This window comes from Anthonomus grandis, chromosome 17, assembly GCF_022605725.1.
Source record: "Anthonomus grandis grandis chromosome 17, icAntGran1.3, whole genome shotgun sequence".
Lineage (NCBI taxonomy): Eukaryota > Metazoa > Arthropoda > Insecta > Coleoptera > Curculionidae > Anthonomus > Anthonomus grandis.
The window spans coordinates 1,477,879-1,549,967 of record NC_065562.1 but is presented as its reverse complement, the minus strand read 5'-3'; the positions used below and the strand labels follow the sequence as shown (position 1 = coordinate 1,549,967).

The window sequence follows — 72,089 nt, the reverse complement described above, 5'->3', positions numbered from 1 at the left end:
ATATTACTGTTTTGGGTATACATTTCTTGTACTTAGTACCATTATCCATATTCAGTGAGTAACAGTGCCGGTTTAAGGTAGTTTGCCGCCCGGTACTACAAAAATACAGCCCCCCCCCCCTCTCCGCACTCGTTAAAACAGATTCTTCGGTTTTAAAGGAACGTAAAAAATAAATTACACATAAATATACTTATATAATAATGCATATAAATTACTTAAACGATTGTTTTCTTGCTTTTAGTGACGCAAATTTTTCGATTATAGAAGATGTATCTATTTCATCAAGAATATCTTTATTAATTGAAATAATTGCCAAAGCGTTTAAATTTTCTTGCGCTATTGAGTTTCGCTATTGAATTTTAAATAGGTTTTAACTCTCTTTAGAGTAGAAAACGATCGTTCACCGCTTGCATTTGTGACCATTATAGAAAAAAAATGCGTAAACAAATATTGATATTGGGAAATGTAGATATTAGTTTATTCTCATATAATGCATGAACTAAATCTAATGGAGTTTCTAATTTAATTTCTGATATAGAATTTAATAGTTTTTTTAGATGAACACATTCTTGAGGAAAATATTCATCTAAATCGGAGCTGTATTTTTCCTTTAGTTTGGTTGCTACAGTGATAATATTTTCATCTTCTATTAATTTTAGCTTAAAAAGAAATTCAAATGTATTTGAACATGTTTAATATATTTTTAACCGACGAATAATTTCAGATTTTAGATTATCGATTATTAAAAAAAAACACTGCGTGCGGATTTTATCTCTCTGGCTCAAATTTACGTCGGAACTTTTTTCTCCTAATTGCAATTTTCGTTTGATATTTCGCCTTTCAATATAATTTTCGTTTTCTGTTAACAACATTCCTAAGCTCTCATAATATTCAAAGCGATCACGTAAGAAATCAAAATATTCTACTAAAGACGAGAAAAGTTGGGAAGTTGTACACAAGTCCAGATTCTCTCTTTGTACAGTTATATTAACATCGTTAACCCTTTGCAAAATATCCAACCAAAACGATAAGATTATCCCATTTTCCAAGAAATTAAGTTTTTCGCATAACGAACTTGCTTCGACTCTTACAATATTTTTCTCATTAACATCTGTTGCTATATTATTTAAATAAGTCTTTATTGAATTGTAACTACTTTGTAGCGCCTTTATGGCATCAAAGCGAGAAGACCAACGAGTTGTATTGACCCTTTTTGGCATGAGCGATTTCTCAGAGCCTGATGAATCTCTTATTGTACTAGACAACAAGTTCCATCTATGTGTAGAAGCCGAAAAAAATGTATAAAAAGCTTGAACTAGCATAAAAAAAGATGTTGCTTCGAAGCAGCAATCCGCAGCATTTTGAACAACTAAATTGAGAGAATGTCCGGCACACGGAACATAGATTGCTAACTCATTATGTGCCTTAATACGTGCTTGCAATCCAGAAAATCGACCACTCATATTGCTTGCATTGTCATATGACTGACCCCTGCAATTTTGAATGTCCAAATTAAATGTCTTTAGCATATCCATGACGCACTGCTCAAGCCCTTGTGCCCCATGCCCAATGTTATCATAGAATCCTATAAACCTTTCAAATGGAAGCCCTTTACTATTGCAATACCTTAAAATTATTGTTATCTGATCCTGATGTGATATATCGGGCGTTGAGTCCACACTGACTGAAAAATATTTATTCGCCTTAATTTGTTTAGCAATTTCCTCAATAACCCGATTCGCCATGATAGTGAGGACTTCATTACAGATATCCTTGGATAGGTATGACGTTTTACCCTTGCCCAAATTTGCCATTCGATTTATATGGTCTTTTAAAAACGGATCATATTCTGCTAATAGTTCCAATAAACCCAAATAATTCCCATTGCGCTTTTCACCAAAACGTTCACCAGTTCCTCTAAATGCCAATTCTCTAGAGGCCAAAAACTTAATCACGCTTATAATTCTTCTCAATACTTCGACCCAATAATCCTTTTTGCAACTTATTTGTTTTTCCAACTCATCGTTAATTTTTCCTCGCCTCCATTTAAACTATCTAGATGACCAATGGAACGCTCGTGTTCGTCGAATCTCTCAATGCATTTATTCCACGAGGAAAATCCGGTTTTAAATTGGTTTTGTTTGTTACTAAATAAACAACAATATAAACAAAACACATTTCCAGTACTTTCTGAATAAATTGCCCAATCTCTTCGAACTAGCGTTACTCACCGTTAACTAGCTTCTTATAAAAAATTTGCTTGGTAGCATACCTATTTTGGTCTCCATGTTTTCTTTTAGACATTGAAAATTTTAGTTAATGTCTGGTTTGACAAAATTACTGTCCTTTTATTAGTTCATTGTTTAAAAGCATTTGTAATCGTTGCAAATATATTTAAAGTATTGTTTCTTACTACCATTATCCATTTATCAACAAACAAATTATCGACAGTAATGTAGTGAATAAAGGTGGTAAGTAAAAAAAAAAGTAAATATTTTAAAAACTTCTGATTTTTTTTTTGTATTTCTTTAATAATATGAAGTACAATATATGTGCCACTGTCTGTTTAAAATTTAGAAATTATGACTTTTAAAACAACAAAGTTACATAGACTATAAATTCTAAATTTTTAAAATCGATTTGCTCCAATATTTACTTTTGCTGCTTAACACCTTTATCCACTTAGCTCTTCAATTATTACAAATCAAATTAATAAATAGTCAAACGAATAGATTTAAAGTGTTACACACAAAACACAAGCAAGTCCTACTACGAAATAACGAAAATGTCAAAAGAACTTCAAACATCAAATTATTGTGGTTATGTTTACACTTTACCGGCGTCATACGGGTTGCCGTGTTCGGGATCAAGGCTCCCGATACAGGCTAGACGCTAGTAAGAATGTAGGGCCAGGTCAGAGTGGTGGGATCGCATGCGTATTTCTTTTTAGATTTTTTTTGCAGGGCTTTGGAATTCGTGGCGTCACATGTATGAGATACAAGGTATTATGTTATGTGTAATCTCGAAGAACGAGGCTTGAAATATAATTGCCTTTCGCAAGGCACAGAACTACCGAGGGCGCAACATTTTTGTTTTACCAACTTACTAAGGTATGGAAAATTATACTCATTATTTTTCCAATAAGCTAACGGATTTTCATTTCGTGGGATGACTTCATCCTCTAAATAACTTAAATATCCTTTAAATATCTTCATCCTTTAAATATCTTTGGATTTCCATTATTGCCCGAGAACTAGAGGCAATGGTCTTAGGTTTATTTTTGGACACCCTTTCATCAAAGCAATTCCATAAAGATAAAGCATTTGCCTCACTTTTTTCCTCATTAATATTAGTAGCTTCTGACGCGCTTTTATCTATATTTCCTTTTTTGTCTAAGTCTTTTTTAATCATATCTGTTAAGATATTTGTAACCAGCTTTCGGATATTTTCCACAGCATCATTATTTACAAAAGCAAATGTTTTTAATCGAGGATCCAAAAATGTACATAGAGCTAGTGTATTGCTAAATTCAACATCGCCTACTCTTTTTCTTAAACCATCTTCTAAACATTATATTACTCCATTAGTGAGGCCAGATAAATTTTTCATTTTTAATTTTTGGCATACATTGAGAAGTCCTCGTTGTAAAACGATGACTAACGATGCCGAAATATATTTTTCCCCACTAATGACTTGGGTTGCTTGTTCAAAATGTGTAAGAATTTCACAAAGTTCCCTTAATAAAATCCATTCATTAGCTTCCAGATGCGGCAACCGTTCGTCCAATAAGCCCAAAACAGATCTTACAGGATTTTCTAGATCCAGCACCCTTTGCAGCATATAATACGTGGAACTCCATTTAGTAACCACCTCCTGGATCAGCTTTTTAGGCGGATCAATTCCAAATTGTTTTTGAAATCTGTTAAGCTTTGTATTCGCGAAAGTACTTTTGCGAAAGTGTGAAACAATAGTTTTTACTTTATCTATAACGGCTTTGACGCTTGAAAGCATCCGAAATATTTCCATCCAAGTTCAGTTTGGATGGCCTTTTTAATATTGCTCTCATTGTCAGACACAGCTAAAATAATTTTTTTATCCAAGCCCCATTCAATCGCTGTTGTTTGAAGCCTGGCAGCCAAATTTACTGCCGAATGACTCTCATCAAACAATTCACAATTAAGTGAAATGGAAATTATTTTTTTTTTTGAAACAATTTATTTAACCACAATAATACAATGTATAACGAGTTTTAACAATTTCTCCAATCAGTGTTTGAAAACACTGGCCCCGAGAATAACAAAACAGTAATTAATTATCTATAGTAAACAAATATTGCAATGTTGCTTATAATTTTTTATACATAAATTAATTAACATTTTTTAAATCTTTTAATTTTTTAACAAAAAATCTATAGTTATTTATATCTTTTATACAATGAGGTAAACTATTAAATGTTTTAATTGCATCTGTAATTGGATTTCTTAAACCTATGTTAGTTCTTGTAGAAACTTGATAAACATTATTTAGTGATCTTGTTTGATGATTATGTACATTATGGTAAAACATAATATTTATGTTACTTTTTTGTCTGTTGTATATAATTTTATATACAAGTTTACATTGTTCTATCTCCAATATCACTTTTAATTTGTTTAAACTTAAATTTGAATAAATTGTATTAGAACTTGTAAGCCAATCAAAATTAAACAAAATTTTCAAAATTTTATTTTGCAAAATTTGAGCCTTATTAAAATTAACTTCACCGCACATACCCCATACTGGCAAGAGGTATCTAAAATGTGTGAGAAAGAAGGCATTATAAATTTGAAATTTACTTTTTTCAGACAAATAATCTCTACTCCTATATAAGGCAGATAGCATTGGAACTGTTTCATCAAAAATTTTGTTTAAGTGTAGTGACCAATTTAAATTTTCATCTATTTGCAAACCTAAATATTTAATATTCGACACTTTTTCTAATATTACAGTATTAATATTAATATTTAGATTATTGCTGACTGACTTATTTTTTTGTTTGAATATCATGTATTTGGTTTTCTCAATGTTAATTTTTAATTTATTTGAAAACAGCCATTTAAGATAACATTTTAGGTCATTATTAATAAGTTGTGTTAAAGAAGTTTCATCTGTTCCAGCATATACCAGTACAGTGTCATCTGCAAAGGTAAAATATCTTGCTTTTAGCTTGGCTAACTTGAGATTCAGTACATAAAGAATATTGAGATTCAGTACATATATAAGAGAGGTCCAAGAACGGATCCCTGTGGTACCCCGTAGGTGTTAGATAACCATTCACTAATAATATTGTCAAGCTTTACGTACTGTTTTCTGTCATACAAATATGTTTTAATTAAGCTGTACAATACATTTTTAAATCCCATTTTAAATAATTTGTCTAAAAGAATGTCTATGCTTACTACATCAAAGGCTTTTTTTAGGTCTATGAAGACAGCTATAACTATTTGTTGTTTATCTAATGCCATTAAAATACAGTCTACAAAATCCACAACCGCACCAAGTGTACTACTGTTCTTTATAAAGCCATATTGACATTTATCATTCAATAGATTGCAAGAGTTAATGAAAGATTCATTTTTTCAAGAACATTCTATTTTTTATTATTTTTTCAAGAATCTTGGAGAATACACTAACGACTGAAATGGGCCTGTAATTATTCATATGTCTTTTATTACCTGACTTAAAAAGAGGTGTAATTTTACTTATTTTTAACTCTGATGGGAAAAATCCCTTTTTGTATAGTTTTATTTATTAACCGTACCAAAACAGGTATCATGTATTCTCCAAGATTATGTATGTCCCTAACCGTAATATCGTCATATCCAGGTGCTGAGTTTATTTTTAGTTCTTTTAAAATTTCTGATATTTCCTCTTTATTAGTTAATGTTATAGAAATAGAACTATCATTGTAGACTTCATCAATAGAAAAAATCTCGTTTGATAGTTGAATCTCCGTTTCCAAATCTTTAACTATTGATTCACCGACCTGAGAAAAATATGTATTTAAATTATTTGCAATGTCAAGCTGAGAATTAATAATGTTATTTTCAATTATTAATTCATTAATTATTACTTTAGATTTTTTATTTTTTATTAAGCTGTTGATAAATGCCCATTGCTTTTTAACATTATCTCCAGCTAAATTCCATTGGGTTTGAAAATACCTATTTTTAAAAGCACGTATTTTATTATTAATTTTATTTTTTATGTTTTTAAATTCAGAGATAATAGTTAGGTTTTCGGGTTGGTTAATTTTCTTTTTGTATATTTTATCTCTTTTTTTGATAAGCTCAAGAAGTTCAATATTTATCCAGGTGTTATTTTTTCGTATTCTTAATTTTTTTGTATATTGAGATTTATTTTTACATTCATTAATTAAATTAATTAATTCTTGAAAAGTTGTTACGTTAATGCTTAATATTTTTTGTATAAATAAGTTTACAAATTTTTTATAATCTACAGATTTGACTTCATAATCTACTTTTGGTTTATAAAATTGCACAGGTGTTTTAATATCAAGCAATATAAGTTTGTGATCTGAAATTGCATTTTCTTTAACATTAACTTTACAACTTAAATTACCACTATAATCGCTAAGAACATGGTCTATAAGAGATTTTGATAAACTGGTAACTCTAGTAGCGCATTCCTCATTTATCGAGTTATTAATTTTAAAATTGTTTAATGCTATTAAATCTTTGTACTCTTTGGTTACTTGCGAAACATCAAGCAAATTAATATTCATATCTCCAACAACTAAATGATTTTTAGGGTGAGTACGCATAATATATTTTAAATATGGGAAAAAATTACCACTATTAACAGTGGGTGGTTTATATATAACACTTATTTTTAAGTTTTGTTCCCCTAAGCTAATACATATCCAGTTTATTAACTCACCCTTCCTTGATTTCTCAATTTCACGAAACTTAATAGATTTTTTCACATAAATTGACACACCACCCCCCCTACCAGCTCTGCAGGCATGAACAGCATTAAAACCATCCAACTCAAACAGAAATGTTTCACTTTCTTCTAACCATGTTTCAGCTGCCAATAGTACATCCCAATTTTCACTCACAACCAAACACTGCACCAGATCCAGTTTATTTCTTATACTTTGTAAGTTCATGTAAGCAATTTTTAGTTGTTCACGAGGCCTCGCTAGTTTTCCAACTGACTTTTATTATTGATAAGGAGAACTTTTAAACTTTCGTCTTTCCTCAAAAAGATATTACCATCGCCAATCCATAGGAACTTAAAATTTTGATCTTTCTTAAAAGCCTTAGCTGCCATGTATAAATCAAGATTAGTTTTTGTAAGTTCATGGTTGAGAAAGATTTTATTATCCGTAGTATATCCCAAATCTGAACTTTTTAGGCCAAATTTCTTTTTTCATTTTAAAATTTTTGTTTTAGTTGATTCATCTTCAAAGATGACTTTAACAGGGTTATTTTTATTCTTATCCCTGCCCAATCTATAAACAGTAAATTTGTTTACGTTTGGGACATCAAGATAATTGGCAATTTTATTTACAATGTCAGGTAAGTTCTCGTTCTCTTTGTATGGGATTCCTTGCACCAACAAATTGTTTTTAAGTTCCTTTTGTTCATTTTTATTTAACTGTTGCTTAATTTGACCAAGTTCATCCTGTAATTCCTTATTTATTTTAAATTGATCATCATATTTAGTTAATAAAGATCTGTACTCATTTTCCATCTTTTCCAATTTTGCCATAATATCGGCCAGAGTGTAATCCCTCTTTCCACGTAAAGCAGAACCAGGTCCATCTTTGGTGTTACATTTGCCACAGAGCCACTCGTCCTTGGATTTGCTTAATTTGACATAAGTTTTATTTGACATAGACAAGCATTCTCTATGCTTCCATATGTTGCATCTGTCACATAGTAGTGCTTGATGATCATCAAGAACGTCCTTAAGACATATGTCGCAAATTTCAGTCTTGGTTTTTGGCATTTTAATACTGCTAAGATAATCCGTAAATCACGGCAACTCCACTCGAGATTCCAAATACTACGTACCCGATATCGATGTGATCGACGTTTAAAAGCGCACGGGTCGAAGTTTACTTGGCAATAAACACCGTTTAAATTTTGGTGATTTGAAGGTAAAAAAGAAGTTCTTAGGCACTACAAAATCAGAGTTATTGTTCTATATACGCTAATGATCAGATCTATCGATAGTACAGTATTTAAATGATACTATTTGACACTAAATTTGAAAAATCTTTGTAGAACGATTTATAAACTTAACCGTTTACGATTTATAAACTTAACCATTTATGGGCAATGTTGCCAACTTTTTAAAATTATCGTCGATGAAATGACAAATTATAGCCATATAGCTTTCATTTTTACAAGATGTCCAACAGTCTGTTGTCACACAACAATTAATAACATTTTTTATTTCTTCTTTGGCAATATTGTAACATTTTTCATATTCGGCTGGAATTAAGGAACTTGAAATTGTGTGCCTATTTGGAAGGTTAGGTAGGATTTAAGCTATGCACGAATACTTTAAACCCTTGATCTTCTACTATGCTAAAAGGTTGGTAATCATGAATAAATAAGCCTAGGAAATCTAAGTCAAGCTTTTTCTTTTGAGTTGTGCTTAGCTTCTTTGGTATATAAGTAGCAATAGTACCTTGAATCCTTATTGCTTTACTAGAAGATAAACTGCAGCTTGGTTTGCTTGATGTCGAGGGATCGTCCTCGTCCTTTACTTCATTTTCCTTTAAATTTTTTGGATTACTTGCCTGCTGAGCGTCTCCTGGTCGTATTTGTTTCTATTCGCTATCTGTTTCGCCAGTAAGACTAGAAGCTCTTCTTGATACCACACTTGCAGTACTCGCACTACTACTACTTTGACAAGAATCGACATCCATATTTATTGTGGGATGTTTCCTTTTAAAATCTTTTTTTAAATTGGAAACCGAATGTTTATACGATAAATTGTCCTTACAAACGTCACATTTAGCTATTTTTTTATCTTCATTCACCACCGAGAAATATAGCCAGACTACACTTCTTTTGGACATTTTTATTCTGTCAGGTAAAAAAAACTAGTCAGTTAAATAAATTACTAGGCAAAAAATACAACTTACTCTGAAATATCTCTCTGTTACTACTAAAAACAAAATCGGACACACTTAAATGATTATGAAGCTTGTCAAAACAATAGCTGAGTTATAATTTTAATATATTACACTCCCGAACTCTCGACTCTCCCGTAAACCACGCAATGCGACGTGCGGTGTGAACTGAACTGCGAGCGAACGAAACTAAACAGTAAAAAGAGACGTAAGAGTAAATACAAAAAAAAGTAAATATGTGCAAATCGGGGATTCCCCAATACAATTTTAACGACCGACGGACGGACGGAGGACGACAAGTTGCTGTGCTTCCAAGAATAGTAAGGTAATATAACATCGATACCGACAAATAATCTAATGTTTTTAAAAACAATTAATATGTTTTAAAAACAATTCAGATATTTTAAACGAATGGCATAATTCTAACAGAACATGGTACATCTTTGTATATTATTTTTGTTAACGTTTAGTTATTTTTAGAACTTTTACATTATTGAAATATAGTCCTGTTTATTTTGGTAGCAAATTTACTTTTTCCAGCTTGATAATGGTAATCCTTTTAGCATTGCAAATTCTTTTAGCGCTGGATGCAGCGTTATTGCTCGCAGGACTGGTCTCAATAGATCTCTTAATTAGGGATAGGGCACAATATATGAAAGAAAAAAGAACATCGGACGGGTAATAAACAATACAGCAATAAAATTAATAGAAAGTGAAGAAAGGGAAAATACTATACGACAGTGGCAACCAAACTGGCTGGAAAACCCTGAAAAGTAAGAGAAGATGGACAAAAAAATATTAAAGACATTAAAAAATTGTTGAACAGAAAACATGGAGAACCAGATTACTATACAAGACAGTTTTTTTTACAGGATACGGGTGTTTTGAAACCTACACTAAACACATTTTATTGCTAATTTGTGTTATAATAACAGATCTCCAGTTTACTAAATATCTAGCAAAATATTTTTCAACTGGGTTTTAATATTTTCTTTTTCATGTAAACCAGCCGAGGGACAGCAGATTTCAATTTAAATACAAGTTACATATGACTTTTATTAAACTTACCGATTCTGGCACGCAATTTTTTTATTGGCTGTGTCGGATTTACGTGCTCCTACCTCAGTTTTGATGCCAGTTAAGTTTGCAGCAGAAAGAAGAAGACCATTTATTAAATTTTTAATTTCAGTATTTGCGATATTCATCCAATCAAAAGAATGGAGATAATTAATAGAGGAGATAATTAATAACAAATGGAGATAATTAATATTGTCCCTAATTTTATCATCAATATTTTTTATGTTTGAATTTTGTATTGATGAAATATGATAATTTAGTTCTGCATTAGGACTTTTATCTTAAAATGGACTTTTCCTGACATATTCATGTATATATTATGAATATGTTTATACATATTATTATTTATAACAAAATCCATGCAATTACATGTGAACACATGTACACGTGATAGACATGAGGAGCATTTCAATTTACAAATATGTTCTTCTTGTGGTTATTGCTTTTTCAGTCATAGTTCATCTCAAAATCCGCCTTTGCTTCAGTAATTTCTGGATACCTGTCTCTGTATAGTGACTGAATGCCTCTTGTCATTTGATTGCTCAGAACTACTTTTACTGTTTCTGCATTGGTTTTAAAGGGTTTTTCAAATTTTATCTCTGTATTAATGAAGAGTTTTTCTTTCCAAATTTCTTTGGAAGGTTTGGACCATCCATCATATGTTTTGAGCTCTTTTATGTCAATTTTTTTTCTTGGGTTCAGTTTGTTTTTTTCAGGCATCAGTCTGAGTGCTTCGTTTCTTTTGTTCCGTATTTGTGAATGTCATGGCCTGTGCTATCTATTAGTCTGTATTAATACAATCAGCAATGTTTGTTAGCATTCATTTCATTTCAGGTGGTGTTTTTGGTACACTTAATCTCCTTGAAAAAGAGGAAAGCAGTAGTTTCTCAAATTATCTTGTGGTAAATGGTTGATTGTCCCTCCCAAAATCCTTGGGACCGTGGTTCTTCTGTGTCACTCCCCGGACCTGCTACTTCTCAGTATATTACGCAGGAAGAGAAGTTGCTCAAAATCCAGCTGTTTTTTCTTACTCTTTTTTCATTTCAATTATTTCTTTCATCATTTTCTGTGATTGTATTTCGATTCATTGCACTTAGTAGCATTGTCTCAGTAATGTTTTCACAATTCAGATTACTTTCCATCTTTATCTGTGCGTTTGTTCTGATTCTGTCGACCTATTACAGTAAAACAGCATGTGTTCCACTGTGTCATCATTTGAATCACCGTACATGCATACTGGGCTCTCTCGTTTTTTGTATTTATGCAGGTAGGTTTCAAAACACCCGTATCCTATAAAAAACTGTGTTGTATAGTAATTTGGTTCTCCATGTTTTCTGTTCAACAATTTTTTAATGTCTTTAATATTTTTTTGTCCATCTTCTCTTACTAGTTTCAGGGTTTTCCAGCCAGTTTTGTTGCCACTGTCGTATAGTATTTTCCCTTTCTTCACTTTCTATTAATTTTATTGCTGTATTGTTTATTACCCGTTCGAAGTTCTTTTTTCTGTCATATATTGCGCCCTATCCCTAATTAAGAGATCTATTGAGACCAGTCCTGCGAGCAATAACGCTACATCCACCGTCACCGTATGGTATGCACTTAAACAACGTATTGCTTCTGTCCGTTGCCAAGCTATGAGTCTTCCTGCATCCCTTTTTGTCTTAGCTTACTCACTCCAGATGGGTGCTGCATATAAAATTATTGATTGGAATGTAAGTTCTAATAACCTTTGTTTGGCAATAGAGCACCCAGGGCTTTAAAGATCTTATTACTTTATTATATAACCATTGAAGTATGGGGAGTGTATGTTAGGTTGTAGTCTAGAACTAGTCCGAGGTATTTAACGGATTTTTGAGGTGTTATTCTAACATCCCCAAAGTTGTATATAATTTTTCGTCTATTAATGTAACTCCAGTCAAAAATGACACTGGTGGTTTTTTCCGGGGCAACTATAAGTTTGTTGGTCTTCATAACTCCGGGCGGTTTTTCGATATCCATAAGTTGGTCATATAGGATTTTCCACAAAATAGGTCCTAAGATTGACCCCTGAGGGATTCCTCCTTCTACTCCTTGGTTTACCCTACCGTGTATGTTTACCATTCTATCTGAGAAATACGACCTGATAATTGCCACCAGGTATCCTGAGATATTTCGCTTTTTGAGACGATTTATGATGATATTCCAATCGGCAGGGTTAAAGGCGTTTTTGACATCAACGCACACTAAGGTAACTATGTCTTTATTTCTGGATTGGATTGGGCGTACTTCCTGTTTTATAGCATCTACCGTTGATCGTCCCTTGCAGAAGTCATACTGGTTTTGATTTAGTCCGCCATCATCAGTTTCATCAAGTTTTTTTCTGAAGCCGGGTTTTAATAATTGATTCCAAGATTTTACCCATTACGTCCAAGAGTGAAATAGGTCTATAGCTGGTATTTTCTCCAATTTTCTTTGGTTTATGGTTTATCTATAAGTCTGGAGCACTTCTATTTTGTAGGAAAGTATTCTTTCTTTAGACAATTTGTAAATAGTTTTCGAAAATATTCCGTGTCACTGTTTATTATGTGTTTGCTGTTTATCGGAGAGATCCCATCGGGCTCGGAAGCTTTACCTATTGTGATGTTTTTAAGCAATTCTTGTATTTCTAATTCTGTTACTTGTTCGACAACATATGGTTCTGCTTCGATTTTTGGTATATTACATTTTGGTGTTGTTTTGAAAAGGATTTTAAAGATATCGATTTTCTCATCTTTAGTTAGAGTTATCTTGGGTCTCCTACATTTTAGTTGAACTTTAATTATTTGACAACCTTGCCCAAAGACATCTCTGTTAAGGGAGTCGCTCACTTCCCTGCACTTCTCTTTTTTAGCTGATCTTATGCTTTTCATTAGTTGTTTTCTTGCTTCGTTGAAATCTGCTGCGAGCTCTTCTCCTTTTGTCTGGTTATTTATTTTTTTTGCATTTTTCGTCTTTTTATTTCTATCTCTATTATTTCCCTCTCAATGCTTGTATTCCATCAGTATGGTAAGCTATAATCATCCGTTGCTCGATTTTTTTTACATGAATTCTTGTATGCCTGTAGTACCACTTTTATTGGCTCATTCGCGTCTTCCGGAGGAACAGAATGTGTTGTAAGATATATTTCCCTGCATAAATTGTCCAGATCTAATCTGTCAATAAGTTTTCGATAAGATCGGTCACTTTTCCATCCCAAAAACCGAATTCTTGGCGTTAAAGTCGCCGCATATTACGATTGATTTCTTGCCTGATCTTAGATTCCGTTTAACGTGTGTAAACAATTCGATTAGGATTCCTTTGTATTCCACATATTCACAGTTTGGTGAAACGTACACCGAGTATATGTACTCTATATATACATAATTTCTTGCCTTGAAATAGTGGTATTCTATTTCGTTTTGATTTGATTTGGCTGCAGATAATATGACATCCAAATTTTATTGCTATTGCTTGGGCCAAATCTTCGGGTGCTAATTTTTTTTGTGAATTGGCTTGCGATATTCTTAGTTTGTTCATTTTTATTTGATTATAATTGTCTTTTGTCCCTTTTTCCTTCTTCTTTTTTTTTACTTTTTTTTAAGTATTCATTTAGCTTCTTTTTTTTTATTCTTATTTACTGCTTCCAATACATTCAACACTGATCATTCTTTGAACATTTCTTCTTTTGATCTTCTCTCTAGCCAGAGCTCTTCTAACGTTTAGACATTTATTTGTCCCGGATTGGTGTCGTTCCTCGTTACATGATAGACAGTAATCATTGGTTTTGTTACATTCTGTCTTTTCATGTCCATATGCCCCGCATTTAAAACATTTATCGCTTATGTCGCAGTCTCTTTCCAAATTGCCAACATTTATAGATAGCATTTTTCTACTTTTAATCGTTCCTATATTCGACATTCTGTAAGACCGATTCTTATCTGCGTTCTTCTTGCTAGTTCTCTTGTTTGGGTTTCTGAAAACGTAATCATGGCTGACTGCCCTTCATGTGGATTTTGCTGTACAGTTAGTTTAAAGTTCTCGGCTGTTTTAATGATGTTTGTAGTAATGATCTTTGTAGTTAACAGATCTTAGTCACGTATGAAATACGTCAATTCGCTAGTTTTTGAGGTTTCATTCCGAACTCTCAAATGTCCCAATACTTTAGACATCCCTTTTTGTACTTCTATTATCGGTTCAGTAGGTTTAATTTTTTTTTAAAAGCAGGTTTCCGCTGTTTGGTTGTCCTTGTATATACATTGGCACATCTTCCTTATGACTTCTGGTTCCATATTTTGCGGAGAAATTATTGCTACCTCACTTATTGTTAGCTCCTCGGTAAGCACTTGGACCTTTTTAATTAAATTGTATATATCTTTCCTCTCTGGTTTGTCATTAATAAATAAAGCTGTCGTCGTTTATGTTTCTCTCCCTTCCCTTTTTGAAGAATAATCTCCTCTTCTATGAGCTGAAAACTTCTCCCTCGACATTTTGTTGCCTCTTCATCTAGGATTTATGGATATCTATTGAGAATTTCTTTCTCCACATCCATGTTCGTGTTGTCCAACGTACTGTTCTTTTTACAGAAAAAGACTAGATGGTTTGGCCTTCTGTCTAGTTTTTTAAATTCGTGGATGGTGGTTTACTTATATACTTCCGGAGCCCATTTTTTTTATTAGTATATCTGCTACCGATTGGTTTTCTTCCCTTTCTACCGTATTGATGGTTGTTATCTCCTCTTTTTTGTGTATCCTAATTGTTTGATAATTTCTATCTGTTCTTGCATTTTTAGGCTTTCCTTTTGTATTCTACTTTGTATATTGCTTCTTCCATAATTGTGATGTTTTCTGCTTCTTTTTCATCGATCTGATGTTGTAACTGCGCTATTTCTTGTTCAAACGATTCTTCCTGATTTTTCGCTTCTTATGCATTTCTACGGATGTCGCATTCAAGCTTGCTTGCTATCAATTTTTTTTGTTTTTGCCTGAAATGGATTTAACGCGCTTTATCAGGAAAGTGAGCATTTTGCAACAACGCATCGCTAATTCGCTAAAGCAAAACAGAACGCTGTTCGTCTCGCAGCAGACGGGTCAATGTTACCAGAGATTCATCGGGAGGAACCGATTCCGTGCATTTTTTAGCTTGCATGCGGTTGAACTTTTTTGCACCGTAAGTCGCACGCGTATTTTTCACATTTCATTTACTCACATCAAATAAGTTTATACGCTTTTTGTTGTGTCGAGCTGTCTTCGCGAAACCCAACATTCTATGTATGGACCGAAGATTATGCTGGGCGTGGCTCAACAGAAATTGCCTCAGCACTTCTTCACCATCTAGATTCACTTGACTATAATGGAATTAGAAAAATAACACTTTTCTGTGATGGTTGTGCAGGCCAAAATAAAAATGCCTACATAGTTCATGCACTAATGTATTGGCTGAAAAATAAGTCTCCAAAAGATCTGTCTGAAATCTCGATCACTTTTCCAGTCCGCGGACACAGCTTCATGGCTGCTGATCGTTGTTTTGGGAGAGTGGAGAAGTTGCTTAGGAAAAATCCGGAGGTAATTTCCAAAGAGGAATATATTAGGGACCGACTTGAAAATTTATAATGTAAAGGAACTAGAGAAAGTGTATAATAAGGCATTTCTGAAACAAAAAGAATTTTTATTACAAAAAGCAGCAAAAACCAAAATAATCCTAAGATTGAGGTGAATACTCATCTTTACTATCGGTTTGAACCTGCAAATTTTAATAGGCCGTGTCAGATGCTGAAGAAAGGAAAGAACGATAGCCACCTTGTCCTTAATATTATAGAGCCCAGAAACTGTTTGCCAGATAAAAAGAAACCTACTATAAAGAAGCTTTTGAAAGAGCTCTTTGGTGAAAATTCGATGTCACGAGCAGACCTAAAATGGTATAAAGATTTACTCGTATCTGGTAATCCAGATATAGAAACACACGACATGGAAGAAGATGAGGGTGAACAGAATCAGCCATGTGACTGTTTAGATGAAGAAGCTGCTCTTCACATTTAAATATTCTGTTTTTTTTTATTTTCTTATCTGTGTTGTATTTTTCAATAAAAATGTATTTTTTGTTTCAGTTTAAAAATTAAAAATAATGATTTCTTGCGTTTAAATTTTTTTTAATTGGATTTTTTAACGCTTTGTCCAACCGGCTATATCCAAATTAAATGTCAATTTTTTCCAAAAACTATTGACAGCTCAAAATTTTTTTTTAATTGCATCAAACAACTTCCCTGAAACATTCCAAATAAACTTTTTTCCCCATCTCTATGTATTAAGGCGAACCGATGAAAAGTTTTTTTCGATTTCTGAACATTTTTTTAAAATGGATATTGGTCAATACTTTATAGTATGGAGAATTATTTTTGTTGGGATTGATATCAGTAAAATTAATCTATAATTGATTATTGCAAGGAATGAATAAAGTAACTTTAATATATCATTGCACCCCGTATCTTTGCGCGTTAGTAAAAAAAGATGACTTATGCGACATGCGCTATGCGCGAAGAATTTTTGGATTGCAATAAGCAGCAGTATCTCTCTCGTTTTGTTCGTTGAAAGTACCACCATCTTTTCGGGTACCGCAAAAACCTTAATTCTACAATCTCAAAATTAGTGTAAACAGATGCGCCTCAAATTCATGAGAACTATAAAGTGCACGAAGATCCAGCAACTAGATGCTCACGTGTAAGTGGTTAAGGCCCCTTTGTTTCGCTGCTCAATGGTGAATAATATCAAAATTTATCTTTTTATGCAGTCCACAGTTTTATCTCATTTATTAGTCAATTATTCACCAGATATAGTCGCTTTTGAATGCAAGCTCCTCAATTAATCACAACAATCTAAGTTCACTGTAAACATCTAATAACCTAAGCCTAATTCTGTCGCTTTACAGAACATAATGCTTTTGTTAGGACATCCGCCAGCATTGCATCCGTAGATAAGTAATTTAACTCTACAAAACCATTTGCAATTAATTCTCGGACAAAATGATAACGAACGTCTATATGTTTAGAACGTTCAAAGCTAATTTTTGTGCACTTTGGTTATCATTAAATACACTTATGCACAAAAACTTATCGAGAATTTCAGATAACAAATTCCTAAAAAATACAGCTTCTTTAGAAGCTTCTGTAATTGCCATATACTCGGCTTCAGTACTACTAAATTCCACCGTTTTTTGCTTGTTACACTCCCATGAAATAGCCCCACCAGACAACATAACTACAAACCCTGTATATGACCGCCTATCTATTTCATTACTTGCAAAATCTGCATCAACATATCCCTTTAAGTCATAATTGTTATCTCTTTTATAAGCTAAACGATATCCCTTGGTCCCCTGCAAATACCTAAGGAACCTCTTAGCACACTTCCAATGTTGTTCGGTATAGCAATTGTTGAACTGACTCAAAAAATTGAGAGCAAATGTAATATCTGGCCTTGTTAATACTGAAATATACATAAGACTACCCAAGAGCTGTTGATAAGGCAGTTCCTTTTGACAAACACTAGGATCTGGCTTATCAAAGCAAAGTCCCTTTTCCATGGGTGTATTTACTGGCTTACAATCGCCCATATTAAACCTATCTAGAACCTGATTTATATACTGTTCTTAATCTAATAAGGTTTCACTTTTGTCATCATTTATTCTAACCCTCATGCCTAAACATTGTTTAACCTGGCCTAAATCCTCGATTTTAAATTTTCTAGATAAATGACCCCTGACAAAATCGATTTCATCTTGACAGTTAGAAAATAAAAAAAATCGTCAACGTATACCGCAATGATTGTAATGAAATTACCTATACGTTTTATAAATAAACATGACTCATTATCACATTTTTTATACTCTTAACCTATAAGTAAAAGTTCAACTTCTTTATATCATCTTGTCGGACTTGCATTGTCTTATTTATTTAATGTAACACGACGTTTCGGTTGGTAAGTATCTCCAACCGTTATCAAGTGTAAACTGACAGCAAACTACTTATCTATAGGCTTATATACTAGATGTGTGCAGCGATGTGGAAGGGTGGGGGGGAGGGGGGGAAGTCATCCGTGAAAAGAGTTGGGGGGAGGGGGGGGGGGCGCACGCGTCTCTTTAGATCCTACACTGTCCTGAGAGTAGAGGCTTCCAGATGTTGGGTATATCGACGCTTGGCTGGCTGAAGATCCTCTGATTCTGTGAAATGAAAGCTGCCTCTACGAACTTCCTCTTCCGCCAGTGCTGTTCCTTGTGCAGAATCTTGGCTTCTGACCAATGGATATTGTGTCCATTATGCCACGCGTGCTCTGCTATTCCGGATTTGGAAACCTCTCCTCTTTGGGTCCAGCTGCGATGTTCCTTCGCTCTGATTTCTAGGGGGCGCTTCGTTTCACCTATGTATGAGTCACCGCACTCACATGGGATCCGGTAGACGCAATTTTTGGTATCCACCATGCCATCTGGTTTGGTCTTTGATACCACGCTTCTGATAGTGGTGCTAGATCTAAAGGCAGTTCTAATATTGTACTTGCTGGCAATGCGTCGTATTTGTTCCGATGTACCCCTAATGTAAGGTATGGGTAGAAGTCTGGTTGTCGTGGTGGCCTCGTCTCTGATTTGATTTGGACGCATCCTTTGGATGGTCCTACTTATTAGCTTCTTTGGATATCCATTCTGTTGTAGGTCTTTGTAGATGGTATCCACTTAAGTCTTGAGATCCTCGTCGTTTCTACAGATGGTTCGAGCTCTATGGTAGAGGGATCTTATGATGCCTACTTTGGTGGTTGCAGGATGGTTGGATTCATAGTGCAGATACTGGCCCGTGTGTGTTGGTTTTCTATAAACTGAAGTTCGTAGATTTCCGCCGACCTTTTTAACGAGGACATCTAGGAAAGGTAGAGCCGAGTCCTTTTCTGTCTCCATCGTGAACTTGATTGTTGGTCTGAAACTGTTGAGGTGAAGCAGAAAATCCTGAAGTGCTTTTTTTTCACATCATCGCTTTCATTTCACAGAATCAGAGGATCTTCAGCCAGCCAAGCGTCGATATACCCAACATCTGGAAGCCTCTACTCTCAGGACAGTGTAGGATCTAGAGAGACGCGTGCGCCCCCCCCCTCCCCCCCAACTTTTTTCACGAATGACTTCCCCCCCCTCCCCCCACCCTTCCACATCGCTGCACACATCTAGTATATAAGCCTATAGAATAGTAGTTTGCTGTCAGTTTACACTTGATAACGGTTGGAGATACTTACCAACCGAAACGTCGTGTTACATTAAATAAATAAGACAATGCAAGTCCGACAAGATGTTTTCACTGTACCATTGTCTACCACCTTCAAAAACAGATTCTTTATATCACACACGAGCAGATTGTTTCAAGCCATAAATAGCACGATTTAATTTTAACACACTCTTTTCACTTGTGCTGATTTTACTATCAAAACACTCTGGTATTTTCATGAAAATCTCTTCTTCCAGTTTGCCATTTAAAAAGGCTGTGACAACATCCAAATGGATTATTTCAAACTGAAATTGTACAGACAGTGCTAGTAACAATCTTAAAGTTGAATGTTTTACTACGGGGGAGAAGGTTTCATCGAAATCTATACCCTGTTTTTGACTAAATCCCTTGACAACTAATATAGCTCTATAGGTGACCATTATCATTATCATTACTATACTCAGTTTTAAAGACCCACTTACACTACACTGGTGTATGTCCCTCCGGTATGTCCACAATGTCCCATGCGCAGTTCTCACTAAAGCTGTCCATTTCCCTGGTCATAGCTCGTAACCACTGGCTGCGGTTAGGACTGGAAAGAGCCTCCTGGACCGTCACTGGATCTCCCTTACTATAAAACATTTCATAAGGCGTTTTAGGTAAGTTACTTACCATAGATCTGTTTCTAAGATAGCAGGCTGTGTTGACAGCCTCTGCCCAAAAATCCTTTTGAAGATCAGCCTCGTAAAGAAGACACCTAGCCTTCTTAACCAATGTCCTGTTTAGTTGCTCGGAGAGTCCATTCTGCTGGGGTGTGTACGGGTTTGTGGTTTGGTGTACTATTCCTTACCTCTTCAAACGACATACGGGTATGATCATCCTGCATGGTCAAGAAATACCTCAAGCCTCCTATAGATGGTGTCTCCATCGGCTCCGCCAAATCACTGTGGATGACATCTAGCGCCCCTGTAGCTCTGGTACCTTTATGGCTAAAAGGTTGTCTGGACTGCTTACCCTCGCAGCACACCACACAGTTCTGCCTGTCAATCTCCACCCGACCAGGATAATCAATGCCATCAACTAGACCGTCCTTCATCTTGTTTAAAAAGGTTGAATTTATATGTCCGAGCCTCCTATGCCAAATTTCACCACTGGTGACTTGTCCAGCAAAACCATCTCCTGGACATGTAGTGTCTAGTTTGTAAACCCCATTACTTAAAAATGCTTTAGCCACAAGAACATTCTTACTGTTGAAAACCCTGCAACAGTCCTGCCCAAAATCAACATGATTGCCCCTTGCTATTAACTGGCTGACTGAAATTAAGTTTGTTGTTAATTCAGGTACATACTGAACATCTTATACCTCAATTTCAACAGTATTACTGCACACATTTGTGTAAATATTCACATCACCACAGCTGTGCACCGGCAGCTTCGTACTGTTAGCCACAACATTTTCTTTCGGGAATGGAGCTCTTGTATTCTCAAGCCAATCTTGCCTACACGTAATGGTGCGTATTCATTTGCAACAAACACTCCGAACGAACAAACCGCGCGCGCACTCTGCAACAAACATTTTTTCTAGCGCGCGCCAAACAACCTGCAACAAACATTTTTGCGCGGAGCGTTCTGCCTTCGTCAGAGTTGTTCGCTGCGATTCCACTTGTAATTTCTGTGTTTAGTAATCAGTCTCTTGGTGTTTAGGATGAATGCAAACCATATTGCCGTAGGTGCTGGTGCTTTTGTAATTATAGAGGCATTAACGGAGGCTAAAAAAAAGAAAAAAAGAAAACAACGAAGAATGTGAGCGGGGCGCCTTTTTTTGCGTCGACAAAATATGGCATTACTTAATGACTCATATGCATATGCAAAATTTTACAAGGATGGCTGCAAAAGATTTTGACAATCTGATATTTTAGTAGCTCCTAAAATAGCCAAAAAAAACACAACTTTTCGAAAGGCAATTCCGGTGCAAGATCCTCTGGCTGTCTGTCACACTTCGCTTTTTAGCAACAGGGGTCTCGTACAGTAGCTTACAATACTTATTTAGAATTTCAAAATAATTAATTGGCGTTATAATCATTGAAACCTTGTTACAGGTTAAAATTGGCATTTTATACTCTTTATTAAAAGCACTGATTACAGTTATATTTTCAAAATAAATGTTTTACAAATATTAATGATTGGTACTAGTAATACCCTCTCTGTAATAGCCTCCCAAGTAACCCATAGTTCTGTTCTCTAGCCATTTCAAATTGCATTATTCTTTTTTTTTTTAATGACACATTTAGTCTTGTACATTTCAGCTTCATATTGTACTGGTTTGTAATGAAATTTTATTTATACTCTTATAAAACCCGGTTCTGGACTAAAGAAATATTTTAGAATTTAAATTATATCCCATATTGATTATTCCATACTTTATTTAATTATTTTATAACGAATAATTATTAATTGGGCATGTACAATTATTGTGTATGTTGTACTGTTCATAGTACAATATCTGATTTTGGCTTGACCATACCAGATATGCTAGTTGATTTTACTCCGACTGACCTATCTAATTTTTGTCTCTTTTTATCTAATGTAAATATTAGTTTTCTTAGAAGATAGCAAGAAGTTGCTGGTCTAGGCAAAATCGAAATTGATTGTCATAGTGACACATATTTTCATTGCCAACTTCCTTGGGCCATAAATTTAGTTATTTACTTTTTTATAAAAGGTTTTATGGTACTTATAAAAAAAAGTTAAGTTATTTTCGATTGGCAATACACTTTGTGCGTGATTGCTTAAATACGGGTTTGACCTCTGCGGTCGTTCCTTTTTCCAGACCGCCGTCATGAAGTGAAGAGTGCTTTAGTTCTTTTTGAAATTCGTGTGAATTTTACCCATATGGGGATATAATTGACTAAATGTCGTGAGAGTAAATCAACTTTTTGAGCGTAATGCTATAATTTGTTGTTTTGTTGAATTTACTGGCCTTTATGGCGATTTAAAACCTAATAATTTTTCACGTGCCCTCGAACATCGGCAAAATAGCGGTTCTGATTGGCATTGGCAGGGGACAATTTAATTAACAAGTAGGTATTCTTGAATTTATCGTTTATACTGATAGTATAGGGTTGTTTTTTTTCTTTTGGCTACTAGAGCTACATAACATGGATTTTGGACGGATTTTTTTTGTACGGGCCTGATATTTTAATGCCACATGGTACTTTCGTTTTGGGGTTATGTACTCTACTGGCTCAAATTTAGAGGAGATTTTAAACAACTGTGAGCTAACGTCTAACCTAGACCACTACCAGAGCTTGGCGTATTGTGAAGTGGAAGAGGTGAAACTTGGACGCCTGCAGTTTTCCTTTGACTGGGAATTGGATGTCTGGGAGAATCTCGAATCTGAAGTAGTCTGCGGTGTGTGGAGCTAAGTGACACAACATAACATTTTTTTATTCACTTATTTTATTTTTATTATCACAACTTTTATCTTTTGAGTTGAGATACATACATATATGACTTTACAATCTGAGCGGGGTGAAGCCGAATTGTGGTGGTTAGGGGATGTAATTATTTTTCTCATTTAAAGGCTGGATATATTTATATTAGTCTGATAATCCAAAGACCCACCAGGTTCGACTGTACTTTGTCTCAAAAAGTTATTTAAAATTTTATTGACATTATTTAATCTATGCTATTTTATTATTGAATATTACTGATATTAGTGACAAGTGACTCCTGTGAGATAAGACGCAGCCGGCTTCGTAGTACTACGAGTATATACTTGGGTTATATTATTTCTTTTCAAACTACTCCTAAGATGTCAAATTTTCTCAGATTAGCTAGTAAATATTAGAGTAAACTAATATAAAGGGTAATTTTGATTGGGGAAGCTTCAACAGTTAGGGTTGACATTTTTTTTTTGCTTAGGTCAATGTCCGTGGCGGGATATACCGGGCCATGTAAATTATTAGTTTAATTCGAATTGAAGCTTCATTCCCCAAAAGGTTTGGGTGTAACATAGTTGATTTTATTTTGACAACCGCACTTTTGATTGTGTATTTTTTTTTTTATATATTTCCTATAAACATGGTCACGAATGACAGTGCACCATTCTGGAAAATTAAATTTTATGGCACATTATCTGTTGACAACTTTGTTTTTCTTGTAATTAGAAACTTAAATGTTGTGGTTCCTTATTACCAACTTAAATAATTATTCCTCTTAAGGATAAATAAATTAACATAACATAATTCTCTGTGATAATCAAGACTTAAATAAATTGTTATTTTCTGTTGTTATTTTGTTTTTCACTTGAGTTGAGTAGGTTAGAATATCATGGGTAATTTGGAAACAATAGTGTATACCGACTTGACTTTGATTTTGTTTTCCAAGTTTCGTTTTGAACTTGCCTAAATAAATTTTGATAAATATTGGGCGTCCTTTGGGATTATATAAAATCCAAAACTTGGTGGCGCCATACTGATTTTGACATTTAATTGGGTAACTCTTGGGTAGTTACTACCTAAGAAATTTTGGTTCATTTGGTCGAGAAAGAAGCTAGAACCCACATCGGCTTGAGCTAGCAGTATTGTGTAGTAAGGATTCCTTCTCGGGGCGTTTCAGGTAAGAGAGGTTAAGTTCCTCCGGGCATCAACAACTTTTGGAGACCCTCTTAAGGCCAGAAACTTTCACTATTTTTAGTACTTCTTTTCTTTTGATTAACTTGGCATTCAATCGGTTCACCATTTTATTTCGTCATTGCACTTTAAAAAAAAAAAAATATAACAACCTGCGAAGCACTCATTCAAGAACTTAAGGATAAAATAAAGGTACGTAAATACATTTTTATATTTATTAAATTTTATCTAAATATCATTTGAAAAAAAATATGCTATTCAAAAAAATTTTCCTCATTTTCGTTTAAATAGCTTTGAGAAGTAGAGGGTTGGTTGGAGAAGGGAAATTGTGAGTGTGGCACTGAGTTTTGAGTAGAAATTAATTTCGGGAAGGGCTGGTCTGAATAATTGGATTGTGATTGTGGGGAAGGACTAGGTAAAGGAATTAGGTTAGGGGAAGATTGATGAGAATAAGATTGAGAGTATGATGGGTTCGGGCTTTGCAGAGAAATAATATTAGGAGAAGATTGAACTGAATAAGTTTGCGAGTGTGAGGAAGGTCAGGTACAGGAATTATATTAGGATAGGATTGGTGTGAATGAGAAGGTTGTTAGGAATAGGAAGAAGGGTTTGGCACAAAAATGTGTATGGGCATTGATTGATTAAAATATTCAGGGTCATAATGTCCCATATCGGCACTAAAGATAATATTATTTATGTGGTGCTGCACAATAGCTTTGGTTTTTTCATTATAGCTCCTTAGCTTATGAGCCACATGTTAACCAAATACTCCACATTCGTCTCTAAGGTCATTATTAGCTGCTGCATTTTTAAGAAAGCTTAAAGCTTGGTCAACTTTTGAAGTTCCTACTATTGTTAAGACGATTCGCCTGATTTATACTTTAGTCGATACAGGATGTTTTTAAAGTTGAGTCATTTATTTTAATGACTTGTAGAACTCGTCAAAAGAAGTTGAAAGACCAAAAATTACCTAAATAAAAATTGCCAAATAAGGGACTTATTTTGAGATACGAGTTCGGTTAAATTAGAGAAGATGTGCGCTATGTGCTTTCGAATTAAATGCAATTTGGAAAATTTAAAAAATCCAAATAGATTCGGAAATTTCCGGAAAAAAATCGAAATGTTGTAAAATCATTTTAATTTTTTTCTGACCGTATTTTTGATCCGATTTTAAAATAAACAGCACGTTGCATTATTATTTTGATCGTAGTACAATTTTCTAAATTGCATTTAATTCGAAACCACATAGCGCACATTTTCTCTAATTTAACCGAACTCGTATCTCTTACCGTTTCCAAAATCGCCATGTAGTTAGTTTTAAGTGGGACATCCTGTATAGGTAATTTTTGGTATTTTAACTTCTTTTGACCAGTTCTACAAGCTGTTAAAATAAATTACTTAACTTTGTACCGTACCCTTAATTGCACACCCTGCATATAAAAAAACGAAAAATAAAATGGCTAGTGGTGCTATTTTTATTGTATGACGAAAGTTTAAAGTTTTTATTTAATTATGGACTATTATTTTTAGATGCCTAGCAGTCCCGAAGAATGGTTACACATTAGTAGACAGTATGAAGAAAAGTGGCAATTTCCTCATTGTGTTGGATCAATGGATGGCAAGCATGTTTCAATACAGGCCCCTTTTAACAGTGGAAGTGAATTTTATAATTATAAATCGAATTTCAGTATAGTTTTACTTGCCCTTGTTGATGCCAACTACAATTTTATATTTGTTGACATTGGATGCCAAGGAAGGATATCAGATGGAGGAGTATACAAAAATACAACGATTTACCGAAAATTAAAAAATAAAGATCTAGGTTTGCCAGAAGATTCTCCGTTGTCCAATGCGACTACAATAAACCAATGCCCTACGTTTTTCTAACAGATGAGGCATTTGCTTTAACGAATCATATTATGAAGCCCTTTTCTGGAATACATGAAAAAAGAACTCCTGAAAGAACATTTAACTATCGACTAAGCCGCGCAAGAAGAGTAGTGGAAAACGTTTTCGGAATTTTATCAGCAATATTTAGGGTCCTAAGAAAGCCAATGAAAGTCCTGAAAAAACACAAAAAGTGGTAATGGCGGCTTGCTGTTTACATAATTATCTGAGGAAAAGCCGCCAATCCAATAATATTTACACTCCTCCGGGAAGTTTTGACCAAAAAGACAATCAAGGCAATTTTATCCCTGGTAGTTGGAGGCAGGAAAAACCTTCAGAAACATCACTATTGCCTCTTAAAAATATTCCAAGAAAGTCGGCATCTACAGCTAAAGAAATCCGTAATAGCTTTGCTCAATATTTGTTAAACAATTAGTTTTTAAATTAAAGTATTATTTTTTAAAATGACTTGTGATTTGATTTACATACCTCAACTGAATCTATTGTTTTTCTTGGTTTATCCTTATCTAACAAAAAACCCATACGTTGGAATGCATACCATTTTGATATGTATGTATACTTCTTCTCTTCCTGCAAAAAAAAAGATAATATTTACATACAGTGGGTAGAAATTATATTTTAACAAAAAATTGCATCTATACGTTAGTATTAATTTAAAATATTATTAACTGTTATTAAAGATTTTTAAATTTTAAACAGGGAAATTAAAATTAATAAAATGTCTAATACTTTTTTAACCTCTATATATACACCACAACTTTAAATTTCAATAGCAAAAACTTAAGTACCTCAGGTAAAAATCTGAGGTACTTTAATGAGGTACTAGGGATTTTATGACTTTATGAGACTCTGAAGCTATTTCTATTAAAGATAGAGAGATATAAAGATCACTTTCCTATCTTAACTTTTCAATACCTAGCTTTTGATATACATGTTAACTGTCAACATGTTTGACAGATTTGTCCCAATTATAGCCGGTGGTCAGCCTTAATGAAACACCCTGTATATACAGAACTTTTTATAAAGAATGCCTTTCTTGTAAAATTAATAAAAAAAAAATTTGGATATTTACAGTTAAGCATAAATATAGACATATCTGCATATCAAAAGTTTTTTTATTTTATTTATTTATTAAAACTATACACTAATTTTAAAATAACATTTAAATTTAAAAAAATTGGAATAAATACCTCTGCCGATTCCAATGGATTCGGTCCCTTTTGCTTTTTCCCGTCGAAAACTCGATAGAAGACTTTCCATTTTAGTTTTCACTTCTTTTGTGGTACACCCCATTTTATTTGAAATCACCACCAAAGCATCATGCTTTTTATTTTATTATAATGACCTTTATTTTTTGGGTCCCATAACACGGGTTGTCTTTTATACTCATCTATCAGTTGCAAACATTTTAATTAATTTTAAAATATTATTTATATCAAATTAATAAAAAAATATAACCAGCAAAAACCCGCGCAAAAGCCACAAATGCGCGCGATCCTCCAAACTCCCGTACTAACTGAAGACCGGCGAACGAACAAATTTCCTTTGTGCAAATCGCATTTAGCGACAAATCTCGGAAAATGTTTGGCACGTTCGGCGCGACGTACTCACTAGGGGAACTTGTTCTGCGCGCTCTGTTCGTTCGGACTGTTTTGTTGCAAATGAATACGGGACTTAAAGATAATATTATTTGATTTTGGCGCAAGGAATTCCTAACACTATAATAATTTATTTAAGCAAGATGTTTTGTAGGACAAATACACCCACACATTTTTATGTCAGATTTAGCTACAGCATACTTCAATGCATGGATGCTAGTAATGGGTGGTGGTCATGATGATGGTGTTATGTTGTTACGATTTGAAAACTTGCCGGAATAAAACACGATTGTTTAAATTAATTAAGATTAAGTATATTTTTAGTAATTAATGGACATTTTTAAATAGCACTTCCGTTTTACAACTCTCGTGTCACTCATCAGACTAATGACATAACCAACTGACAGTGACAGTGCAGGTTAGGCGAATTCATGCGATCAATTATACAAGTAAAGTGGGTTGCCTATCAACAGACTCTAACATTAAATATTCTATTAAATGTACAGACATAATATCATAACATGCCCTTTTTTTTTTAAATGAAAAAAAAAACTATAGTTACCGTCATTGTCAATCAGTCAAAACTAAACCTTCGAGGCTTTATAACTGGTCTACCAGACCTAGTAAAAGATCTGGTCCTTAAATCATTTGATGTGTTCTGAAATTGATTACTTGTAGCACTATCAAAGCTTAGGTCTGACTGTGAATATTCATTCTGATTTAAATCAGTATCAGGGGAATTGACTTCTTCATGAACAGAATTATCCATTGTAGACTGTTGTAGACATTGTCCACTGGACTAGCTTTCAGCAAATGTTGCCTATTACGACGATAATCTACGCCCTCAGGAGTACGAACAGTATATGACCTAGGCATAGGACCTGTATCAACAATAAGAGCTGGAGACCATGAAGACTGGGGAGTTTTTTTATACATGACATTTTCACCAATGTTCAATGGGGGCAAAAGCTTAGTATGTTGATCATAATATTTTTTCATTTTATCCTGCTTTTCCTTTATAAACAGATTATATTTATTATAATCAATTACTTCAGGCCTTAATGTAGTTTCACTAACTGGCAATCTTGTTCTTAAACTCCTTGACATAAACAATTGTGCTGGAGAGTATCCACTAGCTTGAGGTGTATTCCTATATTGTAAAAGGGCAATATATGGATCACTTTTGGATTCATAATACTTTTTAAACCAACTTTCAATAATACCCACAGTTTTCTCGACAAGACCATTACTCTGTGGATAATAGGGGCTTGAAGTATTATGTGTAATATCCCAGGCATTAATAAAAGTTTAAAATTCTTGAGAGGTAAACGAAGGACCATTATCAGAAATAAGGATAGATGGTATTCCGTGTCTTGCAAAAATAGACTTAAGACATTGAATGGTTTCTTGTGAACTTGTAGACTTTACAGGCATTATTTCAAAATAGTTTGAAAAATAATCGACTAATAGTATGTAAAAATGCTTATTACAAAAAAAGAAAACTGTGGCTAACTTCTCCCATGGCAATGTGGCTGGAGAATGTGGCAAAAGGGGTTGGGACGGATTACTCTTACGAAATTTAAGACATGCTGAACATTGTTCAACTTTATTTTTAATGTCGACTGTCATATTTAGCCAAAACCCAAGTGAACGTGCTTGTCTTAGACACTTCTCAATACCTAAGTGAGCTTCATGAATTAAATTCAATATCTATTCACGCATACGTGTAAACGCATATGTGGTAATAATTAAGAGATTATTCTTAAAGACTAGGCCTTCAATAGAATGAATTTCATGACGAAAATTATAGTAAGGCTTGACTGAAGTTTTAACTTTATTTTTAGAATTTGGCCAATCAGAATATGAATAATTTATAATAGCTTGCAAAGTTTTATCTGCAGTTGTGGCACTTTTAAGTAGTTCTAATATTTTAGCAGAAATGGCTAAATTATTGACTAATAAATTCATGTGAATTTGCAATTCTTGTTCTATAGAATCATCCGAATCTGGTGGATCTACTGGGGCTCTGCTAAGAGTATCTGCAATGTATAAAAATTTACCAGGGACATAAGACACTTTTAAATCATAATGCTGTAAATTCAACATCATGCGTTGCAATCTAGTAGGTACTTCAGACAAAGGCTTATTAAAAAGGGTTACCAAAGGCTTATGGTTAGTTTCAACCTGAACAGTACGACCATAAATATACTGTTTAAATCTAGTACTTCCAAACTGTATGGCATATAACTCCTTTTCAATTTGAGCATACCTAGACTGACATTCAGTTAAAGACTTCGAGGCATAAGCTATAGGCTTTTTATTTTGTAAAATTACGGCTCCTACAGCAAATTGTGAACTATCAACAGACAAAGTTAAAGGTTGACTTGGATCAAAGTATGTTAAGACAGGTGTCTTACAAATTATTGACTTAAGAAAATCAAATTCTGCTTGATGTGTTTCATTCCAACAAAAAGCATAATTTTTCTTTAATAACTGACGCAAATTAGCTGTTTTATCTGACAAATTGTCAATATATGTCCCAAGATAATTAATCATACCTAAAAAACGTTTTAAATCTGACACATTTTTAGGGGTTTCTAAATGACAAATTGCACTTATCTTCTTAGGATCAGGACTCATACCACTAGAACTAAATATATTGACCAAGATAGTGAACAGACGACAGGTAAAAATTACATTTTTCCATATTAAATTTTAAGATGACTTCTCTCGCTCTCTCGAGAACTTTCTTTAAAATACCATTATGACCTTGAACTGTGTCACTGAAGATCAAAATATCATCGATATAAATTAGGATATCTTGAATATCACCAAAAATATCAATCATGGTTTTATGCAAAATTTCAGGCGCACATGACACACCATATGGTAATCTTAAAAATTTATACCGGCCAAAAGGTGTACCAAAAACACACAAATTTGAACTTGCTTCATCCAATTTTATCATCCAAAATCCAGACTGTGCATCTAAAGTTGTAAAAATTTTAGCACCAGCTAATTTTGACCTAATATTTTCAATGGTAGGAAGTAGATAATGACACCTTTTTATGGCTTTATTTTAATTTCTTGGATCTAAGCAAATACGTAAAGACTTATTTTTCTTTTCTACAAAAAACCAGTGAATTAACCCATTTACTAGGTTCACTGACCTTGACTATGACATCTAAAGATTCCATGCGACTTGCAATGGGACGTTTCGAATATTTTTGTGGCTGTGCAAGCTGATATTAAAAAAAATAATCAGTTTGTTTTTCTTCCTTATGTAAAGTTTTTAGGACAATGCGCTATAGTGTTTTATACGTTGGCTAAATGCGCTCTTCAAAATTCTGTCTGGTTCATCACTTTTGAGAAATTACCTTCAGTTATTTTTTTATTGGGACACTATATTTCTTAACTCCAAATTATTATTTTTTTGCTTGATCTTTCACAACCTATATTTTTGTTGTCAAATGGTGCTTGTTGTCAAAATAAATATAAAAAATCGTTTTTACTTTTTTATGCATTACATAAAAATCCTAATCGATGTTTTCTTTGAATTTTTTTTTATCAAAGTATTACTTTATATTACTCACCCAACATAAAATAATATAATTTAAAAAAATACCTTTTTTTTTATTTTTAAATATATGGTGTGGATTTAAAAATAAGTAAACAAACAGATGTAATTCTATGATAAAATAATAGTTTTCTTAATTCTGGCAGCAACCAATAAGTGTAAACCAAAATATAGGTAATCATAAAAAAAGGAAACATTATAATAATAGAAACTTTAAGTGCTACAGCAGAAACGATAGGTATATGTTGTATATGTTGAGATTTTTCTCTTTCATCCTGTGTCTAGGAAATGAAAAACGCGAACTCAAACCTGTTTAAGGCATTAAAGGTTTCATAAAAAATAGCGCGCTATGGTTAGCACCGCCTCCTAGCATTAAAAACGTAATACGAGCTGAGATACTACCAAAACTACTTATTTTGGAATACCCTGTCCAGCGCTGAAAAAAATTAAGATTTTTGTTTCCTTTTCCTCACATTTTATTTATAAGTATACCTATATAAAAATACAGGGTGTAGAACTCGTCAAAAGAAGTTTGTTGATATATCAAAAATTGCCTATACTCGTATAGTAAAAGTTGCATATTAAGAAAGTTAGTTTGCGTTATTGAATTTTTTTTTACTCATTATCAAGTTAAGTGGACATTGTTTTTAGAAAAACTGTTCAAAATTGTCCCCACTTGTTCGATTAACCCAAAATGTTGTTCGGCAAATATTTTAAATTGTTTATGTCTATATTTTGGTAAGAGGTAGAAAAAAATCTATATGGTTCTCATGAGTAAAGCACACTTTTTTACTGAAGTGATGAATAAAGTAATATTTCCGTTTGTAAATAAGGCACTCTCGTGATTTCTTCTTGAATAAAAAACTATTTTTTATATTTTTTTTATTGAAGCGAAGTTAACTTTAATTACTAAACTTTAATTGTAGTAGTCCCGTATCTTTTTTTATTTACTTTTTTTTTAAACCTTATAAAACGTATAAGTAATGGATCAAAGGTCAGTTTCAAAGCGAACATTTTATTTCCTATTTAATGACAAATTACAGTTCTTTAAGTATAACATGTTAATAACAATTAATAACATTCAACACTACTCCTAACAAGCTTTAGTAAGTATAATTACAATTTAAATCTAGAATAAAAATACTTTTTTATTTAAACTTTTAAATAGCCTACGTATTGTGTTTTTTTCGAAACTTACACCTTTTTTTTTAAATAATAATTATTTAATATCACAGGGTGCATTTGGTATTGGTATGGCTTCTTAATTAATATTTGGTATAAAAAACAGTTGCAGCCTTTTCCGCATTAGTCCCGCGTAATTACTAAAATCGGGTCTCCCTCTGAAAGATTCCCAAACTCTTTGAGCGTGGGCTAGTAACGTTTCCTTCGATCTAATTTGGCCTTAATTAAAAGTATCCCAAGAATTCACCATTTCAGCCCACAAATTTTCGATGGGGTCTAAGTCGGGGCTTCTGGATGGCCATGGAATTAAATTAAATTCCGGATGTTCCTCAAACCATGTTCTCGCCATACGGGAGGTATGAATTGGACAATTATCGTGCATAAAGGATATTGGTCCAGCCGGATATAATATTTTGTATGAAGGCAGAAAAGAATTTTCCAAAATGTCCACGTAGTCCGCGGAATTCATTTGGGGTGGCATGGTTACCAGCATTCCGGGTCCATTTTGGGTCATCCAACCCGATAATGACAATGTTATTCTCCCGCTTTTTTCAGTTTCTTGGACATAATGGGAATCATATCTGGTACTTGTAGGTCTCCACACTAATTGATGGGACCTTATGTCCGAAGAAAACGTTTTTTCGGTAAATACCACATTTGACTAGTCTCGGTCAATATTTTCTTGAGCAAACCTAAGCCTTCGCTCTGCGTTGTCGACCGTTAATTTGGCCTTTTTGGCTGGTCGTCTACAATTTATTCCAGCTGAACGAAGAGTATTCCTAATTGTTTGCATACTAACATCCAAGTTCATGGTTTCTTTGACCACCCGGCTATTTGTGAAAGGGTTATTTCTTACTTGGGTAACAATAGCTTCTCTCATATTTTCGGTCAATACAGGTTTCCTTCCAGGATGTTGTCTGGTTTCTACATGCCCTTCTGCTTCTTGACGTTGGATCCACCGTCTAACTTGTTTGACCTGTTTAAAAGCAAATACAGTAATTAGTATTAATTAATTAAATAGATATCTATTATACTATTAGGTTAGTGATAACAGTTTAGCAAAGGGGTGGCCTATATGTATAGGTATAGATAAAAAATAGCAGTAAATATTTTATTATTAAGAATAAGTTAATAAAGTAGGTACTAAAAAAGCAGTAACAGCGTCTCTTAACAATAATATAATTTTATATTATTTGTTGGTGTTTTTTTAAAACATTCAGAGCGTTACGTCAAAATATATTTCTATGACAACTTTTTTTAATATATGGTGAAAAGCAAATAAAGCGAAAATATTGACAAAGTTTTCAAAGTGAAAATATTTCAGATTAAAATGTTTGCTATGACTTTTATAAAACCTTCATATTTAAAAATAACAACCGGCGCGAAGAGACAAAATTATTTTAAATTATAATAAAAGCAGGCGATAGAATTCTTCTCTTCTTTTTCGTAAATTACCTATGTCAAAGCTCCCTTATGTCAATGCTCAGTCTAATATCGTAAAATGCATATAAATATGTATCATATTACTAAATCGAATAAATATAATTAACGAGGTAAAGCTTAAATTTGGCATAAAAAAACCCATTCACAGGTATAATAATAAATACAATAATAATACATATGTAAAAATATACTAGATGGATACAAATAATGCGGTAAATAGGTAGTGGATTGGCTCACGGTGCATTTTGGACTAAACATTATTTTAATAAACATTTTTTAATAGGGCCACTCCCCTTAACCCTCAATTGGTGCAGTAGTGAGTCAGATATTAAATTTAAAATTCAAAATATCGCCAATCTATACTACATTCGACTACCGTTTTTGAGAAAAAAGTTTACCATACCCTAAAAATACTTTTTTTAGGGTATGGTACTGCATTAAATTTATTTATTATCTAAAAAAAAACTATACCTTCGTTTTTTAAATATTTAGAAAAAACTTGAATGTTTTCAAGATATCGCGTTGCAACACTTTAAAAAACTCACCCTGTATAAGGGTTACTTGGATTTAAAAAATACTACCTCAAAAAAAACAATCAAACACATGTAAAATGATTTTACTTTAAAAATAAAACAAAAACATTTTTTATTTTGATAGACCCAATAACATGTATATTTTTCTTTGTTAAAAAATATAGGTACTAGTCAACCAAAGTGTCTTGGCCTCTGAGATGCGCAAATAAAGAAGTGAAAGAGTCAGGGTGCGAGGAAGATGCAAAACATAAAAATCAATAAATCGAGGCTCATGTACTACGTTTACATCCAGCATATTTGACGGGCTTAAAATTTTATTTAATTCTTGTTTTAATTAAATTATATTATGAATAGTAAATGAACGCATGAATTAATATATTTACCAATATACAGTGTGTCGTGTACCAGCCTTGACGGAAAATACTTAGGATAAAAATTTTGAATAAATTTATAAAATAAATGAATAATTATAACAAAGGTATTTATATTACTTTATTTAATAATCCTAAATTAAATCCAGTGTAATATTTACCAATATTTATTTATTATGTATTTCCTACATTTTGTACACATTATGTATGGATACATATAATTAATACATTATAAATAAAATTATATAGACATAATACATAAAAAATATTCTTATTATAAATTTAAATTATGTTATGTAAATGGTAAAAAATGCAATATACCTATCTAATATTTCATTAATAAATTTATACATAAAAAAAATTACAAATTAAGGTACGTTTTATCATCGTCAACTGTTAGATTCTTATTTTCCACAGCTTGTTCTTCAACATTATCAGTAAGTTCGTCTATTCCAGATAAGTCACTTTCTGGTTTATCCGACTCATTAGAGTAATCACTGTTTGTTTCAATATCGCTATCGTTAAGCTTAATTATAACCTTTTCTATAGCTATATCAATTGTAGGTTCCTTTAAAATAAATTCTTTTTCAAATCGTTTTGCTCGTTCACATCTTGATTTCCATTCGTCAATAGGGAATTCTCTAAAGAAATCATCACAATGTTTAATTACCTCATTGAAATTAAAATTAACATTTTTTTTGGCAACGAATTGTTTTAATTCAGCCCAAACCAATTCAATGGGATTAAGGTCTGGATGGTATGGAGGTAATCTTAGCACATCATGACCTTTTGCATTGAAAAGCTCGTCTATTTCATATCGTTTATATTTGGGTTTATGCAGTTTTATTAAATGATATAGTTGCGGCTTTAACATGTTATCGTCATATAATATACCCCTTAAACGTAACCATTGTTGCATTTCTGCTTTTTTTGTTATTGTTGTTGGTGCTTTATCTATTTGCTTATTGTGGTATGGAGCATTGTCAATTACCACAACAGACCTTTGCTTTAGGTTTGGAATGAGATTGTCTGAAACCCATTTTTTGTAGTTATCATAATTCATATCATGATGATAATCGCCACTTGTGCTGTTGGATTTCCATCTAATATACGCATTGGGGACAAAACCATCTTCGCCACCTGCATGAACTATAATGAGACGTGGTCCCTTGCCTGTTGGTTTTTTAATGCCTTCCAAAGAGTTATCACTCCAACCTTTTAAGTGAGTATGCGTTGAGTGAATGTATATCTCGTCCATATATACTATATTTCTACCTTCTTCTCTGTACTGACGCATTTTTTTTAAGAAACTCTATTCTTAGCAGCCTGATGGGTTGTTGCTCCATTAGCACTCTTTGATTGCTCCTAAATTTTTTTCATCGAAAACCGATTTTATGCATTTCCTTACGCAGAGTCTCTTTACATCCTTAATACCCAGTATCTGCGACATATTTTGCATGCACTGTTTTTAATCTAGGAACTGTCTTCTCTGTGAAATGGTGGTTAATGATTGTTCTTCGCAAAATTCCCAAATCTGCGTCGTCCAAGCGAATTTTAATTTTGGTATTTTTATTAGTTCTTTTAGGTGTTGAAAGCGATGTTGATTGGCCTGATGTAACCAATGTTGCCTCTTTTTTAATTCGTCGAATACTTCTAATTGATACCCCTGTTGCTGCTGCAACGCGTTCTTGAACCTATAAAAAAAGTTAATTTATAAATCTGCCAAACAATTACACATAAGGAAAAAATACTTTGCTGTTGCGTTAACACGTGGTAAAAATACGAGCTTATACAAAAATTTATAAAATTATAAATAAAGGCACACCAGGCCAGGTAAATATGTATTAATTGGATTTTTTTAAGTTTTCTGAAGATGATCTAGTGGTAAATATCAAATTATTTAAAAATATGTTAATTTTATAAGAGAACAAAGCAATAAAAAGGATTAACTAATTGCGTGTTATTAAGGGGTGGTAAACTGATTACCCTAAATACAAGTACCTAGCCTATATTACCAAACTACCTTCTCCTAGGTAGGTACTTTTTAGGTAAAAACCTAGAGATACATATATTTACATATTTGCTTAAAAAGTAAATATTTTAAATTATGTACAAAAATATAATAACCATAAAAATCTTTATTATGATTTCATAACACGTAGGTACATACCTATGTACATATGTACCTACATTATAAATTTATACATACATTATATGAAGTGACAATTTCCTTAAATCAAAAGTCGCAAAACAATAAACCTTACAAAGCAAAACTAAATTTTCGATGCTCTAATCTTAATTTTCCAAACTTAGTTTTCCATACCTCCTATACAATACATTATATATTTTGGATAAGCGAAACGAAAATGGATGTTTTTTAGCCAGTCTTATAACAATAAAAAAAAGCGGGGGAAAAAATAAAATGTTACCATAGCAACGCATAAAACACTTTTAAAATTATTATTTTTATCATTTAAAAGTGACCGTCTTAGTCAAAATCAAATTGTCAATTTAAAAAATTATCAAAACAATACAATTATCAAAACAACCTTTACAAATTTTATCCAAACTTTGATGCCCTTGTAAAAAATACCGTACATTTAGCGGGATGAAAGGTCATAATTTGTAGCTTGTCCTAATTGTTTACTCTTACATCAGTCGCGTAAAAAAAAAATAATAAGTTAAGTTAATGTAATAATAATATGTTAATGGTATTAAATACATACATACCTTTTCGAGAGGAATTGAAACTTCTCCAGCTACAGCTTCTGCTTGCATAAAATTTAACAAATTGCTAATTATTTCCCGACTTTGACCGGTAAGAACTTTATTTTTTAAACTAGTTTGAAAGGGCATTTTGAACTATAAAAGTTTTAATATCACCTCACAAAATATTAATAAAGATTTACTGCCGAGTGAGTATAGGTATTGCGGAGTAAACAATGTGAACACTACGAGAGCACCACTTTAAATGAGCTCCCGTCGGTTTTGTCACCGCGCATCCAAATCTCAGAGGCCAAGACACTTTGGTCGACTAGTAAGTTTTATAACTTTTTTAGATATTTATCGATAAATTAAACTTAAGATATGTAATTTTCAGCTATTTTTCTAAATAAAAAATTTAATGAAAAAATTATAAATTACCCTCGAAATCACTCCTATTTGAATAGATTCCCGGGACGATGAGAATAATAATTTTCGTTTTTGATCTATTAAATTTATTAGTTTATTTCGGGATATCAAAAAAAGTTGGTTCCGTATAAAAAACAAACCTTTTTTTTTAAATGAAAGTTAAAGAGAATTTTTGAAGATTTTTGACAAATTTCATAGTTTAGTTTAAATAGATTTTACCTAACAAAAAATTTAAACGAAATGCATACAAAAAAAAACTTACTGAAAGATCCGTAGCCATTGCTATTTCTCGTAAGGTGGCACCCATCTCATGCATAACAATAATTCTAGTACGAGTTTCCATGATACTCTCCCTCTGTCCAGGCAATCTTGGCATTATGAAAAAATATTACATGAAACACTTTAAAAAATAAAAAAAAATAAACACATAAATAGACTCGAGGCACTTATAAACACAAAAGACAGTACAATACTACTTACCATCAAATTTATTTATAATTACCACCTTATACATTTTACCTGCATCCCCGTGCCGCCAATTAATATGGAAAAACCCTCCTTAAAAATAGATCTTAAAATTTACAATGGTACCTTACACACAATGTTATAATGGGATCGATCGCATAAGCTGCCCCCGCATCAGTTCCGGTTACTTATTTTCGAAAAATGCCGTTATACTTTCTTCATTCATACAGTGTAGCCAAATTGTGCTTAAATTGCGTGTAAATGGGTAAAGAGCCACGGAGCGAGGGACATTTTCAATTTTGTTGACTGTACATTTGGATCGACTGAAATATGACATTCATTAGGTAGACAACCTAGACCATGAAAAACATCACCATAATCTTGTAATAAAGTAGACTGGCTCAAAGAAAATACTCTCTTAATTAAATCAAGCTCTTGACATGTAGACAGACCTATGACAGTTGGGCAATCAATTTTAGCAATTACAAAATCAATATTGACCAATTTTCCATTAATTTGACATTTAATAGTGACTTTACCTAAAATTGGTATGCAATTAGACAAAAATGACGTTAACTTTACATTTGTAGCTTGAATATTTGAACTAATTTTTAAATTATTAAAATTTAAATAAGACATTACATTTACGTCTGCTCCTGTATCTAAATAACATTTTAGTATGACATTATTTATTTGGACATCAACAAACCAGGCATTTTTAGAAAACTGCTGTTCTTTTAGACATTTTTGAACCGCTCTTATATAAAACATATCTGACTCAGACTCTATTTCATTATTATTATTAGACACATTAGATTCATATGCATTAATAGCTTTGACATTCTTAAAAAGACAAAATTTGGCAAAATGTCCTCTTTTATGACAATGGTTGCAGGCAGCATTTTGAGCAGGACAACTACTTCGGTGAATTTGACCACAACGAGTACAAGGATTGCTTTGACTTACGTGATTTGACTTGACTTGGTTACCTCGGACAGCATGATTACCAAAACCAGCTCTACTTGTGACACCAGCTTGACTGTAGCTTTGACTTTGATAAGACCTTGACAATTGACTTTGTTGACTTCTTGACTCGCCACTATTTTTATTTACCTTGTATACTGACACTTCTGAGTTCTTGTTGAGCTGCTGAGCTTGTAGTTGAGTAAGCTCTATACTTTTGGCAATTTTTATAGCTTTTTCCAACTCCAGATTTTCCTCTTGTAATAATCTCTCTTTAATTGTTCGATTATTTACACTTAGTCCTACAATAAGCATATCTCTTACCAGGCTTTCTCTTAAGGTTTCCAAATCACAAGTTAGACTTAGGTTTTTCAGCGCTGTGATAAAATCATCAATCGATTCATCCGGCTTTTGACACCTTGTGAGGAAATTATGACATTCTATGGTAAGGTTTGTTTTGGGCTGACAATGCTTCATGAACTTTTTAAGCAAATCATCATACTTGCAATTATCCATGTCCAGATTAAAAGAATTGAAAATGTTGAGTGCCTCTGGACCAACATAATGAAGAAAAATTGCGACTTTTCTTGCATTTTGTTCAGACTCTAACCCGCTTGCTCTCATGAAAATTTTGAAGTGTTGCAGCCAGTTAATCCAATTACTTGACAGGTTTCCCTCAACAGAAAGACTCGGGACGCTATTTCCATTAAATTTTTGTGGCTTGGAACTGGTTTGACTCGTTGACGATGTGTTTTCCGTTTCCGACATTTTCACTTTAAGTTTTTTGACTTTTTGGGTTCGACGATTTAACAATTATTTACATAGAAATGAACCTGACACCATGTTATGTTGTTACGACTTGAAAACTTGCCGGAATAAAACACGATTGTTTAAATTATCTAAGATTAAGTATATTTTTAATAATTAATGGACATTTTTAAATAGCACTTCCGTTTTACAACTCTCGTGTCACTCATCAGACTAATGACATAACCAACTGACAGTGACAATGCAGGTTAGGCGAATTCATGCGATCAATTATACAAGTAACGTGGGTTGCCTATCAACAGACTCTAACATTAAATATTCTATTAAATGTGCAGACATAATATCATAACAGGTGGTATTTATTACACAGCATCTCTTCTGTGCCTGGCATGTCGACCGAGCATGGCAAAGTAATATAGCCAAAGTGAAAAGTTCAGAAAAACAAAAGGAAGTGAAGAAAGCATTAAAAACATTGCAGCAAAATACATCCGAGCAAGAATTTGAGATATGTTTGTCTAACACAATTACGTTGTTATTACATGATGCTGATACCCAGAAATTCGGGGTTCGAAAACTATTTTTAAAATAATTATGCGTTCAATTATAGAAAATGGGCTTACTGCTTTCATAAAAATTCTCTAACTAATACAAATATGCATGTTGAAGCAATGCATAAAGTGTTGAAATATATATATGCAGACAGAAAAACAGTAAGGCGGCTTGATAAGGGATTAAATTTAATTTTGCAGTTCTTAAGAGATAAAAGCAGAGACAGAATTGTGAAGTTAGTAAAAGGAAGAACTACAAAATATACCACAGAAATTTTCAAAAGACATTCTGAAGCACAACAAATGAAAAATTATAAGAATTCAGTGAAGATGTTCGGAATGTGATGAAGGAGACGGGAGAAATATATTATATTATAAAGCAAGAGCAAGATATTAACTGTTGTGCAGACATTTGTTCTATTTGTGATATATGTAGACATATATACTGTTGTTCATGTATGGATTATAAATGTCACCGATTAATCTGTAAACATATTCATTATGTTTTAATTTTTAATAAAATAAATGATATGAAGCTAATACATACAACTAATAATGAAACTAAAAATATTATAAATAGATCGAAGAAAAGTACTGAAGAGAAACTGAACAAAAAGATTAATCATGTGTTCTGTAAATTACAAAATTTTGATTTAACTAGTTTGGATGACTCTACACTAGAAAAAATTCATTATCATTTAAATATAGTTGAAAATTTAACAAATTTACCACAAATTATGGACAGAAAAGAGAGTGACTTTATCATTAAAGAAAATATAAACAAGAGATTCATTAGCCCACAACTACGATTCTTTTCCAGAAAAAAGAAACAAAAAACATCAACAGACTGTACAATTAAGTTGTCTGACTCAGAACGATCAGAAACTAAGAAGATGTTGCAAAATGGATTTGCTCTGGTGATATCAAGCAATTCAGCAGAAAATCATTTGTATTGTAAGATATAATGTTCACTTTCTTTAAAAAAATTAATTTGTATGAATAAAATTAAAATATTCTAAAGATCTGTTGTTGTTTATTTGTCGCTAAGCAAGTACCTAAGTCCGTAGGAAGGGTTCGAAAAAAAGCGTAGAAATCCGTAGATTTTTTGGAAAAATTTCTAAAAATTAATAAAATATCTTTTTACTTTCCGAGTAGGAAAAAAGCATTAATTTTTTCGGAAATAAAGTTTTATCTCTCAAAGTTTGTTGGCGCGATAACTCAAATAGCTTTTAAATTATTTATTTGGGTATTTCTCCGTAAAAAAATATTAATATAAAATATCTATGTTTTTTTTTTCGAAATATGTTACAGCTTCTAAATAATTTTAATTATTTTAAATAATTCTAATAATTTTTATTTGAAATTTAATAAACTTAAATTTTATTTAAAACCCAAAAATCATTAGAATTTGATGAGTTTATTAAATTCTTGTTAAATAATAAGTGTGAAATTCTATATTTCTTCCTTCTAAGCCCGTATGACATTTTTCTGCAGATTTTTAGAAAAATCCGTGTAAAATCCAAAGTCAAATATAAAACTTAAAATTTTACGGATATACTTACCTAACTGTGGGTTAGCGTTAATTAACGATTTTTTAACACTTTATTTCGTTACAAAAAAAAAATAATTTTTAGGTTGTTGTCACGGATTTTTCTAAAAATCCACAGAAAAATAACACCGTGTCATACCGGCTTTATACATTTTTTAGAAGTTGTGAGATATTAAAAAAAAGTCATAGGTATTCTTTATTAATAATTTTTTACGGCGAAATATCCAAATAAATAATTTAAAACGACATTTCAGATTTTACTTAAACTCAAAAATCATTTAATCAAATTATATTCGATTAAACTCAAATAGTATTCGATATTATAATTAATTATGAATGGCAAGACGAAAGGCCCAAAATCCGTATATCGAAGTCTACAGGTGTAAGGATACATCCGTAAGGTTGGCAACGTCTAGGTCGCTCGTCAAAGAAATTGTGAAATACGCAACACTGCGTATTTCACGCGGTGGTGGGGGGTGCCGAGTCGGAAGATACACTCTCTCTAGTCTCTCGTCAGTTTTCTTTCTTTTATTGTTTATCAATTTGGCTTGGCGTGGGTTTTGGTTTTCTAGTGTTTACTTTTGTGTATTTTCTTGCGTTTAAAAAAAAAACTAAACATGATTGATGATTGTACGCTAATTGATCTGGTAAGGCAAAATCAGCTTCTGTATTCCAAAAATCATGAAGATTTTAAAAATAAAGGCCAAGGAGAAAGCCTGGAGAACCATCTCCTCAATTTTAACAACTGAGGAGGAATCGGTTACTCGTAAGTAATATTAATTAACGAGTTATTAAATATTTCTTACCTAAAGTTGTTTATTTTAGCTAACATGGCAGAGCAAAGATGGGTTGTTCTAAGAAATCGGTTCTGTACCGAATTAAGAACTATCAACGCAACCCCATCAGGGTCAGGTGCCTCTCAGCACTCGGCCTGGCCTTTTTTTGAGGCGATGACCTTTTTGCAGGCGTACATAAAAAAAAGGAAGTAAGTGAATGGACAAAAGTTATAGAACAATTTGATTATTTTAAATATTTTTTTTTTTAATTACAGTACTAAGGATTCATATGAAACAGCCTAGCATGATGACAGTCCCTTGTTGTTACCCAAAACATCAATAGGCAGTCCAATAGAGACACTATGGTCCAAATAATTGAACATCCAGAAGAAAGCCTGGGTGACAGAGACGATACAAATATTGATGGTAAATAATATTAGCTTTTTTAAAATATATTACCTGTACGTAAGATTTATTGCAGATAGTTCAGAGCCAACTACCAGTAGAAACATAACTCCATCTGTAGAAAGAAACATAATTAAACAGAGCAAGAGAACAATTCCAACAAAAAGAAAAGCAGAGGAGAATGAATGAGGTTGAAATTTTGGAAGGCCTAACCTCAACTTTGGGGGTGATAAAAAAAAGGAAATTCACGAAGACCAGTACACCCATTTTGGAAGTGTTGTGGCTGAGAGCCTTAGAAATATAAATAATTAAAAAAAAACGATTAATTCTTATGTCAAAGATAATGTCTTTAATTGCAGAATGCGGTAATGACAGTGAATAGAGAGAACAGCAATATACTTATATAAAACAAATTCACATTTTTGTATTTTTTACCCACCTTTTTAACAAAAGTTTTGTAACTGGTAGGTGTATTGTCTAAACAAGCAAAAACCTTATGTGACTTTCTTCTTTAGTAACTCTTCCTTTTTTTCTATATAAAAAAACCCCATACATTTAAACCACATTTGTGATGTATTGTTTGATTTCCAAAATCACAAATATGAGAATTTCATTTGAAAATTTGACACTTTCGAACGTATATATATACGTATATAAGTTCGAACTTTTGATTCATTTTTTTAATCACATTTGTAGTTTGTACAGATTTTCTAGGATAAAATAAATAAACCATGGATGGCACAAAGACAATTAAAAGTAATCTTTTATACACAACATATTTTATTATTATTTAAACTATTACAAATGCGGCACTTAAAATAAATTACATAAAATTTTCAGGTACAGAACTTCTCATAACATAATCATACTGCCATAACAAAGATATAAAAAAAATCTTTCAAGCTACCTCTATTATCTTTCACCTTTTTTTTGAATTATTAGCTCCCATTCTTCCAACTTTTCTTATATTTGTTGCATTATTTCTCCACCTGCCCAAAGATATCTCACCATTTTCCTTTTCACTGTCTACATATCCAGTTGAATAATATTTTCTCTCATGAATGGGTAAATCATCTTCAGATTTTTGGATATAATTATGGAGAACAATAGTAGCCAACACTATATTTCCAGAATTATCAATATGGGTCTCCACTAGTTTGAGACAAATTCTCCATCTTTGGACAAGAATTCCAAAAGCATTTTCAATTACCCTTCCAGCTCTTAGGCGGTAATTAAAAATATTTTTGTCAATGCCCAGATAATGTCCTGGATAGGGCGTATTATATTATTATGAAGCGGAAATGCTGCATCCGCTACCATAAAATGGGGCAAATTGATGCTAGAATTGGATAATATTTTTGGCCCAGGTATATCTATTTTACCTTCCGACAAAAGACGACCAAACCCAGAATTTGTAAAAATAGCCCCATCAGGATTAGTTCGTTCACCACCTACATCCCTACTACAAATTTGTAAAATGCATCGCAAGCTGCCATTAACACCAAACTAAAATGTTTTTTATACATGTAATAAGTAGAATGGCTTGCAGCTGGACATTTTATTGACACATGCTTGCCGTCAACTGCACCCAAACAATTTGGAATGTTCCAGCCTCTCCAGAAAACAATAGCAATTCTGCTCCAGTCTTCCTTCACTTGTACAGGCATAACAATGGGTTGAAGTGTTTCGTAAAGGACCTTAACAGTTTCTTTGATGATTGTTGACATAGTAGAAAAGTATATACTAAAATTCAATTTAAAACACTTACTGCAAAGTGATAATTAATCTTTTACTGGCGGCAATTGGGTTCTTGGTGGTTTTTTGTTTCTCCAGTTTGTGGCCAAACAATCTCAAAAGATTTGAGAATATTTTCGGTGACATTCTGGTATACTTGAAAAAATAATCTCTATCTTTTGTAGCCATTGCTTTAATCACATTGAAATTCCCATCTGCTAGTCTATTTCGATTTATAGGACGTAAACCAAATCTTCGAACACATCTTTTTTACTTCCGTTTTTTCAAACTCAGTAAACCAATGGTCGAAATTACAATCACTGCAAGGGCTGATAATTCGTTTTGGCTTAGTTTCATTTTAATCAGAAATTTTAACTTTACTTGCAGGAAAATAAATACAAAACATAAACAAGTAAAATTTAAAGGTTATCTGTTGTGACATATGTCATACGACCAACGACGAACTGATACGAACTTTATTCTTAGTTGAAAGTTGGTTATCTTCCTAATTTAGTTTAATTGGAACTATGAATTAACGTATTGGAAACATAGGATTTATCATTTTCAAGTCTTAGTTTAGTTTAATTTTTAAATGAGATGTATGAAGCAGGCATATAATTAGTGTCATTTATTGTTATCCGACTTGCTCCACCTTAGGGCTGTGACCTGATGACTTGGTGGGGTATTTCTGAAAAACCGAATGCGGTGATTGTCCATGGATTACCAGGACGATATCTGATGTCTACCCGGAAACCCAGATGTTTAGGGAATCTGGGTTCGATTCCGGAACATCGATTGTTGATATTTCGAAAATGAAGTGGAACGCAACGAATAACAATTTAATTGTATAATGTATTTTTAGACAGTATCATATTTTATTTATATACCTAGCACAATTTTTGCTAAATAAATATAAATTAGTATTATTATTACTATTATTTCATAAGCTCTGTATTAGCGTGTAACAAATTTTCATGGCCCTAAGTAACCTTCATTTAAACGATAATTCAGTACAGCCAAACGGTCAGAATCTAACTATGACAAGTTATATAAAGTACGTCCTTTGCTTTCTAAGCTAACAGAGACTTATTGGGCGACGGAATTTATGTCTGCGGAACAATTCGTAAGGAAAGAAAAGACTATCCGGAGTTCAAAGAGGACAAGGCCATGAAACTGGGAGAAAAGGTTGGAGGATATCCACAGATGGCCTTGCAGCTTTGAAATGGATGGATCGTCGAAGCGTCTTGCAATAATCATGATCCATCTATCATAGGACTTTCCAGAAAAAATAGATAGGGCATCCAGAAAAAAAAATGGTACGGCCGAACAAATTCTATGTCCTAATATGATAAAAGATTATAATAAGCACATGGGATATGTGGATAGATTTGATATGCTAAAAACTTTATACGAGGTGGGTCGAAAGTCCCATAAATGGTGGCATCAATGTTTTTTTATTTTATCGACGCAACTATTGCGAATGACTACATGTTGTTTTAACAAAGAACCAATACTAAAAATATTTCACTAAAACAGTTTTGTTTATCTATTGCTCGAGGACTAATAGGTGTCACTCCTGCGAAAAAGCACAAACATTCTGACGATAAAAGGCCCGGACCAAGTAATTACAAAAAGCTATAGTCTAAGTGGGCGGCCATAACGAAGCACCGCACATCGCACCTCACTTAGCATTGTACCTTAGCATCCGTGTGCTAAGCAAATTTAACTATTAAATTCAATGCGTGCGGCCATACCGGCGCACCGCCCCTCGCTTCGCATTGCCCTTGTACCTAGGCGCATCGCACAGTAAATTGAGCTTAGTATTTTTCGGAGCCTCGCACATGGTCGTTTGCTTTGTTTTTGAAATTATTAGCGGGATGGATAAAGATAAATTAATTGCCAGTGTGTTTACCAGGGAGGCGATCTGGAACAAAAGTAGTAGAAATCATCATAATTCGATATTATTATCGAAGTTGTGGAAAGAGGTGGCTGTGGAATGCAATACAACAGGTAAATATCAGTTTATTTATTTATAAAATGGATGGTACATATTAAGTTTTACGGATTATTACATAAATAAGCTTTAAAATTATCTCGTACTACTTTTGTTTCATTATTAAGTCTTCCTGCGGGTGCTTGTCTATTTTCGTTTTGAAAGACAAATTGAATTTCTTTCAAATTATGTTCTATTCCTTCTATATCAATAATTACATTATGTAAAATGCAAATTGCTTTAATAATGTTATCTGCATGTCCAGGATGGGTCAATATAGGTTTATCTAAAATTTGCCATTTTGATCTAAGAATTCCAAAGGCACATTCCACAGTTCGTCTCGCACGGGACAAACGTTTATTAAAATATTCCTTTTCTGCATTTAATTCTTGTTTTCTATATGGCTTAAGTAAATGCTTCATTAGTGGGTATGATTCGTCGGCTATTATTACATGTGGCATTATTAAATCGGAATTTGGAAAAGCAGTATCTCCAGGCAAATTAGGGGTTTGTGTGGTCAATTTTTTATATAAAGCAGAAGCTTGAAATGTACCACCATCGCTCTGTTTACCATAACCGCCAACGTCAATATTGATAAACTTGTAGTTTGCATCAACAAGTGCTTGAACTATAATGGAAAAGAATACTTTATAATTATAATACATTGATCCAGAATTATTTAGGCAATGCATACGGATGTGTTTACCGTCTAGCGCTCCAACACAGTTGGGAAAGTTCCAAATTTCGTAGGTCTTTTGATATTTTTTAAAAATCTTCTTGAGATGGAACAGGCATATGAATTTTATATAAAGAGATCCAAATGTGTTCTGAAATTTCTGAAACCATATTTGGTACTGTAGTTTTACCCATTCGAAATAAGAAAGCTAAGCTTCTAAATGAAATGCCAATGGAGAAATATCTGAAAGAAAAAAATATATATATATATATATTTTTTTAAATATTATGTTTGTAAGAATTAATAAAAAAATTAGTTCATTTATTTAATGTAGACATTTATAGGATTTTATTATTTTTTATATAGAATATAAATACAGATATATGTATATGTATAGCACGCTATAACTGATTTCAGTTTAATCGGAAAAATTAAAATGAATAAGCATTTTCGCAGAAAAATTTAATGTGTTTTTGGATTTACGGACATTTCCAAATAATAAAAAATAAATATCTCTTATACAGGGTGTCCCGTAAATAGTGGTCCAAATGAAAACTCCTAATAGATTGGACTATTTCCAATCAGAATAATCCAACATAGCTCTAACGAAAGTGTTACGGTTTTCGAGATATTTTGATTTTTGCGAAATTTTAAGAAATACCTACCTGTAATCAGTTTTTTTATGGTGTGTTGTAGCGTTTTATTTTTCTATTTCTTATGTTCACTAACGCCCCATTAATATTTCATTAATTTCAATAATTATATTAATAATTTCAGTCAACTTCTTTTATTGATATTTCTTTAAATTTACATTGTCAATGACACATTACTACTGTAACGCATCACTCTCCTGGTTTTATTATTCATGCTTTCTGTTGACGGTCCGTCACTCTTCTGGTTGGTCTTAATGTTTTCTCTGATTGACAACTCAGGCGAGAGGTGGGGTCGTTACTTATTTAGTCGGTACTGCATCCATTTTTCAAGGACTTGTTCCCGTGTCGCAGGTAGAAGCGCACGTAAAAGGCCAGTTTTTTATTTCCGAAGTTTATGAAGCAGGAAGTGGCCAATATGGTTTATTATTTATAGTCTTGTTCCTTTAGGGAACCGTTTATTTCATAATTCTGGTGCAGGATGCCCAAGATTTTAATGGATAGATAATGAAACTTAGGAAGGTGAGTGTGTCAAATTTTTGACGCCATTCATTTTTATCGACAGTGAATACAATGGCAACCGTTGTTTTAGGGTTTTACTTTCCCGTTTTCCTCTTTATTTTTCTTCAATTGTTGATGGCTGCAGGCTTTTGATTTCTCCGGGAAATTGCTGAAAGCGGTGGAACTGGAGCCAGAGTTAGAGCTAGTATTAGAGATTCCCAGTTCGGATAGCTGAGCTACAAATGGCATACATTCACAGCCTCGATTTTGAAGGCTAGCCGTTCATTTCTTGAAGGAATATACAGGCCAGTTTATTCCATTTATTTAAATATTACTAACCATAGATTAATCTCACTTATTTCAATTTTTATTAATCTATCTTTAATTTCAATTTATTGCTACAAATATTTAATCAATATCATAATTTAATATGTCAGTTTCTTATCTATAATTTTAGTTATTTTTTGTTCAGTATTTTTCAGTACCTTTTTCGGTAGTTAAGTAGATATAACTCGGTTAAGGCTGATATACCATAGGTAAAAAGGTTCATGAACTTTCCCCTGCCTACTACAAATATATACAAAAAAAAACTTTAATAATTGCAATTTATTTTTCAGTGGTTATTAACAAATTATTTTTAAGTGCTGAAATCTACCTAATAGCGAAATCATAATTTAAATATTACTTTTATCAAACTTATTTTAATCATATCAACATTATTCATATTTTAATTCCTAATAAATTATTAACATTTAACAGATTAGAACATGAGGTGTATACATATCTTTGATATAATTTGGTAAATATAATTTGGTTGTGTTTGTTAAGATATTTTTTGCCTCTTTAAATCTACTTTATCCAGGGTCATTTAATTGTTAATTAAAACCTATATACAAAGTGTTTTTCTTAGTTTTCTTTCATTTATAAAAAAAAACTAAGTTCACAGAAAATGACGCCCATAAACGTGGTGCCCAGATTGGCTATTTTTATTGATCTATTTTAATAATCTTTTATTTTTTTCAAAATATTGATTATACCTTGGATGGGTGGAGTTTTAGAGTGCTTTAAATCTCAAGTAATGCTTATTGTTTTTGAGTAAAGCAAATATCAAATTTGGTTATAATTTATTGGCCATAATTTTATTAGTAATTGTTGGTATACAAAGTGTATACAATTTGAAGGAAAACCCTTGCTTGGAAAGTGTTTATATATGATATTTTTAATATTTATTGTTTTTCGAGGTATCCTTGTTAAGGACTATGATTTGACAATCTGCGACAATACAGTATGTGTTTAGTATATGCTGCGTATATGAGAAAGTATGTACTTACTTGCATAGTGTTCAGGGACATTAAAAGGATTTTAATAGTTTTTTAGGGACAAGATATCTTTAATGTTTGAATTGTAGTGGATCACAATTAGAAAAGTAAAATATTTATTATTAATATCTTTAAATTAAATTTCTACTTGTAAATATTTCACTTCCTTTATTATTCTGGATTCCGGAATTATTGCTGAGCAGATTTGAAAATTTTTTTTGGTAGTTATGGAAATTCATACTTTAATTATACATGGTGTCACCACTTCATTTAGGTTTCTATATGGCAAATGTATTTGGGATTTGAAATGCTATTCTGACTTATAGTTTTTGGGAGGAACATAATTTATTGGTAACATATGCATAGGTTATACAAGGTGATACAGATTAATAAATTGTTTTTAAAATTATTATTCTTCAATTTCGATATACCCAAGACTAATGACTGCTATTACATACAGTAACATTTAATACTGCAATTTTTCAATTCAAATGGTTCCACCCTGTAGAACCAACCCAGACTATTTACAATTGTGTTTGATTTGAACAATTAAGCAATTCCATATTTGAAAAAAACATTAGTTTTGGCTCACTAAAAGTTTAAATTTTTCTGTACAGTTTTTTTTTTTACAGTCATCCCTTAAACAAAGATTTATGCATCATTGTGCCACTGACATTGTTTTAATTCTACAAATTTTTGAGAGATATTGTGGTCTCGTATTATTTTGTCATATAAAATCAACCTAGATCAATTTCATTTCATGCCATCAAGTTTCTTAGGTGAGGTCATTTCAGACATTTAATTTTTTTTTTGGGATTTAAATTTTAAATTTATTCTTGAATTCTTTGGAACAATTTTTTTTTGACACCATGGATTTGTATAGCTTTCAACCTAATCATTTGTTAGAGCATGAACTAGATTATGAATTGTAAATTCGTTTAGTTGCTACTGTTAGGAACGTCGCTGACAAAAGAAGGATTTTATTGAGAATTTTAAAAAAGGAACAAGCTTCTCCGGGATCTAGCATAACTTTACAGGAAGTGAAATTAGATTATAATAGGGAAAGAGCTGACAATAAAAAGAGTTTAGATTCCATTGCAAGTGTCATTGAAGAATTTGAGGGTGTAGCTTCTGATTCAACTGTTGCTCGAATGAAATCTCGTTTGTCTCATGTAGCTGGTAGGGCTAAAAGAATTCCTATGTTTGAAGAAAAAGCTGAAGAAATTCAAGTTTATAGTCAGGAAATTACAGCCACTTGTCTAGCTTTTGAAGCGGATCTTTTTGACAAAATTTTTTCCAATGCTAATTCAGAACCAGTAACTCATTCCTCTGCTCCAGTTGTAAATGTAGCTGCTCCTATAGTCCATTGTGCTACTCGAAATGTTCCTATTAGTGAATGGCAAGTTAAGTTTAATGGAGATTCTCATAAACTTTATAATTTTTTGGAAACCTTAACTGAGTTGGCTCAGGCTCAAGAGGTATCTGAGGATACATTATTTCAGTCTGCAGCAGAATTTTTTGTTGGTGATGCATTTGTGTGGTATAGGAGTGTCAAGTCAACTGTTAGTGATTGGTGTTCCCTAGTAAATAAATTAAAAAGAGATTTTTTACATGATGATATAGATGATGAAATTTGGGATCAAATTAAGAAAAGAAAGCAAAAGAAGGGAGAAAATACTGTAGTTTTCATTGCTCATTTGGAGGTTCTTTTTGCTAGGCTTTCTCGTGTGCCAGCAGAATGTACTAAGATTGAGTTTGTTAAAAATAATTTGTTGCCTGATTTCATTGATAGATTGGCTTTAATAGAAATTAATTCCATTTATCAACTTTCTGAGCTTTGTAGGAAACTTAAAGAATCTGATTATTTAAAGAATAAAAATAAAATTAATAATGTTTCAGAAGTATCTACTAATAAATATTTTAAAATCAAGTTTTTTTAAAAATTATTCTAATAGAAAACCTTTTTTTCAAAATAATAATAAAAATAAAAAGTCAGTCGAAGAATTTGCGAATAAACCTAGTACTTTTCATGCTATACAGCAAGGCTCTAAAAATCATGAACATAAATCAACTAATAAAATAAAGAAATAGTTAATATGTTGGAATTGCCATTGGCCTAACCATTCTTATTATGACTGTAAGGGTCCAAGGACTGTTATTTGTTTTAAATGTGGAGAACCAAATGTCAAAGTAAAAGATCGTAAAAAATGTAAATTAAACACATCTTTTAAAAACTTAAATTTTAAACCTAACTATTTTAACAAATTGAGCTGGGAACATTGGCTTGCTAAGCTTTCTGATTTCATGAAAACTACTATTATAAAAAATAAAGTTTGCCCTCAAGAACAAATTTCACCACTATTCATCAATAAACCTTTAGATAATAGTTTGATGTGCCCATTACAGTTTTGCTTGATTCTGGAGCTACCTCTTCAGTTGTAGGCTCTAAGGGTTTAGGTATTTTAAATAAATTGAGACTAGAAATTAACAAGACAGACCTTAAAAATGTTTGTACTGCTGATGGTAAAAGGCAGGTGGTAAAAGGAACTGTTGATTTACCTGTCTATATTAATAATCATTGCGAGATTGTGAATGTTTTAGTTGTACCTTCTCTGTCGCAAGCATTTATTTTTGGTTGCGATTTTGCCCAACAGTTTGGAATTTTAGTAGACTTTCATGATAGCTCGTGGCATATTAGAAGTAATTTTTGTGGTCATGAGCTTGATGTCTTGGAGAGTTTCTCTTTGGATTTTACAGGTAGTTGTCCTGGATTGTTTTCATTGGAAGAGCTTTCTGAGGAACAGCAAACTGTTGCTGATCAAGTTGTCTCATCTTTTCGTGAAATTAGTGGCAAGGATAAGCTTGGCCGAACTAATCTCATTACCTGTAGGATTGACACAGGTGATTCACCTTCATTTAAGAGAGGACCATATTTTATGTCCCCATATATGTCCAAGATTTTAAATGCAGAGCTGGATGAAATGTTAAAACTGGGTGTTGTGGAACCTTCTAAAAGTTCTTGGTGTTCACCCGTGCTTCTGGTCAAAAAACTAAATGGAGAAATGCGGTTTTGTTTTGATGGTCGTCCTCTTAATGAAATTACAAAATCTGATAGTTATCTATTGCCCAATATAGATAGAATTTTAACCTCGCTTCGAAATGCCAAATATATTACATCAATAGATCTCAGAAAAGCATTCTGGCAGATTCCTCTTGATGAGTCTTCTAAGGAAAAAACAGCATTTGCGGTGATTGGTAGAGGTCTTTTCCAGTTTATTACTATGCCCTTCGGACTTAAGAATGCTGCTCAAACTCAACAGCGTCTTGTGGATGCTATTTTTGGTCCTCAATATGAACCAGGTGAAGGAAACAAAAATGGGAGTATTTTTACCTATCTTTTGTAGGACTTTGCTCCTGGTATCGCCGTTTTATCAAAGATTTTTCTACTTTGACGTCTCCTATTAATGATCTACTTAAAGGGCGGAAAAAGGGTCAATCAATTATATGGACTGATGCCGCAGAGGCTTCATTTATCAAAATAAAGCAGTTGTTAGTTTCGTCACCAATCCTTTCACAACCAAATTTTTCAAAAAGATTTGTTATTCAGAGTGATGCCAGTGATACATGCTTAGGAGGAGTATTGACTCAGATGATAGTTAAGGAAGAAAAGGTTATTGCTTATGCAAGCAGGTCTCTCACTAAAACTGAGAAAAATTATTCTGTTGTTGAGCGAGAGTGCTTGGCTGTCCTTTTTAATATTGAAAAGTTTCGCCCGTATATTGAAGGAGTGAGTCGAATTTACAGTTATCCCTGATCACTATAGCTTGTTGTGGTTAAGTTCAGTGGTAAATTAGCTCGTTGGTCTATTCATATGAGACAACACACATTTGATTTGGTTCATAGAAAAGGTTCTCAGAATGTTACAGATGCATTGTCATGATTACGTAACTCTCAAGAAATGGAGGATGATCGTAGCTCTTTAAGTAATGAAATGGTGATTGGAGAGGTTGATATAGACAGAATAGATATTTATTTTCATAACTTGCGTCGACAGATTGTAGCTCAGCCAGAAAATTATCCCCAATGGAAGGTTGAAAAAGACTATGTTTTTAAGTTTATTCCAAATCGACTCCCTATGAAGGTAAATCTTCCTGAATGGAAAATGTTTGTACCAAAACCACAAAGGACTGAGTTAATAAATTCTTGTCATAGTATCCCTGAATGTGGACACTTTGGTTTTCTAAAAATCCTAAATCGAATCCAGGAATATTATTATTGGCCAAAAATGCGCTAGGATGTTTTGAAATTCGTTAAAAATTGTTTGGTTTATGGTGCTCAAAAGACTAGTAATACTGCTATCATGGGTTTGATGGGTAAAGAGAAAAATGTTTCATATCCGTTTCAGGTTATTGCTGTAGATCTTATGTGACCTTTTCCCAGATCTAAGAAAGGGAATAAGTGGATTTTTGTGGTTTCCTGTTGGTTTTCAAAATATACTATGATTTTCCCTTTGCGAAGTTCAAAATCACATTATATTGAACAGATATTGAAGGATAGAGTATTTTCAGTGCATGGTCTCTCCATCTTACTAATTTGTGATAATGGTAGTCAGTTTACATCTAAAACTTTTGCAAATCTTAGTAGAATGTATAATGTCAATATCAGATTTAATCCTTTTTATTCACCACAATGTAACTTTGTTAAAAGAACTAATCGTACAATTGGAACTGCTATACGTAGTTATATAGATTCACATGATAATTGGGACAAACATATACCAAGAATTCAGCAAGCAATAAATACTTCAAAGCATGAAGTAACTGGCTTTACCCCTTCATTTTTAGTTTATGGAAGGCATATTCCTTTATCAGGAATTTATTATAAGAACGTTAATTTGGATATTCAGATTGATCAGGAAATTTGCCCAGGAGATAGGAACACTTATGCTGAAAACCTGAAAGGTTTGAAAGAGATATTTACAGAGGTAAAAAATAAACTTCATACTGCCTATTAGAGAAACTCTAAAGCTTACAACCTGCGTAAGAGAGATGTCTCATTTAATGTAGGTGATCATGTTTGGCGTAAGAATAAAGTTTTATCTAGCGCTGTTGATAAGTTTACTTCTAAACTAGTTCCCAAGTATGTACACAGTATTGTCCGCAAAAAGTTGTCAAATCTGGTTTATATTTTGTCTAATGAAGATGGTTCTAATGCCGGTAAATGGCATATTAAAGACTTAAAGCCTTTTAATAATGGTCTTGATGATGATTCCGATTCTTTGGAGTAGTTGTATTTGCAAACTGTATATATATTGTTATCTTCACTTAGATTCCTGCTTCTAGTATTGACATCATTTCGGAATTCCTACCATTTGTTATTTTTTTGATGTTATAATCTGGTCATTTGAGCCATATTTTATTTTTTGGGTATAACCTGTTAGTGGTTATGTACAGTATGTCATAAACTTGACATTTTAATTTTTATAACCGAGGGCTATGTTTTGATGGTTGTTATAAACTGCATATGGTTATACACCATACGTTATTTAGAAGGCCACCAATTGATGGTTGCCATCATCATGGAAGAATCAGTCTAAGTAGGAGACCGTGATTGTTCAGAGTGGAAGCAGTGGTGGAACAACAGCCAGTGTTGCTGAGTGGCGTGTAGCAGATATCCTAACTGTATTGCTGGTAGTAGTGGTAGCAGTCTGTATTTTTGCTTTTTGTTATGTAAGATGCAAAAAACGGTTGGAGAGGAAGATTCGTGAAGAAGTGATTAGGAGTAGACCAAGTATAGTATAGTGTAAAAGAGTGAAAATGTGTATTGTTTGTGTCCATGTCAGTGCCTAGTGAATTTAGATACGTCCTAGAGGAAGGCAGGGTATTCCACGGGAATTTAGGGAAAGATCCAGACGATAGAAGGAAGGACATAGGAAAGACACAACGTTATGTGAGTAAATTAGATAAAAGGGTAAAAAATTGGGGTAAAAAATGAATTTGCAGATTTAAAATTAAGATTTAATAGTGACTTACATGAAGAAAAAGTTCTTGATGAAGTAAGGGAATATGTAAAAAATATAGAAAAATATGTCGAGGCTATAGGTAGTATTTTAGGAAGTAGGCTAAGTTTAGCTTAAACTGAACAAACGGAATCGTCTAAACAGAGCGATAGTAACTCTGCCTTAAATATCGATTGTGGTTGTTTGGAAAAGGAAAAAATGGGGGAAAACTTTGACCTTAAAACAGCAGCTAGCTTGCTGCCTGTAATGAATGGTTCTGAGCTTGTTACAAAGCCGCTCATTGATGCAATGTGTTGGTATGATTCGCTTTTGAATGACGAGGGTCAAAAGTTGCTAACCACATAGTATTGAAAACACGTCTTTCTGAAGGAGCAAAAATAAGACTTAAACAAACATATCGCGATAATGCTAATTTGAAATTAAGTTTTGAATATATTAGGTTGCATTTTATTTCAAAGAAATCGTCAACTGCAACATCAGTTAAACTTAATTCTGCTAAACAGGGGTCTAAATCGTTAAACGAATTTGGCAAATCAATAGAAGAAATGTTGGTTGAGCTTACAATTTCGCAATCTGAGGGTAACACGGAAACTGCAAATATTCTTAGGCCGGTGAACGGAAGAATAGCCATAAATGCGTTTACAAATGGTTTACATAGCAATGATTTGCGTACTATAATAAGGGCGCGGAATTATCAATCTCTCTCGGAGGCCATTGCTGGAGCAAAGGACGAGGAGTTAGATTATAGAAGTTCAAAATTTTTATACAATATGCGTGGTAGGAATCACAATTTTCGAGGTCAATCGCATTTTGGTAGGCAAGATTATTCACGAGGTATGAATTTTACTCCACGGGGAAACTATAGGGTAAAAAATTTTAATAACAACTCCAATTTTTGTCAAAATTTTAATTCGTATAGGGGAAACGGAAATAACCTCAATCAAATAGAGGTAATTTCCATTCAAATAGAGGTAATTTTTAGTAAAACAGAGGTTATAGAGGAAATAAGACATACTACTGCCGTATTTCAGCAAAAGCCAGTAACTCGAGTTACTGCATTTTTGGAACCAGCGTGTAAGCTTATACCTACTAAAATAATTTTTTATCTTACTCTATTTTATAGTGGCTGGATTAGCCTATCTCTCTTTTTAGTAACTGGTAAAAAATTCAAGGTAACCTTAAGTAAAATATAGCAAACAGAGTTACTAATGACAATATTTCATTTCAGAACACAAGGAACCCTATTAAAACCTAGTAACTCAAGTTACTAGGTTTTGCGTTAGTATTTTATCTGGAAACTAATAATATTGTCAAGCGTTTATTAAAGTTACTATATTTAAAGCAAGTAATTTTGACTTTTCAATTATAAATCCTGTCTTAATTAAAAGGTGGCAACTTAGACATGCTATGTTTTACTCTGTATATTTATTACTTTTTTTAACCACTATGTGACAGGCTTCTAAACATACTAGCTTTTATTGGACTATTTTTTACCGAAACGCATGCTTTTGGATAAATTGTATCGGTTGTTACTGACTTTTAACGGACTATGTTCGCGCGTATTCTTCATTCGCAAGAAATTGTTGCACATGATTGTAGCAGTGAGAGTCTGGGGTGTCTCATATTTAAATACATTTATAGAGTCTTAGTGTGTAAAAAAGTGCAAAATGATCTCGAGTAGGTCAAAGTTGATGGTTTCAATGTGTCAGGGGTAAGAAATATTTTATTAGTCTAATAAATAATACTCTACATAGAGTATAAAGGGAGAAAATTGTAAATAAATCAAACTAAACGAATTTTAAAATAATTTAAGAAATAATAATCTATGCTACTTTGATTTAATAGGTACTAAAAGTGATTTTTTTAGTATAGTTTTGAAATTAACCAAATAATACTTTTGCAAGTTTATTTATAATATAAAAACACATATTTTAGTGGAATATTTTAGACATATTTTTGTCATGTTTTTTACAGTGGCGTCGCCTGGATTATCAAATTAATAAAAGTACCTGAGCAAAAATATAAATATATCACAAATTTATTTTCGGAACAATCAGAGAAGTAGACAGTTTTCATGCATGTTATGGTTAAAAAAATGTTTTTTTTTATGAAACTTTGTCGAATATGTCAAAAACTAATCGTTTATATACCTACAATACTAATAACTTTTTATCTGAAAATAAGTTTTTTTGTAACGTAGATTTTCATAAAAACGTGGTTTTCCGTTTTTTTATGTTTAAACAAATTATTAGCGTTTAAATAAGTTTTTTTTGGAAATCGAACAAGAACAACGATTTTCAAAATTTTAAATTTAAAAACTTAATTTTTCTAAAATTTGTTTTTGTTAAAATTTTTTAACAGAATAACAGATAAACTCTTTTTAGAAAAAACTCAAACACGAATCCGTATGAAAATCCAGTCGCCAGTACCTCAAAAGCAACAGCTGCTGATGATTTCAAAAAATCGGAACATTTTACTGAAAAATCATCAGATCAAATGAACGATGAAAATGTAGAAGTTTCAGATTTTGATGACTCAGACGCGGATCCTGACTTTGAACCAGTTAAAAAAATGCAAAAAACATTTTTTAACTTACAAAACTTATGTGTCTCCGATGAGCCTCGTTTTATTAATTTAAGTAGTCAGCTCAAGTTTGGCTTTAATAAGGAATCCCAAATAATAGAGTTTATCGATTCTGGAGATTTACAACAAAATAATAACAGGGAGAATATTAACATAGATGAAGCAACAATTATAGAAAGCGAAAATATACCACAGATTTGCAACGAAGTTCTAGATGGCATATTGGATAAACTCTGTAGCTCTAATAGACCCCATAAGCAAAATAAAAGTTATAATGAGAAATACCCTCTGCTTCCTTCTTGCAATGATAAGTGCCGTAAAAACTGTTCGCAAAAAATTTATGAATTGGAAAGAAATAATATTAGAACTACCTTTTCGAAATTGACATTTGGTAAAAGAAGGCTGTTTTTGGACTCGCACGTTAAGCAATTTGGTGTTAAAACCAGGGTACAAGAGGCAATAGCATCAAATAGAAATTATTATTTTCGATATTTTTTTACCAATAAAGAATGATATGCAATCTGGTACCAATCTAATTGAAGACCTGCAGGTATGCAAAACAATGTTCTTGCAGACACTTGGCCTAAAGTCTGATGGAATGATCACCGCTCATTTAAGAGAAAAAAGAAATTCCGAAAACGGAGTTGCCAAAACAAAAGATGATAGAGGTCTTATTGCCAGAACTATTTTAAGCTCTAAAAAATTCGATCACGAAACTGCAATAATTAATCACATCAGCACTTTTAATCCTGTTGTTTCACATTACAACCTTAAACATTCCCCAAACACATATATTTTTTTATGATTTTAGTTAATTTTTATTTACTGGCTCGTTGCTTTTAATGAAACTTTTGCCTCTCTGCAAGATGACGACAACATCTGTGTTATGTAGCATGCGGCAATTAGAGGAAGATGTGCTTCTGACGTGGCATCGGCATACTTTAATTTGATTAGAAGTCTGAGCAACGAAATAACGAAACTTACGTTCTGGGTAGATAACTGTTCAGCCCAGAATAAAAACTGGACCCTCTTTTCTTCACTTGTTTGCTTCGTAAACTCAGAATGGGGGCTAGATAAAATTACTTTAAAATATTTTGAACCGGGTCATTCCTATATGGTTGCCGATTCCGTTTATGGCCAAATAAGCACAGAGATGAAAAAATATCCCAATATTTACGATTATGATCAACTTTTAAACATAATAGAAATATCTTCAAAAAAAATCAAATGTTTAAAACTTAATATTTCCGATTTTTTTCCCATTTACAGACGGGTGCAAATAACGAAAAAATAACAACATTCCTCTTCTTGACTCTCTTAAGGTCGTTCAATTTCGAAAAGGCTCTAACAGCGTGTTTCATAAAAAAAAATCTTTGATGATGTTTTTATTGAAACAAGTTTTTAAAAAAATAAATTTGAAGTTAAGCTACCAGCAGAACCATATTTGGAACCTTTGGAAATAATTTGTCCCTTATTCGACGATGAACGAAAAAAAATATTTTGGACTTATTTACCAATAAATGATAAGTCGCGCGATTTGTGTACTTTTTCAGAAACCTAAAATTATTTATTTAAAATGTCATTCCAAAGAATTAATAAAATATTTGATACAAAAATTACTTGACTTTAGTTATCACCTACTATTTACTATATTTTACTTTATTATATTATTTGAAAATAGGAAATTTTTTTCTTGCGACTAAAGTTGCTAGTTTTTGCGCACTTATTTTTGTCAATATTCTAAATATTTTAATCTTAACAAAACATAATAACTCGCATTAACAGTCAAATTACTTTATTTTTAATGTTTTTCTTTACATCTATAAATTTTCTACCAAAAATGTTAAAGGAAATGACTAACAGGTAAATTAAAAAACTTATTGTAAACAAAGTCTAAGCCATTTAAGAAAATGCGCTCTCCTTAAAACTTCTGTAAATTATGTAGCTTTTGCCGAAGTACGGCAGACTACTTGAATGAGGAAGAACAGCCTAGTAGTGTACAAGATGGCGCAGGTTCTTCAGGGTTAAAATTTTTTCGTCCCCAATGAAGAATATATTACTAATATAAATGAGTTAAATTTTATTTGGGCAAAATACGAAAATCAAAATTTAAAACTTTTAATCGACACAGGAGCATCTATCAGTGTACTTTTTAAAGATCGAGTTGAAAACCTTAGAAATGTAAGTTATGCAAGTAAAGTTAAAATTAATGGTATTTCGGGGTCAACGTATTCGCAAGGTGACGCGACTATCAAATTACAAATAAATAATAATATGGAAGTGAGCCAAGATTTTTTGCTGATTTGTGTGATGACGAGTTTAATGGTGTTTTGGGTTCAGATTTTTTTGTGAAATGTTCAGTCAAAATTAGTTTTGAAGATTTTATGCTATCATTCTGGAAAATATGAAAAAATATGCATACCGATGCAGGCAAAGCAAGAATTTTTATTACACATTCCGGCAAGGTGTGAAATTATTAAGTACAGTGAGGGACAAAAGTATTGGCACATATTGATTTTTATTAAAATTCATATCTGTCCTCTTAAGCTACTAGACCTATTACATTTAAATATTTTCTAATTTAAAGTGTATACCCAAGAGCATTCGTTTCTTTATATTTAAAGGCTTTACAAAAGAACCCATATTAAAATTCTATCGAAAATCCCATGGACAAAAGTATTGGCACACATGTTTACAAAGTGTTTAAAAATAGGTGCCTTGTATGTGAGAATTTTGAAGCAGTTTTTTAACATTCTTTAACAGAATATTTATATGAAGTAAAATATTTCTTTAGGTTTAGTGCTTATTTTAAGTGCATACATTGCAAATATGGGTCGCAAAGGCCAAGAAACGACGGAATCCGAGCGAAAAATAATTGTACAGCAACGAAAAGAGGATAAATCGTATTCAGCGATTGCCCAAATTGTGAGGAAAAGTCGATTTACTGTGCGTAGTATCTTAAAAAGGTTTGAAACTGCAGAAAATTTCAAAAATAAGCCTAGAACTGGACGTCCGCCAAAGTTAACGGAGAGGCAAGAAAGAAAAATTTTGAATAAAATTAAGCAAAATCTTCTGAAATTGCGGCTATATTGACAGAAGAAGATAGCATCAACGTGTGCTCAAAAACAGTACGAAGAATTCTTCATAGGGCTGGATATAGTGCCAGAGTAGCTCGGAATAAACCATTTATTAATAAGGTTAACCAAAAAAAGCGTCTTGAATTTGCGAATGCACACTTTCATCAAGATAATATATTTTGGGACAAAGTAATATTTTCTGATGAAAGTAAATTCAACATTTTTCATTCAGATGGGAAAGTGACTGTGTGGAGAAAGCCCAATTGTGAACTAGATGCACAAAATCTGCATAAGACTGTGAAACATGGTGGTGGTAGTGTACTAGTGTGGGGCTGTATGTCATCGGCAGGGGTCGGAAATCTGGTTTTTATAGATGGTATTATGGACAAAAATGTATATTTAAATATTCTAAAATAAACTTAAGAGCTAGTGCGGAAAAACTTAATTTGGCAAATGATTATTACTTTCAACACGACAACGATCCGAAACATACAACCTTTATAGTCAAGCAGTGGATTGCGTTTAATGTCCCTCATACTTTAAATACATTTCCTCAATCTCCAGATGTCAACCCGATCGAAAATCTTTGGAGTAAGCTAGGAAAACGAGTAAGGAAACACCATATTTCCAGTAAGGAAGAGCTTAAACATGTTTTGCTGCAAGAATGGAATAGTTTTGAGCCTTCCTATACGCAAAAGCTGGTCGGTCCATTCAATGAAAAGGAGGCTCACTCATATTATAAATAGAAAAGGATGTCTTACAAAATATTAGAACTGGAATTAAATTTTATTTTCATTTGGTGTGCCAATAGTTATGTCCATTTTAAATAGAATGTAATTTTTATTTTTTTGTTATGCTCTCGTTATGCTTAAGGAAATCTGTTTTATTTTTCATTATTATTATTGTACTAAATCTTTTATATGTTTTTAGTTAGATAGCTATTATTGGGTTACATAAATATAGTAAACATTAATAAATTACTTTATAAAATTATGGTGTGCCAATACTTTTGTCCCTCACTGCATATTAATATTGATAATTTAAGTGGACATGTCATTATATTGCCAGAAGAGATATGCGAGGGAACTTTTGTTGCTAGTGCCGTAGCGAGCCCTAAACTTAATAAAATACCCATTAAAATATTAAATGTTCGTGAGGATGACGTAGATATAAAAAATTTTAGGCCGAAAATTAAATCGTTGAGTGATTACAAAATTTGTGCATTTGAAAGTTCTAGAAAAACTGTAGATAGAGTAGATAAAATATTAGATTTATTACAATTAGACCATTTAGAACAATCTGAGAAGTTTTCAATTCAGAAAATTTGCTCAAAATTTTCAGATGCATTTTATTTGAATAATTATCAATTTACTACTACTAATATATACAAACAAAAAATCCATTTACAAGGAAAACCGTCTGTTTATGTTAAACCATATCGATTGCCAAACGCTCATAGGCATGAGGTAAATAAACAAGTAGAGGATATACTAGGTAAGGGAGTTATTGAGGAAGCTAGATCACTCTGGGTCAGCTCCTTCATAAGCTGTTCCAAAACATGCTGATGTTTGGAATGTGGTGAACCAAGGAAATAAAAAATGGCGTTTAGTTTTAGATTACCGCCAATTAAACAATTGTATACAGGATGATAAATTCCCTTTGCCTTGCATAACTGATATTTTGGATTCTTTGTCAGGGGCAAGATATTTTCCACATTTCTCTTCTCAAGGGTACTATCAAATTGAACTTGAAAAAGAAAGTAGGTCATGTACCGCTTTTGTCACTGATAGGGGCCAATTCCAAATGACAAGGCTTCCTATGGGGCTTAAAATAAGTCGTAGTTCTTTTTCGAGGGCTATGTCAATTGCTATGGCAGGTTTAAATAATTTTTCATGTTTTGTTTATTTAGATGAGTTAATAGTTTTTGGCAATAGTTTGGTTCATCATAATCAGAATTTAGTTAAAATATTAGAAAGACTACGAAAAGTTAACCTAAAGTTAAATCCTAAAAAATGTGACTTCTTTAAGCAAGAAATATTATATTTAGGTCACTTAATATCAAAAGAGGGAGTAGCTCCAGATCCAGAAAATTAAAGCTATTTTAAAATTTCCAGTTCCTAAAGATGAAAAGGAAACCAAAAAGTTTGTAGCTTTCGCGAATTATTACAGAAAACACATAAAAAACGCGCAAATTGCGTCACCTCTTAACTATTTAAGTAGAAAAGGGGTACCATTTCAGTGGAATTCAGAGTGTCAAGAAGCGTTTGAAGAGTTAAAGCAAGCACTTATAAATCCTCCTGTTCTGCAGTATCCTGATTTTACAGAATCTAACATGTTTATTCTTAAAACCGATGCTTCAAATGTTGCACTGGGAGCAGTTTTGTGCAATGGTGATGATAGGCCTGTTGCTTATGCTAGTCGAAGTCTAAACCTTCACGAAAGACGATATCCAACTATAGACAAGGAACTTTTGGCTATTAGCTTCGCGGGAGAAATCATTTAGGACTTATTTATTTGGTAGGAAATTTGTGATATTTACGGATCACCGACCACTGGTTTATTTATTCGGAATGACTAATCCCTTCGAGTCGTTTAATAAAATTTAGATTGCTTTTAGAGGAATATAATTTTGAGGTGCGAGATTTAAAAGGTAAAAATAATGTAGCATCCGACACGCTGTCTCGCATAGCAATCACTTCGGGTGAATTAAAAAATAAGTCAGGTAATGAGGAATGCATAAATGCAATTACTCGACAACAAAGTAAACAAATCGCCGATGACGACGTGTTTAATAACACTATTCACGAGAGGCTTGATCACCCTGGAGTGATAGAATTATTGAAATCGCCGCAAAATTTTGTTGAAGTATTTTGTGTACCAGTAAATGAATTTAATAAAAATATAAATAAAGAAAATTTTAGCTTACGAAATGCTATATTCATGAAAAATAAAAAGGCAATTATAATTAAGGATACCTGTTCAGCGTTACCATTTGGTGCAACGTTGAGGGACTTAAAAGAAATCTGCGAGATGTTTAAAGTTCCGGAAGTTATAATATTAAAAACTAGCAAAAATAAGTTATTAATTAATAATATATCAAGGGATCCCAGAGAAATTAAAAATATGAAACTTAACACTGACACTTAATGAGTAGATACAAAACACCGGAAACGCTGAAATATTTATTATGGATGAAAGCATGTTAAAAAACAAAGTTGTTTGTGAGAAACATTTTGATAAAAAATACAATGCGCATAACGCCGGCAAAAGGAAAACTTTATTAAAAAATGCAGTTCCCGTTTCATGGAAAGGTAAGATAAACATTTATTTAAATAGGTCTTAAGATTATAATTGATTTATTTTTTTTTATTGTTGCCATCACACATAGTCTATATTTGTCATCTGTCAAAAAACCTGCTATTAACCACCATTCAAACTATTGTAAATGTGCAGGTTTGCCCTTTCAATTTACTATAAATCTCAAAGCTGTTATAAATTTTTAAGGAATAAGTTATTATTCTCTCTACCTTCAGTATGCACTATTCAGTCGTGGTTAAAAGTAATTAACCTAAAGACTGGACTTGAAAACACGTTAACAAAAAAACTTTTTACGAAAGTAAAATCTATGGAAAACTCAGAACGAGTGTGTGCAGTTCTTTTTGATGAGATTGGATTAAAACCTAAATTAAACTACAATAAGGCACATGATTATATTGAGGGTTTTGAAGATATAGCATTTCTTGGTCGTCATGATTCTATTGAAAATACAGCTCTAGTTTTTTACGCTGAAAGAGGTATTTTTGGAAACTAGAAGATTCCCTTGTGTTATTTTACCTCCGGTTAAGGGCGATATTAACAGAAATAATAAAATATGTTATAAAAAATTTAAAAAAAACTAGGGCTTATTCCAGTGACATTAACATGTGACCAGGGAACAAATAATCGAAAAGCTTTTAAAAATTTAGGTGCTTCAGAAGAAAGACCCTTAATAGAGATTGAAAACCTAAAAATATTTACCATTTTTGATGTTCCGCATTTACTTAAATCTTTAGGAAATAATTTTATGAATACGAAATTAAAATTTATAGTTGATGGGCATTCGATATCTTAGTTTGATATTTTAAAACATATGAAATGGACAAAAAAAGCAAAACTACAAGAACATTACCAAAGTTAACCGACACTCACTTAAAACCAAATACTTTTCAAAAAATGAGAGTGAAATATGCGGCCCAAATCTTTTCAAACTCAGTTGCCGCTGCTGTTAAGTCAGCTGGTCAATTACAGGCGTTTAAAAGCACAACTGCTCATAATACATCCGATTTCTTAAAAAACGTTATTTTAATGGTTATTCTCTTAATAGCAATATATTGTCAGATTTCAATCCAAATAAAAAACCTTTATCTATAACTAATGCAATGTCATTGAAAAACCTTCAATTTGGTCTTGAATATTTCAAGACAATTCAAGTAACTGAAGGTAGAAATAGAAGAAATAAGATCTATTGTATTAGCGGATTTATTTGGACTCTTAAATCTATTCTAGGGCTTTGGGAATATTTATTATCTTAATTTAAATACAAATTTCTTTTTACAAGTCATCTCAATCAAATCGTATGGAAAATGTATTCTCAATTGCTAGAAATAGATGTGGATATAATCCAACTCCCTCTATTCAACAATTTAGAGTGTCTTTACAGTACATAATAAATATAAGGCTACTAAATTCATTAGAAACGGGAAATTGCAAAGATCTACAAGAATTTTTAAATGTCGATGAGTCAAAGCCAAATCTTGATAAGTCATGTGAAAAAGAAATCCTTATAGATATGGAGAAAACCCTGTTTCTTCTTACAATATTAAAGAACTTGGTGCCACAAATAATGCCCAAGGAAGCAATCATACTGAGACAAATAATACTATTTGTAATAAGATTACTTTAGAAACTTGTTCCAATGTATACATTGCTGGTTATTTTGCATATACTATTTTAAAGAGGTTTAAGTGTGAAAATAACTGTGAAAATTTTTACTTCAAAATGACATCGAAATTAATGACGAAAAAGAAATATTTTTATTAAATAAAGATTATGCAAACTTAAATTACATTTCAAGTTTAAAAATTCCATCGGATAATTTTTAAATTTTAACCCAACATTTCATGAATAAATTTAATGTAGTTTTTGATCATTTAAAGTTAACCGGTAATGTTTTTAAGTCAACGTTTAACATTTTGTTAAATGAAATAGATATACATACAGTCCATTAATTTATGCTTGCAACATATTGAAGTTTTCATAAAACTATTTATTAAGACAATGTTATATAAGCAATTAAAATGGAAAACTGAAAAATACCAGCAAACGAGAGAAAAACAAACTTCTAAGAAGCCGCATAGAAAAATACGTATTCTATCTAATCAATGACTAAAAATTAAATCTTGCCTCTTCAGTCAATGTTTAAACAAATAAAATAAAATATATTGATAAAGATTGTTTAAATAATTTATATGTAAATAATAATAATAATAATAATAATAATAATGTTTATTTCGAAAAAATAATAATACAAAGTAACCAAGAATACAATTGGAAACACAATTAACTACTAAGTTGGTGCGTGTTCCCATTCAAAATACTTATATAGATATATCAAGCTCAGAAAAAATAAAATCTAATATTATTTGAACAGTACAGTGATTACAAGCTAGCAACAATTAACATTAACCAAACTATTGCTCAATATTAATATGAATGATCCAAGTTTTTATTCTTTACTTGATCCTGGCATAAGGTTTATCTCTCAAATCAAGAGGCATCATATTGTAAATTTTTGGAGCTGTATAAATTAACGATCTTTTAGTAAAAGTAAAATTTATTTTAGGAAAGGATAGAGGATTGCTACTTTGAAACCTGGTTGCCAAAGGCAATACTCGTCTACTTTTAGCTATTTTATTATTACAAAGAAGTCTTGTAAAACTAACTGAATTTACATAAATGTGATGCAGATATATGCAAAATACTTTTACTACCATTTATTTATGATTATTTCGTTACGCAAAGTTTTATGCTAAAAATGTATACGAGCCCCGTCTCATTTTAGTTGGCCCACTTAGTAAAAAACGAATTTATTATTCTTTTATCGAATCTTTATTCCACAATATTACAATACCAAAAAGTATCTCATATAAACATTATGTGTTATCTCTAAAATTAGATTTTGATTGATTGATACATTTTTTAATCAAATTTAAAATAGTAGAAATAAATTTCTTGTTTCTATTTTTTATTTTATTTTTATTTTATTTTAACTCTTTAGGCATATAAGAGGGTTCTATTCATTAGGTCTGAAATCCACTCTGAACTACACGCAAGAAATTTGGGATAGTTTTAATCAGGGGTAGTACCAGAACTTAATAAACTTGTATATATTATATTAGTATATATAAACTTGATATACCATGCCTTAAAGAATTGCGGCTGTTTTAAAAAATAAAAATATGTTCAATATAAATGTGTTTACTTTCCCATTTTGTTGTGTTTATAGAATAAGTAAAGCTTATTATTTAAAACTATATAACACTATAAAATTTGTCTATTTTTGGTGGTTTAAACAGAAATTATTAAGAATTTTCAATTGGGCCAACTGAAGTGGGACGGGGCTCGTATGTTATGAACAATGTAATTATATGGCGATTATTCATAATGCCCAATGCCCGGGCAATTTAAGAAATATGATGCTATTTATCAAACCAGAATATTAACCCAAAAATAATCCAAACCTACCATTTTCTTTGGTTGGATATATAGGGTTGGATTGTTTTTGGGTTATGTATGCTGCTTATGTATTTTTGAAATAAATTATTTTCTTGGGTATTGGTAATTGTTAAAACATAAAATTTATCTTGAATAAACATTTAATTTTAATAACGTTTCGGTCTTTTTCATATTCTTGACCTTTATAAAATCTACAATAGACATTTTTAGATTTAAAAAAATACATTTAAAAGTTTTCAACTAAAGACTTACCCTATGAAACAAAAGTCAATCTAAAGGTGTATAACATATATATGTTTTCAAGGTTAATTTTTTTTCAAAGTATTTTTTTAAATTTATAAGCTGTAGGCCCGAAACACTTTACTATATGTATATTTTTGCACCTTGTATAAAAAATAACAGCCTCGGGTTCTGCCGAAATGAAGGCCAACTCTATAATATACTGTACTTTTAAAAATAAGCAAAATTATGTTACTTATATTACTTATTAGATTTTATACTTAAAAATTAAAAAAAAAAACAAAATATGAAACTAAACCTTGCAATATTTTTTCCCAAATTTATACTATGGAATTTGCGAATATGTCCTCAAACAGAAAAAGCGCAATGCGAAAACTCCCATTTCTCTGGGATATTATGTCTCGTCATTATTAATACCGAGCCTGCCAATCGAGTTTCATCATTTCTACGTATAGGGGCGCCATCTTTTAGCATCTAAATTGCTAGATAAAGCAAAGAACGGCTGGCTGCCGCGGTCACGAAATTTTATACAGTATTTGCGCATCTTTTCCCTTTTCAATCAACGTTATTAGCCTCTGGCTTGTCTGATGATGACAAAGACCAGTTATTAAATAAATATCGTCCTGAGAATTTTTCGGCAATGGCGACTCCAAAATGAAAACCAATTATTAAGAAGAATGTATCACTCTCAAATGTACAAAGAGATTGTCGCTTTTGAGCAGCACTAAGTCAGGTGGCTACTAGTTTAGCCGCTATTGGTCAGTTATTCACTTTAGTTTTGTCAGAGGAGGGGGGCGGTAATCGGCAACATATTGGATTATTAAATGGCGCAAGCAAAGTGTTGCTTGATGTTTTTTACCAGAAATCGATTACGCGTAGAGGCTTGATTGCTGTCAATTTGAATCAAGAATATCAAGAAGCTAACAACCAAGACATACTCCGGACGGTTTCTTGTTTGTAGAAAACTTTGTTGTTTGTAGAAAGTTTCTGAGAAAACCCTTAAATTAAAACCAAATAAAGCAGTTTCTAAGAAGCCTTTAAACTCCAAAATCTTTTCTCGAAAACAACGGGGTTGTTATGTTGCCTTTGGAGAAAACTACCCGTTAAAACCTACTAACAACGGTTCGTTAAATAAAAGGCCAAAAAAACTGAATTTTACCCTTTATTCTAAAAATGGTAGCAGGTTATTCTCACGAAAGATTACACTAGGTACGGTTACAAAGAAAAAACTATACTTATTACTCAGAATCTTATTACATAAACACAAAACGAACGCCCGCAGCAAACCGATCATAAAAGTAATAAAAATACCGTTCTCCAACTTAAAACTCGACTTGAACTGCTTTTCAAAAACCGATCCTAATACACTATTATGCCTAATAAGAGCCCCCCCCATCGCACGCCCACAAATACTGAGAAACCTTATGAGAAGCATCGCGCGAGGACCCAAATTACAATAACACAAACAAAAGATATTGCGGCGGCTTTGACATCCTCCCACCTGAGTCACGTCAATGTCAAATAGTGACTCACAAAACAATCAAAGTACTAAAAAACTAAAAAGAACAATACAAAGTATTAAAAAACTCTAAATCTAACTAAACCTAAATACATAAAACCAAAGTTTTCCCGTTACAAATACCTTTTCGGAACTTTAGTCTTACGCCCACTACGTGTTACACATGATTTAACGACGGGTACTCTGCTTTTCACTCCCGAACACTCATCTTCACTTTCGTCTGTTACATGGGAATTAAGACCACCCTTATCCCGATCATCACCAAAGTCCCGCTTTATACCAGGATGAGGCAAACAAAAGTCATTATCATCGCCACAAAGTCTATCCACGTCACATTCTAAGGGATACAACCGCTGAACCGGTCTTAACAAGGATCCCTTACTAGTTTCCAATCTCACTAAACGAATCTGACCATCCTTGCCAGGAATCACTTCCATAACACGCCCCAATGGCCACTGAAGACGCTTTTCGTTATCGTTTCCTATGACCACCAGTTCCCCTACTGAAATTTGCCTACCAGGTTTGCTACTACTCCAAGATCTCAACTGTCCCAAATACTCGATCCTGAACCTCTGCCTTAAATCATACCGCAGTTTTTGCAGGTGTTGGATCCGTTTACACAAAGATCTGCCATCAACTTGGTCGCAATCTGGAACTCCAGCACAAACTTGTTCCCTCAAGAACATCACAGGGGTCAAAGGAATAAGTTCTGTCGTTAGAAACATAAGTAATTGGTCGCAAGTTTATGACCGACTCACAATCACACAGGACCGTAAGAAGGTCCTCATAGGTCACACAAGCTCGACCCAGGACTTTGCGGAGAATTTGCTTCAGAATTCCAACCATCCTTTCCCAGAAACCGCCCCACCAACTTGCAGACGGAGGATTAAATCGCCACGAAATTCGATCGACACTAGTATCCGCGAGTATTTTTTGCCAGTTCAGTTTATTGAATGCATTTTCAGTACCGACGAAATTCGTGCCATTGTCACTATATATAGTCTTTGGACGTCCACGACGCGCTACGAAACGTCTGAGTGCTTGTACAAAACTTGACGTAGACAGCCCCGTGCACAATTCTAAATGCACCGCCCGGTAAACGGCACATGTGAATAAGCACACCCATGCTTTTTCCCCATCTTTCAGAAAAAGTGGCCCAGCAAAATAAACTCCGGTTATTTCAAAAGCTGCGGCATCTCGGACCCGATCCAATGGAAGAGGAGGTAAACATGCCGTTAACGCCTTACCATGTTGTTTTTTACAAATTACGCACTTCGAAATAGCTGATTTAATAACCCGGCGCCTCCCAAGAATCCAATAATTTTCGCGTAATATAGAAATCAAACCTTGAGTGCCTACATGCAAAGCCTTAACATGTTCATCAAAGATCAGATGTTTCACCAAAATATGCTTTGCCGGTAGAACAACCGGGAAGCGAAAATGCTCATTATCTATCCGATTACTAATTCTAGAGCGTAAGCGAATGAGTCCACGTTCGTCTTTAAAAGGGTTTAAATTACTTAATCGAGGATCTTTTTCACCCTTAAAACAGTCTTGTTGGATAAGCTTCAGTACATGAGTTTCCGCTTTTGCCAATTCTTCTCTAGAGAGCTCTCCTTGAAACTTTGAAGTTGAATGCCTTGTATTGTGCAAAAACCTGAACACCCAACCAACCATACGAAGAGTTTTAAC

General features: G+C 32.6%; 1 protein-coding gene across 1 annotated transcript; it reads right to left on the bottom strand.

Annotated features, from left to right (window-relative positions):
* Positions 1-38,838: 38,838 nt before the first annotated feature.
* Positions 38,839-40,199, bottom strand: LOC126746572 (uncharacterized). The gene is made up of 3 exons (XM_050454876.1): positions 39,629-40,199; positions 39,013-39,568; positions 38,839-38,842 (listed from the first exon to the last, which is right to left on the bottom strand). Exons 1-3 carry the CDS (start codon positions 40,032-40,034, stop codon positions 38,839-38,841), a joined length of 966 nt encoding a protein of 321 aa, XP_050310833.1. The 5' UTR covers positions 40,035-40,199.
* Between the last annotated feature and the right edge of the window lie 31,890 nt (positions 40,200-72,089).

Excerpts from the sequence above, each read along its gene's own strand:
- LOC126746572 (XM_050454876.1), bottom strand. The coding sequence starts at position 40,034 with ATGTCGGAAACGGAAAACACATCGTCAACGAGTCAAACCAGTTCCAAG. Across the intron at positions 39,569-39,628 it reads CACAGCGCTGAAAAACCTAA|GACTAAGTGTAAATAATCGA; the intron begins GTCTAACTTGTG and ends TGCTTATTGTAG.